General features: G+C 40.0%; 2 protein-coding genes across 2 annotated transcripts; one reads left to right on the top strand and one right to left on the bottom strand.

Moving 5' to 3' along the window:
- The first annotated feature begins 17,503 nt into the window (after positions 1–17,503).
- RBM15 (RNA binding motif protein 15) lies at positions 17,504–25,204 on the top strand. Its single transcript, XM_004420697.3, has 2 exons — positions 17,504–20,795; positions 24,832–25,204. Exons 1-2 carry the CDS (start codon positions 17,930–17,932, stop codon positions 24,852–24,854), a joined length of 2,889 nt encoding a protein of 962 aa, XP_004420754.1. The 5' UTR covers positions 17,504–17,929; the 3' UTR covers positions 24,855–25,204.
- A 12,970-nt stretch (positions 25,205–38,174) lies between these two features.
- On the bottom strand, positions 38,175–62,275 carry SLC16A4 (solute carrier family 16 member 4). The gene is made up of 9 exons (XM_004420696.3): positions 62,225–62,275; positions 60,870–60,988; positions 54,411–54,543; positions 53,549–53,692; positions 53,216–53,377; positions 51,384–51,902; positions 48,874–49,085; positions 47,710–47,803; positions 38,175–38,366 (listed from the first exon to the last, which is right to left on the bottom strand). The coding sequence occupies exons 2-9, from the start codon at positions 60,954–60,956 to the stop codon at positions 38,242–38,244; spliced, it is 1,476 nt and encodes a 491-aa protein (XP_004420753.2). The 5' UTR covers positions 60,957–60,988; positions 62,225–62,275; the 3' UTR covers positions 38,175–38,241.
- Positions 62,276–72,089: the final 9,814 nt, after the last annotated feature.

The raw sequence follows: 72,089 nt of genomic DNA, 5'->3' as shown, positions 1-72,089 counted from the left end.
GGGACGTGGCCTCAGCATGGCCGGAGAAGCGGTGCGTCCATGCGCGCCCGGGGTCCGAACCCGAGCGGCCAGTAGCGGAGCGTGGGCACTTAACCGCTAAACCACGGGGCCGGCCCTCAGCCCATCTTGAGACAACTCTGAAGGCCACTAATTAGTGGGACATTCTAACTCCAGATCTCCCCATGGGCTTGGCTGAGGCTGTTGTTGGATCTGTATTGCAGCTCCACTTTTTCTTCCGAATCCTAGTTCTTTCCCTTTCCTTCCACAGGTGTCAATCTCAAAGTCACTCCTTAAGAAACACTCCGCATGCTAAACAGTGTCTCAGTGTTCACTTCCAGGGAACCCACTATCAGAAAGTTAGATAAATGGACTTCATTAGGGGCTCACTCTAGAATGTCAAGTAGGAGAGTGGGATGTAAGATTTGGGAAAGACTAACCAGGCTAGGGTATGTAAAATGGATAGGAGCAAGAGAGAGGATGGAGGTGAGAAGACCAGCTGGGGGACCAAGAGGTGAGGAGGAGCTGGACCAGTGTGATGGCAGGGAGTGAAGAGAATCTCAGAGAAAATATGAAGAAGGAAGAACAGACAGGACTTGGTAGCAGGTTATTTTCAAAGAAAGAAAAGTCAAAGATGAAAACTTTAGTCTATGTTGTTTTTGAGTTATCACATTACCAAAATAATAAGATTCTTGGGATGGAAGTTTGTTGTGACAAATTCTATTTTAGACTTGAGTTTGAGTTGACAACAAGACTTCGCAGTGGAGCTATCTTGTGGGCAGTTGTGTATATAAAACAAGAGAGTAGATAAGAAGTCAGTTTGGAAGAGGTTGCTTTTGGAGTTATGTCAGACTGTATCTTACAAAGATGGCCACAACAATATCTCCCATCCCACATGCTCTTCTCTGTGGTGACCTGGCCACTGCCCCCATCAAGAAGTGGAGTCTAATTCCTCTCCCTTTGAGTCTGGGCAGGCTTGTGACTGCTTCGACTAATAGAGTACAGTGGAAGTTATGCTGGGTGACTTCTGAGGCTAGATCAGAAAAGGTCATGCAGCTCCTGCCTGGTTGTCCTGGAATGTCTTGGAAGCCAGATGCCATGTAAGAAGTCTTACTACCCTCAGACTACTTTGCTGGAGAGGCCATGTGTAGCAGATGACAGCCAATGTCAACTACCAACCATGGGAGTGACCCATCTTGGATATCCAGCCCAAATGAGATGACTAAAGCCCCAGCCAACATCTGACTGCAACAACATGGGAGACCTCAGATTTGAACTGCCCAGTGGAGCCTTTCTCAGATTCCTGATCCACAATTGTTTTAAGCTGCTAAGCACTGGAGTAATCTGTCAGGTAGCAAGAGTAAGGAGAACAGGGCTCATTAGCATAGGGAGAATAGGACTTCATCATTGTGTCCTGAATAATAAGCTCCCATCCTCCAATCTTGTTCCACTGCACTGTATCCTGCTTCACTTGCCCTACCCCCACCACTGTTTACCTTCCACATAGCTGCCAGGGAGCCTTCCTTAGTGGTTCCCAGATAATCTGATCAAATCGCTCCCCTTCTTGAAAACCTTCCATGGCTCCAAATGGCCTTCAAAGGTCCTCAAATTTCAGTATGTATTATAAGGTGATGCGGGGATTCATTATAATGACCATGGGGTGCTTAGACATTTGGTCAAACATAATTCTGGATGTGTCTGTGAGGATGTTTCTGGATGAAGTTAGCATTTGAATTGTAGACTGAGTAAAGCAGATTGGAGCACCCCCACACACAGCCCACAATATGGGTGGGCCTCATCCAATCAATTAAAGATCTGGATAGAACAAAAAGGCTGAGTAAGAGGGAAGTCCTCCTGCCTGACTGTTTGACACTGGGAAGTTGGTCTTTTCCTACCTTTGGACTCGAATTGAAAAACTGGCTCTGGGCCGGCCCTGTGGCTTAGCGGTTAAGTGCACGCGCTCCGCTGCTGGCAGCCCAGGTTCGGATCCCGGGCGCGCACCGCTTCTCCGGCCATGCTGGGGCCGCGTCCTACATACAGCAACTGGAAGGATGTGCAGCTATGACATACAACTATTTACTGGGGCTTTGGGGGGAAAAAATAAATAAATAAAATATTTAAAAAAAAAAAAAAGAAAAGAAAAACTGGCTCTTTTTGAGTCTCAAGCCTGTTCACTTTCGGACTGGAATTTACACCGTTGGCTCTCCTGTTTCTCAGGCCTTTGGACTCAGACTAGAACATCTTGGGACTTCTCTCTCTATATATATATGTTCTGTTTCTCTGGAGAACCCTGACTAATACAGATGGAGTCCAGGAATTTGCTTTCTCTAATGAAATCCCCAGGTGATTTTGATTCTGACACTGGTTGACCAGCCCTAACCTACAGGATACAGTCCTTCACAATCCAATATTCTACTCCCACTTTTGTTAAACATAAAAATCTCACCACTACCCTCAAGAGGACAATGGCTTTACTGAAGAAATTCTGTATCTTCTATATTTATGTACCAGCTTTCTTAGTTTAAGCTTTAATTTCTGTAATTTGTATTATGAAAACAATTTTATTCTCATTTTTTACACATAAATGTATAAAATTGAATCCATAAATTAATAATTTATGTAATGTGGTTTTAAATATGTCTGTGTATAAAATTTATAAATTAAATAGCAACAGTAGGAAAAAATATCTCTTTCAAATAAACATTATGTCTATCACCACCCCTTCCATGCTCCCAAAGAATCTGATACTCTGCCCCACTGACTTGAAAATCACTACTTTAGCCGGTAGGCTTCCCTGAAGGTCCCCTGTTCATGCTATTCTCTCTGCCTGGAAGGCTTTTGTCCTTTGACGAATATTTATTGAAGATTTAGCATGTTCCAGGCACTGTGCTATGCAACATAGCCTCCCTCCCAGAGAGAAACAATTGATTCTTTCTCTGAGGGCCACAGCCCCTGAGTTTGTACGTCTGTCATAGCCTCATCATTCCGTGAAATGTTAGCTGTCTCTGTCACTAGAGTAGGTAGCGTCTTAGGTCAGGGATTGTATCTTGTTCATCTTTGCATCTCAGTCACTGGCACAGTGCCTGATGTGCAGTAGGAACTCAATTAATGTTGATGAATGAGTTCATTAACGAATGATGATAGCCCAGTGTCTGGCACATCACAGATTATCCATAAATATTGGTTGAAATGCAGTTGAATTGAAGGTGCATGTCATAGAACCAAGGGCAGAGAGAATTGCAAGAAGGAGGGGTTGTTAACACTGTCAAAAAGGGATACCAAAAGATCAAGGAGGGTGAACATTGGGAAGAAAAAAAAAGGAAACATTGGATTTGACAAAAAGGAAATCAATGTTAAATCCTAGAATAAATAGCAATTCACAAAATGTTTATCACAAAACCAACAAGTGAAGACCAGTATTTCCTTACCTTCAGAGTGTTAATGGTACCTCTTTAAATCCAGTAACTGGGTAATATCCTTTGAACCCTGTGGTTTATTATGCCACAGTCTTCCTAACTAGCTAGTTAAGATGCTCATACATTAGATATCAATCTTCGACTCACGCTTGAATTTTAAGTTTAACCATACAATTATCCTTTCTATGAAAAGATGGGACCACTGGATAAGGTGTTATCACCTCAGATACTTTTCCTCCATTCTCTCTTTGAACAAGTGCTACAAACTGTGCTGAGTAGAGTCCATTCTTCAGCTAACGGGCCAGCTTCTATTTGTAGAGCTTGTTTGTGCCTGTGGATCCATTTTTTAATTCTTAAATCCTAGATTTGTTTGGATTCCCAGGGCAGCTTAACTCCAGGGAAATTCCTCTCAGGAAACATTTAGAACTCTTTCTGCTTCCAGAAACAGCACTAGCATGAGCAACTAGGATATCTCCCCTCAGTAGAAATGTTGCCCAGAGTATGTTCTGGGGAACCCAGGTTTACATTCTGTGGTCAAATTAAGTCCAGGGCTTCTTTACTGTAGGATTTACCAGTCTTCTTTTTTTTTTTTTTTAATTTTTAAATTAAATTAAATTAAATTAAATATTTTTATTGCAGTAACTGGTTTATAACATTATATAAATTTCAGGTGTACATCATATTTCAATTTCTGTATAGATTACATCATGTTCACCACCCAAAGACTAATTACAATCCATCACCACGCACATGTGCCTAATCATCCCTTTCGCCCTCCTCTCTCTCCCCTTCCTCTCTGGTAACCACCAATCCAATCTCTGTCTCTATGTTATTGTTGTTGTTTTTATCTTCTACTTATGAGTGAGATTATACGGTATTTGACCTTGTCCCTCTGACTTATTTCACTTTGCATTATACCCTCAAGGTCCATCCATATTGTCACAAATGGCTGGATTTCATCGTTTCTTCTGGCTCAGTAGTATTCCATTGTGTATATATACCACATCTTCTTTATCCATTCATCCCTTGATGGGCACCTAGGTTGCTTTCAAGCCTCGGTTATTGTGAATAATGCTGCGATGAACATAAGGGTGCATGTATCTTTATGCATTCGTGTTTTCATGTTCTTTGGATAAATACCCAGCAGTGGAATAGCTGGATCATATGGTAGTTCTATTCTTAATTTTTTGAGGAATCTCCATACTGTTTTCCATAGTGGCTGCACCAGTTTGCACTCCCACCAGCAGTGTATGAGAGTTCCCGTCTCTCCACATCCTCTCCAACTCATGTTGTTTCCTGTGTTGTTAATTATAGCCATTCTGATGGGCGTGAGGTGATATCTCACTGTAGTTTTGATTTGCATTTCCCTAACAGTTAATGATGTTGAACATCTTTTCATGTGCCTGTTTGCCATCTGTATATCTTCTTTGGAGAAATGTCTGTTCAGGTCTTTTGCCCATTTTTTAATTGGGTTGTTAGTTTTTTTGTTGTTGAGATGTATGAATTCTTTATTATTTTGGATGTTGACCCCTTGCCAGAGTCTTTTATATGCAAAGATGCATGGGGTTTGGGGCAGAAGCTTGGATAATATGGTATAAAGTGTTTTCTAAACTCATTTGACTTTTTTCTTCTTAGGATCATTTTATAGGATATTGGGAAATAGTGCCATAGATTATGTTGATTCATTCACTCGACAAAAATTTTTGTGTGTCAATTATGTGCCCAGCAGTCTGCTGAGAACTGTGGGTAAAATGATAAGTAACCAGACACACAGGTCTGTCCTTACGAAGACTTGGGGAAAGATAGACATGAATCAAGTGCACTAAACTGTAAACCAAATAATGACAACAAATGTAAAATTGTAATTGTGACAGGTGCAATGAAGAAGAGGAACATCACATGGCCAAACGATAGCCTATAATAGGGGACTTTGGTCTGGTCAGGGAAGGTTGCCCTGAGGAAGCGACCTGGAGCTGCTACCTGAAGTAGGAGCAGGAGTTCATGTGATGAAGAGGGTGGAGAAGAACATATGGCCTGGGCTGGGAGGGAGTTCAGTGAGTACGTGGGACAGAAAGAAGGTTGTTGGGAGATGGGGAGCAAGATGAGGTTAGAATGGTAGAAAAGGTCAAACAAACCATATAGGGCCTTATAGACCATGTTAGGAATTTTTGTCCTTATCTGAGGAGCAATGGAAGCCATCAGATTTGTGTTTTGGAAAGATCATTCAAGCTGCTGAGTGGAGAACAATTGGAGGTGGGCCAGAGTGGATCTAGGTTGACTGTTTAGAAGGCTATTGAAGTGGTCCAGGAAGATGGTAATCTGGCCCATGATGATGGTGGTGGAAGAGATGCTGAAAAGAATTCATTCTTATGGGTCTAGATCAAGTCCCTCTTCTCCTACAAAGCAGCTGAACCCACATAGAGCTGGCTTTGTAATAACATGTAGACACCCATCCACTTCATCAGAAATCTCCTCTCTACATCTAAGGGATTGGGGGTGGGTAAGGGTGTGGTCTGCTCTCACCTCAATTCATTCAAGCAAAACGTTGTATAGAAACATTTGTTCTAGGCTTAGAGATGCTCTCTAGAGCATCTGCCATTGGGATCCAAGAGGATCCCAACCCTTACCTGTAATCATGTTCTTTGGGGCTGTCCTTTACCCTGTGTGACTACAGGTTGGTTTCTCACCATCTGGGAATTTCAAAGCTGGGAGGAATCACAGAGCTCACCTTCACCTTCAACTGCATGTAAGAATTTCTTCTACATATCTGAAAATATCACAAAAAAGAGTCAATTCATTCTATCCCCAATTACACTAATTATTAGGATCACAGATATAGCTATCTCATCCTGTTCCCAAGCCTCTGGGGATTTTAGGGCTTAAATACTATCTCACAACTCACCCATAATAATTCCTCACTTTCTCATAGTTTACATACTATCTCATTTCCTCACAATAGCTTCAATTTATAGAGAGGTTAAGTGACGAGTCCGAGGTTACACAGTAAGGAAACTTAGGGTCAGCACCCTTTACAAAACACTGCTTGGAACTTAATCAGAATTCTACACTGTGCATTCTGTATTGTCTGGAATTTTACAATGAACACATATAACTCTCCTGATTACCCCAGCCTGTACTGAGCTCTTCTGTCATTAAACCTTTATACTTGACTTAACTTTTAAAAATTTACATTTTAATAATTCATTGACTAGTTTTAAGTGTAACTGATTTTTGTTCCCATCCAAGCAAATTCTGGGTAGGAATCGTGTCATACAATGTCTCCCTGTATTTTCACTGTGCTGGACATAAAGAACATGCTTAATTAATTTGATTAATTGATTGATCAGTTAAAGGAGCTCATAATTTTTAAATGTCATGGAAATACTGTTTGTTTTCGTGCTACATACACACAAACATTTGCAGAAGTCCATTTTTCCATTAGCTGATTTACAGCTGTGTTGAGGGACTGGGTTTCCCCAAAGCTGGTCTCTTCTTGCTAATCGTGGGCTCACAGAGATGGCTTGTGAGATCTCAGAAGTTAATCGCATTTATATGAGAAACTTTATTTACTAAACACACCAGGAAATATCTGAATCTACAACTTTTTGTCCAATTGAAACACAGTTGGTGACAGAAGCACTCACATTCTATTAACTTTTATAAACTCACCAGTTTTTATAGGTGGGTAGAATTTGGCATGTGAGAAACAGGAAGACTATATAAAAAACACTAGCAAGAGCTCTTTAAACTGGAATCGCTACTTGACACAGGGAGCAACAAGAGGATTTTACCTAATACCCAACATGGAGCAGCAAATCAAGCTTTCCCTGCCTCTGTCTTTAGAAGCTTTGTCCAGTAACTGAGAGTCCCTGAATCACCACCTCCTTTGCAAGACACCGAATTTTTGCCTCTAAGCTGCCAACAATCAAATTAAATACAGTCAAACGTCGCTTAACAATGGGGGTACATTCTGGAAATGCGTCGTCAGGTGATTTTGTTGTTGTGAGAACATTATAGAGTGTACTGAAAGGGAACAAAATTTGCCACCCCAAAATGTGTCTCTTTAATGTGAGGATTATATTAGGCTGATTATTATTATTATTATTTTTGTGTGTGTGAGGAAGACCAGCCCTGAGCTAACATCCAATGCCAATCCTCCTCTTTTTTGCTGAGGAAGACTGGCCCTGGGCTAACAACCACGCCCATCTTCCTCTACTTTATATGGGACGCCGCCACAGCATGGCTTGCCAAGCGGTGCATTGGTGTGTGCCCAGGATCCGAACCAGTGAACCCTGGGCCGCTGCAGTGGAGCATGCACACTTAACCGCTTGCACCACCTGGCGGGCCCCTAGGCTGATTATTTTTAAGACACAAAAGACTCGGAAAGTTTTTCTTATTATCGCCCCATTAACTGCCTAGAAGAATTCTGATTAAAAAAACCTATCTTGGGGGGCCGGCTCCGTGGCTTAGCGGTTAAGTGCGTGCGCTCTGATGCTGGCGGCCCGGGTTCGGATCCCGGGCGCGCCCCAAGGCACCACTTCTCCGTCCAACGCGAGGCCGAGTCCCACGTACAGCAACTAGAAGGATGTGAACCTACGACATACAACTATCTACTGGGGCTTTGGGGGGAAAAACATGAATAAATAAAATCTTTAAAAAAAAAAAAACAAAACCTATCTTGGGAAGCAAGCTATCACTTCAGCATAATGTGAACTAGGTGGTAGACAGGGAGGAACCTAGAAAAGCCTGTTTGTTGGGCTCCTCTCTGGTTCTTCTGTTTCTGGGTGGCCAGTTGTTTTCCAAATGTTTGCTCCTTTTCGCCTACCTGTGAATTGCCTTCCTTCCCTTTGAAGTCCCTGACTCTCCCCACCCTCAACATCTTCTTTTGTCTTTAGCTGACAATGATATTCAAGGTGAGGGCTTTGGCCACTTTGATGAGTTACTCTGTTTTCCTGGGTTTCATCCGCGTACAGATGTTATTAAACTTTTGTTTGCTTTTCTCCTGTTAACCTGTCTCATGTCAATTTAATTCTTAGACCAGCCAGAAGAACCTAGAAGGGTAGAGGAAAATTTCTTCCTCCCCTATAGTTCTTACACAAACCTAGATGGTATAGCCTACTATACCTAGGCTATATAGTACTAGTCTTATGGGGGCACTGTTGTATATACAGTCCGTCGTTGACTGAAACGTCATTATGTGGCACGTGACTGCACTCTCTTCAGGTTTCTATAAACTACTGAGGTTAAAGCACCAAATTTCTTAAAGCAAGCAGATACTAACACAGTTACTCTATATTTTCCTGTTATGACCTGTGGAGTTGTCTACACTATTTGTTGTAAAATTTTCCCAGTCAAAGTATTGTACCTGTTCACAACAAAGAAGGGGAGAATGGATATTAGTTAGGCAACCAGCAATGTCATCCATAATATGTAAAGGATGACCTCAAACCAAATGCTTTTCACAGACTAGGAAAAAAAAAACAAAGTCGTCTGGAGTACACATATTATTCTTCTTAAATATTTGTAAAATGTATTGGGTCTCTAAGTCCCATTTTCTTTACTTAAGAAAAGGGGCTTATGAGCCTACCTATCTCCTGGAGTTGTTGTGAGGGTGCAGTAAGCTAATGTGAGGAAAGTTTTAGCAGAGTGCCTGGTATGTCATATGTGCTCATGAAGGCTGGCTTTTATTTTTATTAGCTGTTGATGAATTACGTAATACGATTTATTTGTTCAGGTTTCTGCTTGTAGGAAGGAGAGGCTGCTGCTGGAGAGACATGTCATTTCCAACCACCTGGTTTATATGGGATACAGTGGAGAGCACCCCACGGTGGCAGTCAGTGGACCTGCGTTATGTCACACCTTGCAGATTTATGTGCCAGACTGAGAAAGTCACAGAACATAGGATTACAGGACTGTATGGGAGGTAGATTCTGTCTAGAGAAGCTAGGACTCCAGAATTGGGCTATTGCTCTTTTCCCTCTGACTCTACTGCCTCCTTTTTTGAAACAAAACAAAACAAATAAATAAACAAACAGGACTAACACCAGCAACAACTATAATTTAGCCTCTCTGAGTCTTGGTTTCCTCATATGCAATTAAGATAATCCTATTTGCCCTAACTTATATGATTACTTCGAGGATCAAGTTGGATAATGGAAGTGAAATCATGAAATGATGTGTTTTAATTGAATCCTACTAAGTACTGTGAGCTTTACATGCGTTGTGTCCTGTAACTCGCCCAGAGGGTAGTTGTGGAAGAGAGTGCTAGTTGACCCCAATGTCTGCGCTCCCCCTCTTCCTTAGAAATAAGACTGCTCATTTTTAACCGGACTAAAGTAAATACAGAATATATTTCCCAGCCTTCCTTGCTAAGTGCGGCCGGATGCCTACGTTCTGGCCAACAAGATAGAAGTGGAATTTTAGTGAGTTACTTCCAAGTAGTGTCTTAAAAAGAGGAGGACATGCTGCTGTTTCTTCTTTCTTCTTCCCTGCTGGTTGACTGGAATGTTATTTGATGGCTGGAACTTGAAAAGCCATATCAGATCGTGAGGCAGCATAAGGATTGCAAGAAACAAAATAGAAGGAAATGATCCATTCGTGAAACAGTTTTCTGATCCATTTAGAGTAAGTTGGAGATATCATGTCCCTTTACCCTCAAACATTTCAGCATGTGTTTCTGAGATCAAAGGCATTTGCTTAATAACCACAGTAAAATGATAAAAACCAATATGATATTGATACATTACTATTAACTCACAATACATACTCAAATTTCGTTAGCTGTCCTAGTGTTGTCCATATAGCTTCCGCCCCCATCTAGGATATAATATGGCAGGATGCATTGACTTTATTGTTATGTCTATTTAGTTTCCTTTACTCTGGAAGAAATTCAACATCTATTCATGATTAAAAACTTTTAGAAAACTAGGAATAAAGCATATTTCCTTAACATAAAGATAACAAAACACAAAGAAACAAAACATGTAATAAACATCATCCTAAATGGAGAAACATTAGAAATATTGTCTTTAAAATCAGGAATAATATAGGAGTGCTCACTATCACTTTATTTAACATTATGTCAAAGAGTCTAATTAGCACAGCAAGACCAGAAAACTTAAAGTTATAAGGATTAGAGAGGAAGAAATACTCTTATTATTTTTAGATGATATGATTGCATATAAAACTCAAAGTGATCTATACACTAAATTAATATAAGTAATGGGACAGTTTAACAAGTGGCTGCATTTCAAATCACTGACAACAAATAGAAAGCATAACTTTTTTTAAAGAAAGATATCATTAACAATAGCAATAAACCATAATAAAAGACATGCAAGAGTACTCATAAAATTATAGAAATTTACTGAAGGAAATTAAATAAGACAATTAAATGAATTAAATGAAAAGATATCCGTGTTCACTGAAAGAAAGACTTAATTTCATAAAGATGTCACTTTTCCCTAAATTAATTCATAGATTTAATGAAACCCCAACTATAGACAGCTGTTCATGGAACTTGATGTATTGATTCTAACATGTATAAGAAAGAACAAAACTTTAATATAGGTGAAAATACTGGTGACAGGGTAGGGGGAAGTGAAGAGGATTTCCTACACGAGATACCAAAAGTGCTAACTATAAAAGGTTGTTAAACTTAACCTTATTTAAACTAAAGAACTTCTGTTTATTAAAAAACAACTTGCGAGCAGGCCCAGTGGCATAGTGGTTAAATTCGTGCGCTCCGCTTCAGAAGCCCAGGGTTCACAGGTTCGAATCCAAGGCACAGACAGACGCACCTCATGTCAAGCCATGCTGTGGTGGCGTCCCATATAAAGTAGAGGAAGATGGGCACGGATGTTAGCCCAGGGCCAATCTTCCTCAGCAAAAAGAGGAGGATTGGCAACGGATGTTAGCTCAGGGCTAATCTTCCTCATAAAAAAAAAAAAAGAAAAACAACCAAAACCTCAGATTAAGTGAAAAGATAAGCTGCAAACAGGAAAATGATATTTGCCATATATATACCCTACAAAAGATCAGAATCAAGAATATATGAAAAACTCGTACACATATAAGAAAGATACGAAGAAACATATATGGCCAGGAAACTTATAAAGAGATATACAACCTCACTAGTAATCAGGAAAATAAAACATCAAAACCACAGAGAGATACTATTTGATACCCATTTGTTTGGCAAAAAAAAAAAAAAAAGTTATAAAATGCAAACGACATGGATCAATAAGATCTCATACATCGCTGGTGAGACTGTAAATGGATAAAAACCACTTTAGAAAACAATTTGGTATTGACTTGTAAAGTTGACCATTCGACATGTCCTTTAATCCAGTAATTCCACTCCTAGGTATCCCCTACCCACCACCTCCCTATCCTATCCTAGAGAAATTTTTGCTTGTGTGCCTCAGGACACATGAATAAGAATCTTCATGGCAGCACTCTTCACAAAAGCACAAGAACAGAAAACGATCCATATGTCCATCAAAAGAAGAATGGATATATAAATGGTAGTATATTTAATACAATGGAATATTTTATAGCAATGGAAATAAACGAACTATAGCTACATATGATAACATGGAAGAATCATAGTACCATTATGAATGAAAAATGCATGTCTCAAAAGATTATAAATACTATATTGTTCCAATATAAATTTGTATAAAGTTAAAAAACAAGCAAAAATAAAATAATGTACTTTTAAGGTGCATGTGTATGCACGTGCATGCATGCGCGCGCGCACACACACACACAGACATATGAATTCTTCAAAATTTCTTTAAAAAATTCTTTAAAATTCTTAAGACAAAACAAAACAAAAGATTGCTAAATTCCGGATTCAGGGTAGTGGCTACCCATGAGGGTAATGTGGATAAGGGAGGAGCCTTTAGCAGATGTAAATTATCTACCACTTTCTATTCCTCGGATTGAGTCGTAGGTTCATAGTATTCACTATGTTCTTGATAAATAATGAAAAGTTTAAAGGCCCATGGATGGACCATCAATGATTGCGTGTCATGAATTAAAGATTATGATTATTGCAATTCTATGTACTTAAGTTCAAAGAGAAAATATATTGGTAATAGCAAACATTTATATAGTGCTTATCATGCACCAGGCACTGTTTTAAGCTCTTTATATGTTTTAACCCACTTAATATCCCAGTGAAGAGAGTCTATGATTATTCTCATTTTATAGACAAGAAAATCAAGGCCCAGAGAGATTAACAGTAACTCTTCTGAGGCCTATAGCAGAGCTGAGATTTAATCCAGGCTGGCTGGTTCCAGAGTCCATGCTCTTAACCACTGCCCTCTAAGATGTCTAAATAAATGAAAGAGATAATTATACTAGGGCTTAGTCACATAGGAGAAGTTATAGCCGAGTGCTTTCTGTAACGATGTTAAAGGATGAACGACCTGCACAGCTCTGTAAGTATACTAAAACCGCTGCATTGTACACTTTAAACGGGTGAACTTTATGGTATGTAAATTATATCTTAATAAAGCTGTTTAAAAAAACCCCACAAACCACAAATAAGTCAGTCACTTTATAATGCAAACTGGGTCCTAAATGATTGTTTGCTATTTTAGGGATTTAATATATGCCTATGGGTAAAATACACACTTTTTCTGCAGACAAAACAAATCTCACTGTCAGGAGACCACTCACTTTATGAAGGGAGATGAAATAGAAAATTTTAATCCACTATTGTGGGTGGGGAAAAAAATTTCAATTCCCTGCTTCAGGACTTTTTGCATTTGCCAGGAAATCAAATGGCTCTCAACTCCTAAGATAAATTTCATATTGCAATCATAATTGTCTGTGTGTGTATTGAGGATACACAAACAATAAAACTGAGGAAGGAAGAGAGTGGAAAAAAGACATTTGATTGAAAACATACTGATATCTTTTAATTGCTCAGTTTTCTTCCATGTGCACAACTTTTATTTTGCTTTTCCCTTTTAAATCTAAAGCTGATTTTAAAGAAGATGACTTCATATAGAAAGCTGGTTGTGGCTGCTCTCCTGTTGGGCTGTGTCCTCTAGGGCCTTTGAGTTATACAGCTCCAGGGTGTCAACATTGATGCCAGAATGGGCTATGGCAGCTTTTCCTCAATGCTATTGCTTGGGTTTTGACAAGGCACTAAAAGAAGAGATCAGCATGCTGCTATGCTGCTCAGGGAATCTGTTGGTAGGTTAACTCTGTTTCCATGACCACCGAAAGATCCTCCTCACCCAAGTCAGCTGATCTCACAAATCTGGCCACAGATCACAAGGAGATCAGATGAAAGCTTGGACCAGACTTCAACAACTCCATCACCAACACCTGCAAAAGTGTTCCAGGTCCTGGTCCTCTAAACCATGGGTCACTTTTATCCTCTCTCAGCCCTCTCTAAAGCACATGGGTGAAAACAGGCTGATACAACCTCACTAAGCAGCTTCATACTTTAAAGAACACAAAGAAATAAAAACAAAATAAATCCCTTATTTTGACTACAGCATGGATCGACATATTATGTCATTATTCAGTTCCGTCCTGCACACACTCACGTACACATCACAGGCTATATTTTGGCTCCATTACTGATAATGGAATCCAGGCTTTTTCTGTCTACCCATTATATTACCAGTCCTCTTGACACCAGACATGCTATCAGTCCCCTTAGGCTGTAGCCAGCTATGGGCAGTAGCTTCCATCAAGCTCCCTGGTATTTCAAACAGTATGCCACTAAGCCTAGCAGAGCCTCAGGCACTGCCACACACACTGGTACCAGCTTCCTGAATTCTTTCCCTCAACTCTTGTGCTCCCTTAATCCTTATCATGAGGTTTGGAAACTATACTGGTTTGGTCATTATCTTTTTATTTGATCAGTGAGTCACCTAAGCAGGCCAATTTAGGCCAAAATTAGTCACTCTGGAGTCTGGTTTATTTGGATTGGCTATTACATTAAGATAATAGCTTAGCTTTAATTTTGTGTTGTATTAATATAACCCTGAAATAGATTAAACCCTCCTAACTATGTAAAGCTTTTTCTTTGAGTGTTTTGTGCTCTTACAAACAATGTATTGGTGGTTGTTGGTTTTTTCTATCCCCTAGCATCCAGATTTTTATCTTTAAATATCATTTCCCACTAAAAGGAACCAGAGCTCTTCGGAGAAATGACTGATTCTGTGTCTGGCCCAAGAAATGTACCAGATAAGCCTGGAACAAAATAATGAAGAGGAGGAAGAGCAGGAAGAGAGTGTAGATGAGAAAAGACTGACATAAGTTGATAATTGTTGAAATTGGGTGTTGGATACATGGGAGCTCTTTATAGTATTCTACTTTTGTGTGGGTGTATATATATATATATTTGTGCATGTGTGTGTGAGGAAGATTAGCCCTGAGCTAACATCCATGCTAATCCTCCTCTTTTTGCTGAGGAAGACCGGCTCTGAGCTAACATCTATTGCCAATCCTCCTCCTTTTTTTTTCCCCCCAAAGCCCCAGTAGATAGTTGTATGTCATAGTTGCACATCCTTCTAGTTGCTGTATGTGGGACGCAGCCTCAGCATGGCCAGAGAAGCAGTGCGTCAGTGCATGCCCGGGATCCGAACCCGGGCCACCAGTAGCGGAGTGGGCACACTTAACCGCTAAGCCACCGGGCCAGTCCTACTTTTGTATATTTTTTACTTTTTCCATAAAAAATAGTTTTTAAGGGGGTCAGCCTGGTGGCATAGTGGTTAAGTACACGCACTCAGCTTCAGTGGCTGGGGTTTGCAGATTCGAATCCCAGGTTCGGACCGACACACCACTTATCAAGCCATGCTGTGGCAGGTGTCCCACATAAAATAGTGGAAGATGGGCATGGACGTTAGCCCAGGGCCAATCTTCCTCAGCAAAAAAAGAAGAGGATTGGCAACAGATGTTAGCTCAGGGCTAATCTTCCTTATACACACACACACACACACACACACACACAAAGTTTTTAAGGAAAGCTAAAAATAATTTCTATTTTTAAAAAATGAAACAGTAATAGCATGCACATGGTAAAACAAGTTTTCTTTTAATAATGCATAAATATGGCATACAATGAAAAGTTGAGTTTCCCAACCAGACCCTCAACTCGCCTAGCCTGATCTTAGTAACAACTTCCCAAGTATTCTCCATGAAGTTTCTACTAATATATATAAAAAATATATGTACATACACATATATATCATTTGTAAAAACCACAAATGGTAGCATATTATACATTGTTCTATGCTTTATGAAGTTTTATTTTAATAGCTAGTTTTAATACGAGAATGTGTACACACTACAATACTGTGGACTTTTATGCTTTTACATATTGGGCTTCTTTCAAGCTTTTTTGATATAATCAATAGATAAAAGGCCCACATCTTCACCTTCCTCAAGATTATTTAGAAAGAGAAGGATGGCTAAGGCAGGGCTAAAGAGGTTGCAGTCTCTAATCTTAAAATAGTTTTCAAGCTTAGGTTTCAGCTTTCCGGACACTATAGTTATCTTGAAAAATGTCATGTTTTAAAAACACCTCACTGTGCTGGCCTGGTGGCATAGAGGCTAAGTGCGCACACTCCAATTCAGCGGCCTGGGGTTCGGATCCTGGGCGCTCACTGACACACCACTTGTCAAGCCATGCTGTGGCGTGTCCCATACAGACTGGAGGAAGATGGAATGGATGTTAGCCCAGGGCCAATCTTCCTCAGCAAAAAGAGGAGGATGGGCGACAGATACTAGCTCAGGGCTGATCTTCCTCACACACACAAAAAACAAGAAACAAAATAAAAACATCTCACATTCTCTACTACATTATCAGACCTCGAGAGGTGGTTGAGGAGAGGATCAACACAAGAACCCTCATAATCTCTGCCCAATCCTCATAACCTCTGCCAGGAGGACACCTGGGAGGACTGCAGAAAGCCTTATCCTAACCGCTGTGATGAACTGGGCACTACCTTCCCGCACCAGACGGTACCTCTTCTAATCTCGGTATCACCAGCACCTCGCACAAGTGCTTTATTGTCTGACACAAGAAAGGTCTCTGGAAAGAACGAAAGTTGGGTTTTTGAAGCGAGAATGATCGAGGGAACCAAAAGAAGTGGATTTAGAGAGACAGCAAGGCGGCTGTGCCACTGGCTTCTAATACAGAATATAACCAGAGGTGCCGGCAAGGACAAGAAGCCACAGAAAAAAAAATGCATGGAGCGTAAATTTCACTCGATTATTTAACTGGGAGCGGCATTACGTATAAATAAACACACAGGTATACTATGGGACGACAAAATCCAAAATCCACTTGAATTCGCAACATAGATCAGGAAGTCCAGACACTTCCGCGGTGGCCCGCCCGTCCCGGCCACTCTCGCGGGCTGGGAGAAGCTGAGAAAGTCGGTCACTCCCCTCGGTTACCCGGGGTACTTGGGCGGGAACCGGGAGCGCCAAAGACCTGGGCTCCGGAGCGAGGGCTGCGTGGCTTCCTACCCGCGGGACCCCGAGCCCGCGCCCAGCCTCTGCGCCGCCCCGGGGCGTTGGTGTGAACTGTGAACTCGCGGCCAGGCCTGCCCGCCGCCCCAGGGACCGCAGGCGGCGCCCTCGCGCGCAGCAGCGGGTGGGGCTTTTTCAGGCTGTTCACACTGGGGCGAGGGGGACTAACATGGTGTGTGCCGGATGCCCTGGGACGGCTGCCTGAGGGATTCTCGGGCCCCGACAGCCGGAGGGCCTGCCCAGCCAGCCCCTTGTCCTGCACAGGTAGGAAGTGGGGAGCCCAGTTTCGAGCTCCGACGGCCAAAGCACAGCCAAGTACGCCGCGGGACCGAACAAATGTTTGAGAAGAGAACGCCGACAGCGCGAGCAGGCGGAGCAGACTCGTGATCACCGTCTCGCGACGTCTAAGTGACGTCACACAGCAAGCGCGTGTTCTACCCTTTCACCTTCAGCCTCCTCAGTATCTGGACCTACCCCTTTAAGCGAGTGATAGACAGTTATTTCAGCCTATCAACGTCCTCATCGATATCCAATCAGATTTAAACTTCTGTCAGCCGCCGGAGGAGTTGGAAGAAGGGGGTCGAAAGAGGGAGTGCTCTCTCTCTCGCGAGATCATTGTAAGCCGGCCTTTCAGAAAAAAACGCCAGAACAGATGGCCGGACTTCCCAAATAGTGGGTTAAAAGACGGGGTCACAAACCAATGAAAGGGATGAGGAAGTGGGATCACTGCTTTCACCGCGCAAGAAGTACCGTTACAGGGCAGACTTTTTGTCCAATCAACGCCTCCAGACTTTGGGTCAAGCGACCATAGAGTGCAAGGGGCGGAGCTACAGCCTGGCGCGAGGAACCGTTAAGATGGACAACGAGTAGGACCAATGAGGTACTCTGACTAGGGCGTTGGGAACCCAATAACAGTGGCCAGGCGGGCGCCTTCCCCGAGCGCGGGGAGATGTGAAGACAGACAAACAGTTTTCCCAATGAGACTGTAGAGGAGAAGTGCTAATTGACCAATGAGGACAACGGGGCGGGAGCCTTTGCCGCGGCGGAGTCCAAGATGGCGGCGTGCGGTTCCGCTGTGTGAAACGAGCGCGGGGCGGCGGGTTCATCTGCTCCGCGGAGACGACCTCCGACGGCCCGCAACAATGAAGGGGAAGGAGCGCTCCCCAGTCAAGCCCAAACGCTCGCGTGGTGGCGAGGACTCGACTTCCCGCGGGGAGCGGAGCAAGAAGTTAGGGGGCTCTGGTGGCAGCAATGGGAGCAGCAGCGGAAAGACCGACAGCGGCGGTGGGTCGCGGCGCAGCCTTCATCTGGACAAGTCCAGCAGCCGAGGGGGCAGCCGCGAGTATGACACTGGTGGGGGCAGCTCCAGTAGCCGCTTGCACAGTTACAGCTCCCCAAGCACCAAAAATTCCTCGGGCGGGGGCGAGTCGCGCAGCAGCTCCCGGGGTGGAGGCGGGGAGTCACGTTCCTCTGGGGCCGCCTCCTCAGCTCCCGGCGGCGGGGACGGCGGGGAATACAAGACGCTGAAGATAAGCGAGTTGGGGTCCCAGCTGAGTGACGAAGCAGTGGAGGACGGACTGTTTCACGAGTTCAAACGCTTCGGTGATGTAAGTGTCAAAATCAGTCATCTCTCGGGTTCTAGCAGCGGGGATGAGCGAGTAGCCTTTGTGAACTTCCGGCGGCCAGAGGACGCGCGGGCGGCCAAGCATGCCAGAGGCCGCTTGGTGCTCTATGACCGGCCCCTGAAGATAGAAGCGGTGTATGTGAGCCGGCGCCGCAGCCGCTCCCCTTTAGACAAAGATGCTTATCCTCCGTCAGCCAGCGTGGTCGGGGCCTCTGTAGGTGGTCACCGGCACCCCCCTGGAGGAGGTGGTGGAGGCCAGAGATCACTTTCACCTGGTGGCGCAGCCTTGGGATACAGAGACTACCGGTTGCAGCAGTTGGCTCTTGGCCGCCTGCCCCCTCCACCTCCGCCACCATTGCCCCGAGAGCTAGAGCGGGAGCGAGACTACCCATTCTATGAGAGAGTGCGTCCGGCATACAGTCTTGAGCCGAGGGTGGGAGCTGGAGCAGGTGCTGCTCCTTTCAGAGAAGTGGATGAGATCTCACCCGAGGATGATCAGCGAGCTAACCGGACGCTTTTCTTGGGCAACCTAGACATCACTGTGACAGAGAGTGATCTAAGAAGGGCTTTTGACCGCTTTGGAGTCATCACAGAAGTAGACATCAAAAGGCCTTCTCGGGGCCAGACCAGTACCTATGGCTTTCTCAAATTTGAGAACCTAGACATGTCTCACCGGGCCAAACTAGCAATGTCTGGCAAAATTATAATTCGGAATCCTATCAAAATTGGTTATGGTAAAGCTACACCCACCACCCGCCTCTGGGTGGGTGGCCTGGGACCTTGGGTGCCTCTTGCTGCCCTGGCACGAGAGTTTGACCGATTTGGCACCATCCGCACCATAGACTACCGCAAAGGTGATAGTTGGGCATATATCCAATATGAAAGCCTGGATGCAGCTCATGCTGCCTGGACCCATATGCGGGGCTTCCCACTCGGTGGCCCAGATCGCCGCCTTAGAGTAGACTTTGCAGACACAGAACATCGTTACCAGCAGCAGTATCTGCAGCCTCTGCCGTTAACTCATTATGAACTGGTAACAGATGCTTTTGGACATCGGGCACCTGACCCTTTGAGGGGTGCTCGGGATAGGACACCACCCTTACTATACAGAGATCGTGATAGAGACCTTTATCCTGATTCTGATTGGGTGCCACCCCCACCCCCAGTCCGTGAACGCAGCACTCGGACTGCAGCTACTGCTGTGCCTGCTTATGAGCCACTGGACAGCCTGGATCGCAGGCGGGATGGCTGGTCCTTGGACCGGGACAGAGGTGAGCGAGATCTGCCCAGCAGCAGAGACCAGCCTAGGAAGCGAAGGCTGCCTGAGGAGAGTGGGGGGCGGCATCTGGATAGGTCCCCTGAGAGCGACCGTCCACGAAAACGTCACTGCGCTCCTTCTCCTGACCGCAGTCCAGAATTGAGCAGTAGCCGGGATCGCTACAACAGTGACAATGATCGATCTTCCCGTCTTCTCTTGGAAAGGGCCTCTCCAATCAGAGACAGACGAGGTAGTTTGGAGAAGAGCCAGGGTGACAAGCGAGACCGTAAAAATTCAGCATCAGCTGAACGGGATAGGAAGCACCGGATGACTGCTCCCACTGAAGGAAAAAGCCCTCTGAAAAAAGAAGACCGGTCTGATGGGAGTGCAGCAAGCACCAGCACTGCTTCATCGAAGCTGAAGTCTCCTTCCCAGAAACAGGATGGCGGGACAGCCCCTGCAGCAGCAGCCTCTCCCAAACTCTGTTTGGCCTGGCAGGGCATGCTTCTATTGAAGAACAGCAACTTTCCTTCCAACATGCATTTGTTACAGGGAGACCTCCAAGTGGCTAGTAGTCTTCTTGTGGAGGGCTCGACTGGAGGCAAAGTGGCCCAGCTCAAGATTACTCAGCGTCTTCGTTTGGACCAGCCCAAGTTGGATGAAGTAACTCGACGCATCAAAGTGGCAGGGCCCAATGGTTATGCCATTCTTCTGGCTGTGCCTGGAAGTTCTGACAGCAGATCCTCCTCTTCTTCCGTCACGTCAGACACTGCCACCTCTACTCAGAGGCCACTTAGGAACCTTGTGTCCTATTTAAAGCAAAAGCAGGCCGCTGGGGTGATCAGCCTCCCTGTGGGGGGCAACAAAGACAAGGAAAACACCGGGGTCCTTCACGCCTTCCCACCCTGTGAGTTCTCCCAGCAGTTCCTGGATTCCCCTGCCAAGGCACTGGCCAAATCTGAAGAAGATTACCTGGTCATGATCATTGTCCGTGGTGCGTCCTAAAGTCCATGTGTAACTTGTATTTAATACTTTGACATGGTTCTTGTTTTGTGATGTGTAATGGGATACAGCATCGGATGAAATTTTCTTTTTAGTTAGTAGTTCAGTTGTAGTTTTTTTCTTTTTTTGTATTTTTATAAACCTCTTTAAAATAGAAGTCAAGACAGTTTAGCTGTTATTTTAAGTAAAAGGGATGTCCTTGTGGGTAGCAGGCAGGTGGATTTACTTTAATTAGGAATTCCCACTCTTATGAGTAACGTTTTTTCCTCTTTTTCTTCAGTTTTTTTCTCTTTTTTAACCTTGAGTTTAAAAAAAATCCTCAAAGTTACAAAACCAAAATTTTGACAAGTCAGAATTTGGAGAAAAGAGCCCACTGACTATGTAAAGATGGTAACAGACACCTAAAAATGGCTTCATTGGTATGTAGATAAATAATTCCTGTACCAGAAATGTTGTTTGTGTGGCTGAAATTTGATCAGGGATCTCAAAAAGATAAGCTGGTAAATTGTGTAGCAATGTAATTTTTTAAATCAGGTATTTGAGTATTTCTCTTAAAGTACGCGGTTTACTCCCAGAGAGTTTGGCTTTACTATACTCATTTTTATCATTAGTTCTTGAGTTCCGTATCCCGTATACGCACTTTTGGTTTGTAGCTGTAACTGTTCAGTAAAAATTGAGGAGTACGTTACAAACCATATTTGTCTTACGCTTACACTAGTATGCAAGAAGCGAGTAGGTGCTTTGAAGATCAGAATTCTTTGGTCAGTTATTTGGTGTGTGGTGATGTTTTTACTGACTTTTTCAGAGAGGTGTAGCAGGTACAGTTCTAATTTGTGCATACTTCAAAACTTAAGTGTTTTTCATCAAAGATGAGTTTTTGTTTTTGTATCCATTCAAATTTCTGATTTCAATAATAGAAAGAAGAGTTGTCTGCAGGCTTGTAAGTCACCTTTTGCTTCAGTGGGCATTAATCAGCCATTTCTGGATTGCAGAATTTTTTAAAGTCATCGTGAAATGCCTTTGACATTCTCTTTTAAAATTATGCTTGTATTTTTATTTTCATATTTAAACAGTAGCAATGACATTACATTATTGAAAATGTTTTGAATATCTTTGAAATTTTGTGTTTAATATTTTCACTGGTCTCCAACCAGAGAATTGAAATGTCAGTGTAGGAAAACTCTTTTTGATTGTTTTATTTTCCCAGACATCTGGAATTACTTCAAAGTGATTTAATCCACTCACATTTTTTTCAAAACTGAAGATTATATCAACTTCGGGTTCTTAATAAGGGCTTTTGCTGTTTAACAGTAAGGGATGATTTTCTTTTTTGTCTTGTTTTTTATCTACTCCTCTGCCCCACCCCTAGTTTCTTAGGTTATTAGTAAGTATATTTCCCCCGTTGATTTAAATGCTGAGAACTGTAGCTCAGGCCCTTGATATTTAGTTATGATTAGAAACTTTAGGACCTTTTGGATCATGGTCATGTTTCTATTCTGTGAAAGTGACTTATTGAAAGCCTGGCAGAACCCAACTGTTCTCTTTCTGTTATCAAAGCCAGTAGTTTTGAAATAGCACCAATAATAACCCAGGGAAATGTCATATAATTTTTATTTTCTGTTATGACAGGTGTCTAATGCATGTCAGCATGAAAGCCTCCTCACTGCTGTGTCATCCTTTTTGGTTTTCACTGTGCATTTATAAATTTTCTTTTTAAGTTTGGAAGTTTTTGTGTTTTTTGTTTTTAAACTGGAAAAACTAGCCATTTTGAGAGAAGGAAGGGACTAGGCTATGAGCACAAAGGTCCTTGGTTAGCCTGTAGGAAAATGCTTGAAATTCTACAATTAAGACTTTTGGTGCTTTTTGCTTTTAAAAAGCCATACTTGGCATGCTAATATGAAGTAGTTCAGAAACTAATGTGAGTGTGCAGTCTGTGCATATATGGGGTCAGAGTACAATTTGTGGCTAGATACATTTTTCCAGTTTAAAGAATCTCACCATTAACTTTTGAATATCTTTTGATAAGATGGCTGGACAAAAGATTTTGCTCCTTTAGGGAGTGAAGTCCACGACATCTAATTTTACTGTAATCCAAAGTGTGTTTGGTTTTCCCTTTTTCTTTTTTTTTTTTTTTTTAAGTTGATGTGACAGCTTACTGAAGAGTACTGTGGTTATTGCTCCATGTTTATTTGAATCTTTATCTGACATCGCAGCTTTTGTTAGATCTGGGCAATTTGTGCTTCAATGTTTTTGAAACAATGGCTTGATACCATTTCTAAATGTATGTATTATGAATAACTAATTATGTTTAGTTCAGTGCTTACCTACAGAGTGCCATCACTCAGATGAATCTCTTGTTTGTGTTGCCCATTCTTTTGTGCAGGTTCGTAATATTGGTAAACTATCTACTTAAACCTTCAGAATGAAAGCAAAAGTCTAAAATTGTCTGGTTCTCCTTCTCATTAGCCAGAATTTCATAGTCTCAACATTGGATGTTCCTTATAACAACCAATTTTTCCTTCTTTTTTTAAATATTTGTTTAATTGATTTTTCTGGAACTCAATTCAAATGAATGGAAAGAAAATTTCTTCAGTGTATCACTTAATAACTTATTAAGTGTTACTGATGAAAAACATCAAGCTAATTAAGACTTGTAGATCATAACTTCAAACTTTATGGAAAATTAAGCAATCATTCAGCTCCTAGCCAATTTTGTAAATATTCTTTTGTTGGTTGTAACCGGGATTCCTATAAGGAGTTTTCCACACAACAATTTAAATTCCTGGTTTGAGGTATATACTTTGACTCCCAACTGAAAATAGATAGAGATTTCACTTTATGGATTATATCTTAAAATGTCCATCCTCTTGTTGGTATAAACTTTTGTCACATTTTGAAGGTAATATAACTCTGGCCCTTTTTAATTAGATCATTTGAGGTACAGTAGTAAAAATAAGGTGTGTGTTTGTTGCTTTCAGAGTCAAACACTGTTTAGGTTTATTTTAAAAGTATTTTATGAGTGGGTTTTCACTGACAATGGTTTTTTTTTGCTTAATTTTAAATCTGCTTTCTTTAGGCAGTGAAATTGCTCGTTATGCAGGTACAGCTTGAACTGCAGTTTGGGTCCACAGAGGAACCATTCACCCAAAACTCTGTGGTAACAGAATTAGGAAATCCTCTTGAGAAGAGGGCCTTAATGACCTTTCATGTGAAAAAAATTTTTGGAGAGAATTTCTGGACATTTTTTTTCTGTCTCTGTGACAGTGTTTGATTTTGAGTAGGAGTTAGATATGAAAACAAGAAGAGAAGTGGAGCTGACCCCGTTAACATTCTGGTTATAGTGATGTCTCTAAAGGGAGAAAATAATTTCAGGTAACTACAGTGAACTGTCTAGCTTAATGAAGAGTTCTATATGTGTGATTTAAACAGAGTTGAAAAGTATAAGTCCTAAAGTGTTCTTTGGCTATTTAGCAATTGTTTGTATGAGTGTTTTCTTAAAAGAAAATGACAGCTGCTGTCTTTGGTAACACAGATGAAGGTGGATTTTTAAATGGCTTTGTATCTTGACCCCTTTCTACAATAACAGAGTAGTTCTGTATTGCTCCATATAAATTACAGAATGAAAATAGAGGGGGTAAAAGTTTGACTAAACTCCACCTTTTTATGGTTTTGTTTTTTAAGTTATATTTAGAATATATTGATTATAAACTTGGTTTTTTATGAATTTTTTGACATGTTTTACTCAGTTACATGAGTGTAAAGGATATTTTCAGTCCTATAATCCTCACTTGATTGCAGTCTTTAAGAAAATCACCCTATTGTTCTACTTGTTATTTGTCTATTCATACAGTAAATTCATTTCAAGATTTGTGCCAGTGGGTATTATTGGTGCTTTTTGAAGTCAAGATGGACTATCCAGGAAGGTCTTGTTAACATTATGTTCATCTATAATGGCATAGGGGAAATATATATATTTTTAATATTGTAAACATTTGTACTGAATAACCTTTTTTTCCCCCCCCTGCAAGCAAAACTGGTGAACAGTGGATGAAGACATGGAATTCAAAGCTCTAATGGACCTTTTTGAAGAGAATTTGTGGCTTATGTGGAGTTTACATGGGCCTCTTGATGGAAGAAAGCTAATCTGTTTAGTATTTGTGCATTTTACTAGAATGGCAGCTTAAAGTTGTGTATCTGCTATTGTGATGCCAATGCCGGTGTTTTAAGTGGAAAAAAAATGACCTCTTGCTTTGTGCTGTGTACACAAGATTTCTGGAAAAGTAAAGAAAAACCCTTTTTATGGCTCACACAGCTTAAAAGTAGCTGTCACTCAAACGTGCGCTCACAGTTGAGCTGCTTTTGTTTTATTCTAAATAAATTGTTTCTTTTGAGGAAAATGTTTTTCTGCCTGGAAGTGAATTGACGGCAAACCTTTGACCCCTTTGTTTGCAGCTGAGGGGGTACTTGCTGCTGCTCAGATCTTGTATGTCTTGAGCAAGAAGCAGGGAGACCATCATTTTGACTATCACGGTGTGTCAATTCTGAAGGATCACTAGTGTTACTGTGACCCCCTTTGTTTGCAGTGAAGGGGATCATTTGCTTCTCGGTCCTCAACTTGATGAGGAAATGGTGCTGTTTGCTGGCACGAAAGAAGCCGGGGCAAGCACCGTAAGCCTCACCACAGTGCACGAGTCGGGGGCTTTGCTGGTTTGAAGAGCCGGAGTTGCTGAAATTTAAGTTTTGATTTATTTTGTTCACCCATCACGTTTGGCCTTAGTTTCATTTTTAATTTGAAGAAAAGTTTGAAATTGCTTTATCTTGCACTTAACCTTTGCACCAAATTGCCAAAAGAAGGAGAAATGCTCCGTTTGCGTTTTAAATGTTAATGATGATGTTAATAAAGCCTTTGCTGACACATTTGAGGAGCTCCTCCATCTCCAGGGGCTTCTTACCAGAGTTATGCAGTGATGGGTTTAGTTCTGAATGGATGAAGAATTCCTGAGAGCTAGCGTTTGTAATTAGAACCGTTACTTGGTATCTGTGCCTTATTTGACCTGTGGTTCCACATGCCTTGGATGTGCATGCACCGTGACGGTTTCATAGGTACGAACGCACACTCAGGCCCAGTCACTTCGGTTGGTAGTACAGATTGTGAGGAAAAATGGAGGCATCCTTAAGGAGGAAAAAGTGTTTGCCTTTAGTTCCTGCATTATCCTGTACAGGGGCTCCTGAGCTTTGGAAGCTGTTCCCAGTACAGGAGAGCAACTCCCCTGTTTGCAGCAGGAGACTTCGGTGCACAGTGACAACGCTGGAGTTCAAGAGGAAGCCAGCAGTGCTGTACCATTGGCTTCAGACACCATTGTTGTTTGCCAGTTTTAAACTTAACTAGTTGCAGACGAAGACCACCTTGAAATGCAGGCTTGTTGGGCTTGTTTTGAATTTTAACCTCGGATGGAAGAGCCCTAGTGCTGTCTGTCTCCATGCGGGATGATGATTACTTAGGCAACAGGTGATTATCAACAAAGGATGCCACGGTTATACTCTGCAAGGTGGTGTTCCAGTGGCAAACAGCTGTATAAACTCTTGTTAACAGGTAAGAGGGTTTTTAGAGATCAAAAATGCATTATAATTTAATAGGGTGAGGGCTTTTAATGTTTTGTATATGTTTCTCTGATTGGAAGTCTGTAGGCACTTGGCTGCCGTTACTAGCTTCATACCCTCACCCAAGTGTTGTATTTACAAAATTCCAGGCCAGAATTTTGTTCTACTTGGTATTTTTAGTTTTAAATCTACTTTAACGTATGAAAAACTTTTAATGTGGGAGCCAAGGTATTAAAATCCTGGTTATGGATTTGGGACCTACAGCCTTAATTCCTTTAAAATTTTGACATTTTTCACTAACCGTGGCCCTCACCCTTAGTGGTGATTTAATGGTGCTGGAATAACTTGCTGCTATAAAAATGTTACTCATTACAAACACTGATTTCTAAACTTCTGAGTTTATAAGAATATTATAGTATATAGCAAAAAAAAAATATGATAATTTAGCCAAAATGGTTAGATTTTTTTCTTATCCCACAAAGAGATTAATTACAAAATTATACAACTACAACTTTAGGGAAGTGAATAGGCAGTGTTGAGGAAAATCTATCTTTTGTCTGCTCTTACCATTTTCACTGTCCATTTAGTCCTGCCAGCGTTCTGAGCCCTTCCAGCCCCTTCCCTCGACATTAAGCAGGTGTGAGGCTTTGGCAACTTAACACAAGCACACCTTTTTAAGTGTATAATACAACTTAGGTTTCCTTCTTTATTTTAAACGGGATCAAAAATTTTGAATAGAATTTTTCTTTTTCATGAAAGTTTTGTTTTTCATGTCTTTCCAAAGGGAAAAATTGAAGTACAGTGATTTTTTTCAGGTTCTTAGTGTGTCATTTACAAGAGTTTTTAAAACTTCTGCTTATGAGTTAGCTGCCATCTAAAGCTTTGCTAAATGATTGCTCACCTGTATTTCTTTAAACATTTTATACCTTTTAGAAATGTCAGTTCCAGTGTATTTTCTTTCTCTGGCTAGTCCACACTGAAAGCACTGAAAGCCCATTAAGTAGTTTTTCTGATTAGTTAACAAGTATTTTAAATCACTATAGGAATTTGAGGAAGATTGTGTTACACTCTACGTATTTCTACATGTTTGGTTTCTTTCTGAGGTCTCAGGCTTCATCTGTCAAGCACAAGAGAAAAATGTTGCTAACAGGGCATTTGTTTATTTGTATATGAAACCATATCATGCAAAACAGGTACACAGCATGACAATTTTTTGGAACTACTCATGAAATCATTTAATTTCCAGCTGTTCCATGAAGGAAAAACTGTTAATTGGGTTGAATGTTTATCTAGAGTTCTGGTTTTATAAATTGGAAACTGCCCTGTTGAAGTATTTGTGTGGTTTCTCAGTGTCTTTCATATGATCTAACTTTAGGATTCTATTATAGAGGGAATAGTTCCAAGAACACCTCTGAATTGACTTGTGCTCATTTTGAAAAGCCTGTCTATGAGGATTAAAATTGAAAGTAGGGATTACCCTGACTTTAGTAAAACAAGCTAGATTTTATACGTTGTCACTTCTGTAACTTAAGTTACATTACTGTTTACAAGCTGTTTGTCTGAGGCAATAACTTGAGTGCTTTTGGCTTGTACAGCATCTATTTTTCTTTTTGAAATAGGATATCTATCTGATTATGGCTTATCTGACCACCACCTTCATCTTCCATTCCAATTTACTCTCTTTAAACTTCGCTAGTTAAAAGACCCTTTTACTTAATAACTTGAATTACAAGCTAGTTTTAAATTCTTAGCAGAGGAATTTAGTGAATAACAAAATTTCTTCAAACCTCAGACAAGATCGTTCCTAGCAACCAAGAGAGATTTTGACCTTAGGGGAAATTACTTAACATAATTCTATTCGAATGCTGTGATAGTAAGCTTTCAGGTAGGGTTTCTGTATAATCATTTGAATGCTGGCTGTACATTAAGAACTAAGATACTGAGCATATAGAGGGAAGTATCAAGTAGTCTCTACCCCTGTCAGCAACTTATACTCTAATTGGGGAAACTAGTTATATAAACAGGTAAATAATTAAAATATAAACGGGTAGATAATTAAATTTAGGGGAAAAGTTCACAGTTGAAGACAACTATAGGAAAACTGTCACGGGCCAGTATTTGATTAATGGCCAATGAATTTTTACAGGTGATATGGGTATATGAATGAGTATACGAGCAGGTTACTTTAAGCTGCAATGGTCAAAGAAAGTTTTCCAAAAATAATTTGTTAGTTGGAGAAGGATGTGGAATGGTGGAGGGAGGTTGGGATTGAGATGTCAGGCAGACAAGCGTGAGTAATAATATAGCAGTTTTTTGATCTATGGAAAAGATGCAGGCTGAAGCCTGGAAAACTAGTAAAGTGGTTGGGTCAACAAAAATAGGGAATGTTAAAGGGCAAGCCAGTTTGAGGAGGGTGGGGAGTGAGGATGGATAATCTGTTGAGGCATGTTGATACAAAGTGACAGTCCTAATAATAGCAATCATTTATTAAATACCCACTTCAGACCAAGCGTTCTGCCAAGTCCTGTACACACATTGTCTCATGTCTCACCACAGACCATAATCTGACAGCTAGTAAGTGATAGAGCCAGGGTTGTAACCAGGCTTTTGTTCCGGCTAGGGCTCATGGTCACTGTACTGTCATACCTCGCTGCTTTTTTCTAGAGGTGGATTAGGATTAAAGCTGCAAACTTCAGAAAATGTGTGGGTAGTGGATTTCAAAGTGTAGAGTACATCAGCATTGGCAGTTCCTGGGAAACATACTGGCCCTTGGCTCTAACCCCAGGCATTCCCGGATTTGTTAGGGCCAGCATGGTCCAGCAGTCTTTGTTCTTTTACAAGCTCCCCAGGTAATTCTGAGGTAGTCTGTGGTCACTGGCCACATGTTGAGCAACACTGGCCCACAGAGAGTAGAGTGCTCAAGTATAAACTTGGGGTAATGTGTTTAAAGCATGGGAAGGGAAGATGGTGCTGGAAAAGAAGCCCAGGTAGGAGAGCCAGAATAGGGTTCTGTCTCTGAAGCTGAGCAGGAGAGCTTCCTGAAGATAAATTCAAAGCTGTTGCAGAGAAAATAAGAATGAAAGTGTAAATGCCATGGAATTTATCACTTAAAATTGTCACTTAAGTAACAGTTTTATAGTCATGTAATTATTTGTCCAAGGAATTCAACCTAGCTTAGTTATTTAATTTTGCCTTATAACAGTCTGTGAAGATGGCCACTGTTTAGTTTATGAAATGCTATAAGGATACCAGAAAAGTTCTGTGACTTGGCTAAGGGACGCTGCCAGGAACTGATGGAAATATCCTTGAGTTTTCAGATGTTAATCTAAACATAATGTGACTGTAGTCTATCTTATATTGAAAATGATTCTAGGATTGTGTGTATATGCATGCACACATGTAAGTTGTTTTCCATGAATGAACCATCACCTACCTCTGCTACTCCCTAAGTTACTAATAGGATTGAGACAATGGAATTATAGGTAAAGTTGAGTATATCTTTGACTTGTAAATGGTTAAAAGATTTACTAGTTTGAATTATCTATACTGAGTTTGTCTTCAATTAGTGTAGCTAATTAATTATTTCTTCAAATATTTAAGTACCTGGCATATAGGTACCTATATTAGGTACCAGGCATTATTCTAGATCTTGGGAGTATATTGGTGAAGAGAACAGAGAAGTTTCTCTTTTCTCATGGAGCTTACATTCTGACATAAGAAGGAAGATAGTAAACGATAAGTTAGGGCCTTGTTGCCAAGGACAAAGGGTTTGACTTGTATTCTAGAGGCTAAATGCAGTGAAAAGCTGTTAGAGGTTTTAAGCAGGGGAGGTGATGTGATTTGAGTAAGGTTTGACTGCCTATCTCAGGAAAGTAACATAAACTTTGTTCAGTTATTCCTAAGTTCTAGAATAATGCCTGGTATATAATAGGTACCTAAATATTTGAAGAATTAATTAATTAGCTACACTAATGGAAGACAAATGCAGTATAAATAATTCAGAATAGGAAATCTGTCAACCATTTGCAAGTCAAAGATAATATTTCCTTCGAAGATAAATTAGCATTTCACATTCTGTGTAAGACTGTGAATATGTTCTTGTTCAGAGAGCAGCAGCGTTCTTTTAAGGCCCACAGTAGAGATTTTATTTCTTTTTCGGACTCATAATTGCTGGCCACCCTTAGGTTTCAAAGCAGTCTTCCTCCTAGTACCCCCTCGTTGTCTCAACATGTCAATTCTTATTTTTTCTGTTTTCAGCAAACTGTCATGACGGTTTCTACTGTAGTCATATGTAGTTTCTGCTGTAACACACTGACCACCCTTTCTATATTTCATAACTTGGAATTTTTCTAGTAGCAAACCAAACTTCCATACGAAAAATTCAATGTAGAGGGTCTTTTTGTGAAATGGCTGTCATCCTGTGCAAACTAGATACATGTGTGTATACAATTTTTAAGTGCTGAGTTGGCATCTAACCTTTCTCAGGTGACCAACAGATTTCCTTTTACCCAGGAAAAGGACTTACTGAAAAACTTGTAAGCATAAGCATGTTATTACATCTATGTCCATAGTAGAACTATCATTACAGGCAAAATTAACAGTTTGAGGTGCTATATACATATTTATTTTTTTATTACATATTTTAAGGCATATTAGGAAAATTGATGTTCCATAAAATTTGTATTTTAGCATATAGAAATTGACTGTCAATAGTTTTACCTTGCTCCCAAGATAAGCATCTAGTTTATGTATATTTTTTATATACAGAAACATTTCAGTAAACTACTTAATTAGAATTTTTCTGCCTTCTATAGCAGAGGTCTCAAAGCTGGCTACACGTTAGAATCACGTGGCGCTTAAAACAAAAACAGTACTGTGGCCTTTGCAGGGTCCCACTCACCTAGATTAATTTAAATGAATCTCTCAGAGAGAGTCCCAGCTATTGGTATTAAAAAGGTGATTCTAATGTGTAGCCAGGGTTGAGAACCGCTGCTCTAGAGACAAATCTTAAACATACACACATACAGTCAACCTCTTAAGAACTGTTTGAAAATCAAAGCCAAAAACTTTCAGAGTATAATTTGGGTGCAGTGCACTATGTATATTGCTTAGTCTTCTAGAAGGCTTACTGTTGAGAGTGTGATCCTCAGACCAGCAGCATTAGCATCATCTGGAAGCTTGTTAGAAATGCAATATTCCAGGACCCTCACCCCAGACCCATTGAATGGAGGGAGATCCCCAGGTGATTTGTATGCACTTTCAAGTTTGAGAAGCACTGCTTAAGATGCAGATACTTAAATACTCCGTGTAATAAAAATGGATGACTAGAATCTTATTCCTCATGCATAAGATTCTCAGATTTGTGCATTAGTCAATATCTACATTAAAGCATTTAAAAAATATTTTCAACAGGAAAAGTAGAAACAAAAGAGTTCTTAGCTAGTAAGCTTCTGGTGACCAGAAAATTACTAGAGGTCTCTGCCATCAAGACAGGGGGAGGGGTTACTATTGCCTAGCCTGCTTGGTTGGTTCTTGGTTATTTTGCTATGCTTATATTCTTTTCTCTCCTTCTTATTCTGTTCTAGTCTACTCTTTTCATTGTGAGATAGAACACATTATTTTTTATAGATACAGATGAGAATATTTGAGGCACTGTGTTTGCTGATAGGTGCCCCATAATTTAGAAAATTTGATAGAGGTAGGTTTAGAGCTTTCTATGGGAGGATGGTTATGGACAGGATTGAGGAGTGGTTCCCAATTGCCTCTGTTCTTTCATTGTAATATGATAGTAACTTCATAAATAAACTGATTTTCCTCGCATAACAACAAAAATCAAGAATCTAATTCATATTCAAGTTCACAGTGATGAATAATATAATAAATATTAAGATTCATATATATTAAAGGGAATGGTCCAGTATGAATGTTCAGAGAATACTTTAAATTGCCATATATCAATTTAGATACAGGAATGATGTTTTTAATGTGAAAGTTTTTTATGATAAAATATTCTAAAGTACATTCACCAAGCAACCATGTCGATATCAAATGAAAAATTGCAGCCAGATTATTCTTACTTCCCACAATTTTTTAATTTTTAAATTGGCATATGTATTTCAGAGGGAGTTTTCATCAAGCACAGCAATGTCAGCATCTCTGGAAAACTATTCTAGGTTCATTTGTGATTTATAGATTTCTCCTGAGATATGAGAGGTTTGGTTTTAGTGGAGACTTACCTATATCATCATTTATTTCTCCTGACAAATTTCATTTGTGAAGTTTACCCTCTGCAGTGTTATAATCTTACTGAAAATTCATTCCACAAAAAGAATTAATTCATCTGAACTTTAAGGTTTGCTGGTTGAAAATACTTTATTTCTGTGATACATCAGTGGTTTTTTTCTTTAATGTATTGGTTTGAAGGTATTTTGAACCTTCATAGACACCTTTCCTTCTGTTTGTTGCTACTTAAGTTTAGAGATGTTTGAAGCCCTAATTAAAAAATTTTTGTAACACATATGGTATTGGATCTACCTCCTCTACTTTTTTTTTTAATAGCCAAGTTTAAAGGAGGGAGCATTTCTAAGTACACTAATTGGTTAAACATCTTTTTTTCCTCCTGGGTTTCTTTTTAGGAACTACTGACAATCAAAAACCTATAACCGACTTTGGGATATGGCTTTATTATTCAGCAACTAAAAGATGAGTTCTAATTGGCAAACTTCTGGCACTGGCACTTGTCCTCCTGTTTCTATAGAAACTGGGGTTGGAAGTCAGAGCTGCACAAAGGGAAAGGGTAAGTTTCTTTTAAACTCCATATTTATAAACCCATATCTTATTAACTGTGGCATGGTGTCAGTTTTCACATAAGGATATACATCAGTGAACTAGAACTCAAATATGAACTACTAATTTTCACTTGAGTGGAAACTGACATCAAGTCATTAAATATAATAGGAGGGTTTAAATATGGATTTATTTTTCTCATGACTCTGACTTCACATTTCTTGAAGCAGTGAACTCAGTATGATAATTCTCACTTTCAGTTATTTCTAATTTGAGGGCCATAAAATTGATTTTTATCCTCTTAGATCTTATTCTGTTGTGCTTTTCTGGTAAGTGAAAATTGGAATATAAAATATGTACAAAACACATTTTAAAAATCTGCATGAATTGTAAGTCTCTTCTTTGGAGCAAAGTCTGATTCTTTGCATTATAAAACAAGTACTGTACTACTGACCAGTTTTTTTAGCCTTTCTCCTCTCTTAGCTGAGCAGGATGAGGTCGTCTGTTGGGCACATGCATTTGTTCTCATCCAGGCAGACATCCATTATTCGTAGAACCTAAGACACCTGCCAGTTGGTGAGTCATCTTATTGGTATGGCTTCAGAGGGCTATGCTGCACAGCTGGGGCATTTAGGCTTGAAATTGTTTAATCAAGTGTGATAAACTCTTCTGATCTACAGGTTGGTGTATATAAATAATTTATCCTGAACTCAGCTAGGTGCTGGTAGGAAGACAATATTAGCTCTTACTGTTTAAAACTTTCCTATGTCATTTCTTTGGTCCTGACATACTACTCTTAAGGGATAGACTTCTCTTTTTCCTGCTAAAAGAGCATTAATGTTGGTTGATACCATCCAAAGAATGGAGTATCTTGGCTTCATTTCAACCCACATCATCAGTGTTGTAAAAATAGCATAAGAAGCAAAAGTTGGAAGTTTTTCCAATAGGGAAAAGTGAATTCATTTTTAAAAATTTCACTTCACAAGTCCCTGGTCAGTTAATGCCTGAAAGTGGATTCTCATTAAAAATGTATACCTTCCTTCCTTAACTACTAATGTGTATCCTGTTAGTTTCTATTTGCTTAAATGGGGGAAAAATAGAATTGAATTTGTGATTTGGGGGGAAGGTGGCTAGAAGAAAACTAGTTTTTAGCTGCGTGCTATCAAGTATCCAGACATCCAGATATATTCTCTTCTCCTCAGTAAGGGTGGCCAACTCATCCTGGTTTTAAAACTGAAAGTCCCACATCCCAAGAACTCCCTTTTCCAGCCAAACCCAGGCAATTGGTCACCCTATCATAGTTTGTTTTCTGCATCCCAAAAAAGCCTCACTAGGTTGTTACTGATCATAGTTTTGGATAGAAGGAGATTCCACGATATACTAGCTTCTGTTGGAATGTACCAGGGATTAGGTTCTTCTTTTTTAGAAATGATTGTTTTACTTATCTCAGTGATCCTAGGTAATGCCAATTTACCTCTCATAGAAATAAAACATGAATTTTAAATTGGTTTATTTAAAGTTGATTCCAAGGACTTTCATTATTTTTCATTTGTGTGTATATGTTAAAGACCGTAGGTGATACATGTGAGACAGTTGGGTAGATATTTGTGGCAAATGATTGGCCAGGTGAGACAGATATGTAGGCATAAAGCCTTATACAAGTTGGTTCTGGCTTAAAGGAAACACTCAAGGTTTTTAAAAAGTTTTGGGCTTTGGTTTTGTATTGAGGTCTTCAGAGAAACCACTGTCCAAGTTTTGTATTATGTCTCTCTTAAAAACAATTAAAATCAAATATTAATACATGGTGGGTTTTTTTTGTTTTGTGAGGAAGATCGGCCCTGAGCTAACATCTGCCAATCCTTCTCTTTTTGCTGAGGAAGACTGGCCCTGGGCTAACATCCATGCCATCTTCCTCCACTTTATATGGGACGCCGCCACAGCATGGCTTGCCAAGCGGTGTGTCAGTGCGCGCCCGGGATCCAAACCAGTGAACCCCGGGCCGCCGAAGCAGAGTGCGCGCACTTAACCGCTTGCGCCACCGGGCCGGCCCCCATGGTGTGTTTTTTCGCATAGGGAAAAAGCTGATTTTACAGTTAAACAAGTTTATTTACTAAGGAGCTAAGTTTTTGCAAACAAACATAGCATCACATATATTAATATTCCTAGATTATTTTTAAAATATCAGAAAATTATCATTATAAACATTCCAACTAATATTTTAGTATTAAGGAATTATAAGTGGCCTATACTTGAGCATTACATTCTTTGGTCAGGTTTGGTGAATACTGGAAGACCTAAAAAAGTTAATTATCTTAAAAACTATATTGTTTTGCATTGTGGCTTTAATTTGTTTGTTTTGGTTCTTAGGTACTTTGCATTCTTCTTTTCATTTCAATCTAGATATTAAAATTTTATGCCAGTTTGAGTTAGAACAAATTTATTATAAGATAACTGCTTCCAATTAAATTATCTTCATAATCTCATGCTACTGCCAAGAAGTCAGGGTGATCTGAGAGGAAGGCAGAGGGTTTTGTGTCAGTCTGTGTTTGAATTGTGACTCCACTCTTACTGGGTGTTTAATTTCTTTGACCTTAATTTTAGTCATTTGTAAAATGGGCATCATAGTTTCTGCTTCTAAAAGGTTGTGAAGATTAAATAACATAAAATGTGCCTACCTCAGTGACTAGTATATATGTATTAGATGTTGAAGTAGAGTTATCCATTACCCTGACACTCCAAACACACATGCTTCTATATCCTAAGTCTAATATTTGTTTCCTCTGTGCTGTAGGGATCTCTTGATGGGGAAGGAGAAAGTCAGTGTACTGTTGTGCTTTTCTTGAAACCCTATATATGTCGGGGATGGTATTTCTAGATTATGGATTCTTAGAAATGTGTTGACATCTTCTAATATTGCCCAAAAAAAGTAGTCAATGAATAGAAGCATTATAAGTTAATTGTTAATACAATGACTACATTAGTTATAGAAGTCTTTAGCTTTCTGTAGTCTAAGGATTCAGACTTGCTTAATCCACACTACTCAGATTTAGAGGGGCTATTAGCCTTGAGTAGGATGAAGAACTTCTCTGTTGCATGAGATTCATAAAGCCTGTCTAAATCAGAATTCAGCTTGAAGTTCTTTATTTGGTCCTACTTGAACTGTACAGTTTGCTTTCATAGGAGGAAAGAATCTAGTTGCCCTAGATAGTTAAAGGCTCTTTGAGAACAGTTATTGCTCAGAAGGGAAAGAGAGATGGATAGGAGTGGTTCCTAGTAAATCACTGATTTCTTTTATCTTCTGTTTTGACGTAGAAAGCAAAAGAAAGGAAATTAGCAGCTATTGTGTATGAGGGGTATTTTGCTTAGTACAAGTATATTTTCATTTAATCCTCACAATATATCTGTGAGGTAGGTTGCTGGCATTATCCTCATTTTACAGAGGAGGAAATTGGAACTCAGAGAGGTTGAGTAACTTTCATGAGGTCACATGGTAACAAGTGGCAGAGCTGGGATTTATTAACTGTTTTTGCTGTTTGTGTGTGAGAGGGGGTGGTGGTACTGTTTTTTTCATATTATCTTACATCTAAAATGTAAAAAGAATGTTAGACATTTACATCTAAATGTAAACCCTACTTTTAAATAGGACCAACTGCTTTTTTTAGGATAACTGAGATTTGAACCCAGATTAATTTGGTTCCAAAGGTTATGCTGGGCCTTGGGGAATACAGAGATGAATAAGACATCATCCATCTTGTTGATCTTGCAGACAGATGGGAAAGATTGCCATGTAAGCTCATATAGTACTCTGTTAAAAGTTAGATGGGATTCCAGACGAGAGAATGACAATGCTGGGGAAGATTTTGCAGAGGAGGTGGCCTTTGAGTGTGAGTCAGATGGTGAAGGATAAATGAGACTGCTTGGTGGGAAAAGGCGAGCCTTTGGGACTGTAGCTGGTGGCAAAGCTCACACAAAGGCATACATAGGGAGTGAAAGGTATAGCGTTCTGGAACTAAAACTAGGCTTTCAGTTTAGGATTTTCTCTATAGGGAATCAATAGATATTTTAAAGCAGAGAGGAATGGAAGGATGGAATAATAGTTTTAAGGAACATTCTGAAGAAGATTATTAGGGAGGTTGGTGTTGAAGACAACTCTAGGTTAGGTGTTTTTTTTCCTCTTAAAATCACCCAGTTAATGAAGCGCTCTCTATTCACATGTAATTGCTTAATCTAAGTGACATTATTAATTAGTTAACATAATTATTCCATATATAAGAAAAATCTTTTAAGTATATCTCCTATTAAAAGCCACTTATTCAACGTTCGTATAAAACTTGTAGTTCTAAAGACACATCTAGATATTTAGCTTGAATATTTTAGATAATTAGATGTCGTGAAAAAGTAATATTGTTTGGATGGGCAGGAATTCAAGTGATCTTGAAATAAAGGTTTGGGGTTTTTTTTAGCAATTCTTATTTTTTATTACATAGCAATATATGTTTATCATAGAAAATTTAAGAAACAAAATAATGAAAAGAAAACAAAGATTACTTCTAATCAATACACAAAGATAAACTTTTTTGGGGGTATGTACCATTCCAGTCACTAAACAAGGTTTTAATATTCACTCAGATTCCAGAGTTCTAGTCAACCAATGGCTGTATTTAGTACTTCTTTAAATTAAGAAAAACGATTTTCCATCTTCACATATTTTAGTGACCATGGCACAATTGAGAGTTTGGTTAATTTACTGTTACAGTACATTCTGATTTTCATTTAATACCTAAGGTAGCTGCTTCAGCTGATTAAAATGTTAGCCTATTTGATTGAATACTAACAAGCAGCTTAATTTAAGTTGCCATTATTGTTTTCTTACAACCAATTAGACATTCCTCAGAATGCTAAAGCAAAAAGAACTTAAAAACTGTCTGGTTGAGCTTTTCATTTTACAAATGAGGAAACTGTTTTCTTCCAAGCTTTTGTTTCCAATGACTTATTAGTTTAGATTTTCTTTTGTTAAGCTCTCACTTGATTGCAGTCCTCTTTCTTTCTGGTCAGACTCTGTTTTTCCATCTCTCAGCCAATGGCACAAAGAAAAAGGAAACTGAAGAGAGGAGATAGCATATGCCAGAGAAGTAGAAGGAGCCGCTGTATGTCTGGGTATAATCATATAACCAGCCTGGAAGGAAGGAATGATTTCTGTTAGTGAAGCAAACCTTTCTATTAGTAATTCTCAGCCATGAGCTCCTCCTTGAAGGAAGGAGCCTCCTGTACTTTACCAGTCTATATTCTGATCCATTAGAAAGTTGGTCAAGCTGGTTACCTGTCTTTTTGTGTGTGTGTGTGTGTGTGTGTGAGGAAGATCAGCCCTGAGCTAACATCCATGCTAATCCTCCTCTTTTTGCTGAGGAAGACCAGCTCTGAGTTAACATCTATTGCCAATCCTCCTCCTTTTTTTTTTTTTTTCCCCCAAAGCCCCAGTAGATAGTTGTATGTCATAGTTGCACAGCCTTCTAGTTGCTGTATGTGGGATGCGGCCTCAGCATGGCCAGAGAAGTGGTGTGTCTGTACGCGCCCGGGATCCGAACCTGGGCTGCCAGTAGTGGAGCGCGGACTTAACCGCTAAGCCACGGGGCCGGCCCTGGTTACCTGTCTTATTTTCTATTGATGAAGTTAAATCTGTTCCACCTGAGTTAGGAACTAAAAAAAACCTGTGGGAGAAAAGTCGCTGGGGACCGGGAACTCGTCTTCAATCTTATAATGGAAGTTGGAGACAATGAAGGACAGATACCATTTCATTTTATGATGAATCTTATTAGAAGATCACTATTCTTACAAAGAAAATAATCGTGAATTACTATTATTTTCCAAAAATAAAAGTGATATAGCTGATTATTATCTTTTTTCCTTCACTGAAGAAACAACTGACTACTTAGTATGTTCCCAGCAATGTGCTAGGTGTTGAGAATACGACAATGAGCCAAAACAGACATGGTCCCTGCCCTCACAGACTGAACAGGTTAGTGGGGACATAAATTACACATGTGATAAGGGCAGTGAAGGGAAGGTTCAGGAGGCTATGCAAACATATGAGAAGGAACTGACTACTTGGTCAAGTGGGTTAAATTATGACTATAATTCCTCCTGAAATCAGAATGCTCTTTTAAAGCAAAAATCATTTGGCTAATGGCGCATACTAGAACTTCTTAAATGAAACACTTTTATTTTGAACTGTGAGAGTGTGTGTCAAAGAATATTTGTGCAAGTCACCAGCATTTAAACATTGTTGCAAAGGTCGACCCTGTGAAATAGGCAAATAACATCTATTATTATGAAAATAGTTTTGACCTCAGATTCCCTAAAAAGGTCTTAGGACCTCTGGGGGTTCACTGATTGCACTTTGAGAACCTCTTTTCTAGAGTGCTGTATGCATATTATGTTTGTAATGCAAACTTAACATTAGGGCTTTTATAAGTTTTTATATTTAAAATCCTAAAAAACCTTAGAAAGTTAAAGCTGTTATTCTGATCATTTATTCCAAAAATTGGGGTGCTATATGCCAGCACATTTCTCGGTACTGGAGATATACCCATGAACAAAATAGATGAAAATTGCTGCCCTCATGGAGCTTACATGTGTCTTTTGATTTTCATTTATATCTTGGAACATGATTTCTCACTAATGTATAGAGTATACACTTTGTTTTTGGTCTGATTGTGTATGTCTTTATCTCCTGTCCTCTGTTTTCTTACTTGGCTCTCATACAGACTTTTAATGTTTTTGTTTGTTTGTTTCATTAGCTTTCTGTTTCCTGTTCTTAATGTAATGAACAAATGGAATGTTTTATAGCCTCTTAAATACAGCTGACTTTAAGTTGCTTTTTACATATGGACTCCTTGTTTGATCAGTGATCTCAGATGTTTCTTGTAGTTAAGCAAAAGAATGGAGTTATACCAACTAGGACAAGTCTTCGTATTATGTTGACTGTGGTTGACTTTTAGATGTCTAAGAAATAGGTGAGCAATCTCTCAACTCTTCTAAAAATTTCTAGAAAGGAGGGAGTGTGGAAAGCAGCAGCACCCCCTCTTATTCCTTGTCATTCTTGCCTTAGTCCCACCAGTACAGCAAATTTACTAGTATATACATAACCTGTGAATTATAAGATGGGGGTATTAGAAGTAACACTCTGGGAAAAGACCAGAAATTCTTGGACAAGGAGATAGATAGTGCTGCTAAAAGGTCAGGAGGGCACAGTCAAAAACAGTGAAAATGGATTGTTGTTTTCTTTATAAATCCCAGAGGGACTGAAACAGTTTAAAAGAAAACTGCTTACAAGCCTTTCATTTCACACACATACACACATTTAAAGTCAAAATATTGTTTATGAAACATTAAAGGTTAAAATATATTTAATATTTTCTTATCACGGCAGGGAATCATTTAGCATATTTTAGAATTGTTTCCATGTATTTCCATGCAAAATTTAATGAAATAGTTTGTTTTGAATGTGTTTCTCTCATTCATACTTGATAATTGAGGTATTAGAGTTTGTTAATCCTATCTCTAAGTAAGATCCAGTTGCCATTCAGTAGGATAATAATGTGCAGGTGAGTATTTACTTTTAGGGTGCTATTTATAATAGCAAATATGAAGTGAAATGTAGGATGCAGACTATATCTTATTATTGATTGTCTTATGAAAGTATTAGTTGTCATAATCAAGCTTAGATTTAAGTGGCTACTAGGTAAAAGTTAAATTCAGAGCTTCATTGGTATTGAAACATCTACTCCATTTGGTTGGAATTTTTAGCCCTTCCCCACAACTGAAAGTAAAAGAAAACTGTGTATTTGGTCTGATTTTATTATATCTCTGTACCTTTTTTTGTAGCAGTATGAAACAGCTGTATACAAATACATTTTCAACCCTAAACAGTTTAATGCTTCTAAGTATATTTCTTTTTGAAAGAAATGATTGTTGGTAATTCAGAAGCCACTGTATTCTAACCATTTTAAATAGAAAAACACACAAGTTGACATTTAAAAGACTGGGTTCCCTTGTGGTCATAGCAAAAGCACTGTGAATGACAGAGAAAGACGTGATTATGTACCAGCCACAATCCAGGAGAGTGTGCGTGCATCTGAGTGTCTACTCCACGCTGAGTATTACTGTATGTAGCCAACACTGAGGAGTGCACTGGCAACTGGTGCAGACTTCCTAAGCTGGAGTCCGCTGTCAGCATTTCTTCAGTGTCTCCAGACTACCTGCATCAGATTCACCTGAGATGCACATTAATCATGCAGATTCATTGGCTTCCCTCAAGCATACCTCATCCTGGGTGGCACTCAGTTGATTCTTATGCACAATAAAATTGTTGTCCACATTATTTCCTTATATCTATGGGTGTAACCTTGTTTTTGGCAGGAATGTCTAATAATGTTTCCCGTGATTATTTAAAACAACTAAGACAGGGTTCAGCTTCCTTAAACAGTTTTGCAAACTAGTTTTCTTTCAGGCAATAAAAAAGGGATTAGAATAATCTTTCAGTTTGATACTTAAGATAGGATTCTAAATTCATTTTTTAAATGTCAACATTTTTAAACTATTCTACATCATTTTATGGGTTGAGCCATACATGTTTAAAAATGAGTTTAACATCCTGTTTAAAAAGTATTCTTATTCTTACCTCTGATATCTCAGAACTTGATTGTTGAGCTGAGTTATGAATCTTTTTTATTAGGATTACTGCTGTTAAGTTTATTGTTGGTCATCTTGTTAAAACTTGAAATAACACCCAGAAGGCTCTTAATTCCAAAGTTCCTTGATGCTAGTTCAAATTAGTTGTTGAGTATTCTGTAAGTGACTGGTCATTGTTGAACCAGAACTTCTAGCTGTTGGTCTATAGCATAGTGGCAGACTCCCAGGGTGTACAAAGACAATGATCTTCTCTCATCCCTGGGGTCACTGGAGCTGCTGGCTGGCTGGTTGCAGCTTTGTCATTTTACTTTGGGTGTGCTGTACAAATATTTTCTATATGTGCCATAATGGGAAAAATCTTGGGAAGTGTGGCTTAGCAAATATAAACCTCAGGTTCTTTTAAGACAGGTGCTCTCTAAAGGCCCCATGATAGAAATGTGCAGTAATATTTACTGAGAGTGCTTTAAGAATTGGCTCTGTGCTGTGTTTTCTTAGAAGGATTGTGGTCTGTGTTAGGATTTTGAAGCTTGATTGCTTGGCCATGCAAAGGAATATATTTTCGAGGGAAGGGCTACTCCCCTTCCCCTTTTTAAAATAGAGAGCTATTTGGAATTTATTTTTAATGTTTTTGTAGGTATTCATCAGTCTTAGGAATACTGAATCAAAGTAAAATTCTATGGGGCTTTGTGGTTTATGGGGAAAAGAATCACTGGATAAAAAATGATTTATATTATTTTCCTTTGCCTCTTCAGGGTATAATATATTCCTCAGGATTTAGAGGACAGACTTTTCTCTGCCTTCTCACTTGTCCCCCTCTTACCCCCAACCTCCAAAATGGATTTATAGCGACTGAAAGGTTGACTTGTTTTGTTTTCCAAATAAAATTTCAGGCCATAGAGAAATTCTCAAATGATAGGTCAAAACTGTAGAGGGCATGGTTGGTAAAAGATAGAGTGAGGACCAGGTGGAATATTTGTTTAATATTATATGTGAAATGAGGATGGACTAGAGATAGGACATGGCCTCTCATTTCATGAGGAGATGAACTTATCTGTGTTAATGGAATAGAGACAAGCTTAGATGGATGAATTTCTGTTTTAGCCATTGTCTTGTTTTATGAAACACAGATGAAGAAGTACAAAATTACCAGTTTCATTTCATGGTATTTCTGATGAGGTGTGAGGTTGGCAAATAATAGCAAGAGAAAGATATATTTCTCCTTTAAGAACTAGTTAACTTGAACTTTTTCTGGAGTACAGTCAACTTATTCAGGGCTAGAAATGGCTTTCCTTGAGTTTGTTGAAAAAAATAACTTTTGTGAACGACCTTCTTGATTGAGTGAAGCTTCAATATATTTTAAGGTCATTTTTATTATACCATAGCTCAGAATGTCTTCATTTAAAAGCTAAGAAAATGGAGACATGGGTTACAGTGGCTTAACCAAATTTTCAATTAATGAAGTGGAAGAAGAATGCAGATTCTAATATTTCTCAGTTTTAGAGGTTTTAGACTATACTCCTTAGTATTAATATTAATATTAGTTATTAATACTCTTTAATACTCCTTAGTATTAAGTCCTGGCAGTGTATGTGGCAGAGTGAGTGCTATGCCATGACCCAGTAAGCTCTGGAAGAACATTAAGAAATAACTTTTGTCTTCTCTGTGTCCCATGTAGCAGGTAGCAGAGTGCTGTGTTAACAAGTTGGTTGAGGGGCGGCCCCGTGGCTTAGCGGTTAAGTGCTCACGCTCTGCTACTGGCGGCCCGGGTTTGGATCCCAGGCGCGCACCGACGCACCACTTCTCTGGCCATGCTGAGGCCGCGTCCCACATACAGCAACTAGAAGGATGTGCAACTATGACCTGCAACTATCTACTGGGGCTTTGGGGAAAAAAAAAAGGGAGGAGGATTGGCAATAGATGTTAGCTCAGAGCTGGTCTTCCTCAGCAAAAAGAGGAGGATTAGCACGGATGTTAGCTCAGGGCTGATCTTCCTCACAAAAAAAAAAAAAAGTTGGTTGATAATTATTGAATGAATATTGACTTACAGTCAGATAATTATATTTATCGTATTTTAAAGGAGTTTTCAGAAGATATTTATGATTGATTTAAATATATATAAAATATGTTAGCATAATATATGCATTCATCAGTTGGGAATGGGGGATTATATGGAAGAGAGAGGAACAGCATTCAGTTTTATTTTATAGGAAACTAATATGGGCCCTTGGTGGGTTATTTTCAAATGAAATTGAGCCTTTAGCATTTTGAGCTCACATGACAAATGCCTTGGATACAGGATTGGGAATTTCACATAAGTAGCTTACAGCTATCTGACCTGTATGTTGGAGAATATGATTGTATACTTACTTTTTTTGACTGAGGTGCTATTTTTCTATTTCTATTGCTTTCTGCAGGTTTACTTTTGTTAACAGGGGTCTACTAGAAATATAGTAAGGTTTCTAAATATCAATAATTTTTATTTTTCACAACCTTCCAAGGCTTCCATCTTGGTGCCAGCATGTAGTTCTGGATGCCATCTACCAGCAAAAAATAGCAGTTGGGTTTGGATGAGCGATGACAATTGGCCTACACGTAGGTCTGCTGACGCCCAAGATCAGGAAACCTATAACAACCCTAAAACTGACCTAGTCTGAAGCAGGCCATATTACTAACTAAAATTGCATGTGTCACTGACTATTGGAAGGGAATAGAAGGGGCTGTGGAGTGGAGTGGCAGGGCCGTGGCTTGTGGAGGAGGTGTGTATGTGGGAGGGTAATTTTTAACTTTTATCCATTTCAATCAGCAAAGATCTGATAAAAAAATCTTGTTACTACTATATATATTTCTTATCATATTCACAGTTGAAAAAGGTGTGTAAATAATTTTCTTGCCCATATACTCTATGTACATTTTTTAAAAGAAAAAAAGTATATTTTTTAAAAACTCACTTATATGATTCCTATGGATTTCCTATGCTTTTTTTTTTCTTTCCTTGAATTATTAAAATATGCTATATAAGACTAACTTGTTTTTCTTTTTCATTTCCATACAGGAAGGAGAAAAATATTGTTCATGTAATCAATGTTACCATTTTTAACTAGTGTTTTGAGTGAGGATTATTGTGAAAAGTTTTACTGTTTGCTAGATTCCTAATTTAAAATGCCTATAATCTTTTATAGGAATTTCAACTTTTGCAATTTGGTAATAACAGATCTAGGTAAGTAAAAAATGAGAATCTCATACAGTTTTGAAGATCTCCAATTGGTTGAGAATTTAATATTTTAGAACCAGTAAGCCTTTCGATTTAGTTAAAGCTCAAGACAATAATGTAACTGCCATACCTCTTGAGAACTGAGTGAATCTGTAAATCAAAATTTCTGATGTTTCTTTGGTAGTTGCTCCTGGAGTCAGAAGTTAGGAACAAATCTAATGGCTTTTATGAAATCCTCTTTGTCATTTCACAGAGGAATGACTTACAGGAGCAAGGGCTTTCCTGAAGTTTCTCTCTTCATCAAGATGCTTAGCACAATGTTGCAGTCAGTGGGAGATCATGGTATAGAGAAGGAAATTTAACTGAATTATGTATTTTTTTTGTGTGAGGAAGATCAGCCCTGAGCTAACGTCCGTGCCAATCCTCCTCTTTTTTTTTTTTTTTTTTTGCTGAGGAAGACTGGCCTTGGGCTAACATCTGTGCCTATCTTCCTCCACTTTATATGGGACGCCGCCACAGCATGGCCTGAAAAGTGGTGCATCGATTCATGCCCGGGATCCAAATCCGGGCCGCCAGCAGTGGAGCACATGCACTTAACCACTACGCCACAGGGCCGGCCCCTGAATTATGTATTAATTATTATAATCTTGTTTAAGATACTGTGAGCAACTCCCAGACTAATAATCTATCCATAAGCTTTCAGCAACAGCCTTATCACTTCCTTTGACATTTTTGTAGAACTTATAAAATTTATGATTGCCTAAATAATATTCTCAGAATTAGTGGGTAAAAATTCTATCATGAGCTCTCTTCATCCTCACATACAGTGCTAGGGTATTGTAGACATTGGGTAATAAAAGGCTTGTAATTTTTTTTTTTTTTTGACCCATTGACAGGAAGAAATGTATTTTACATCACATATATTTTATATTACATAGGTGTGTGTGTATGAAATAAAAATTTCACAATAAAGTGATGCACACTGTTTTATAATCTGCTGTGTTGTAGTCTGTCCTTTTTCATTAAAAAAATTAAAAAGACCGTGACCCAACAAATTGATTTCAAGACCCACACACACATCTCTAGCTTTTTCCTTTCAAGTAGTAGTACTCACAAAATGTACCTTGTGTTCTCATACGTTCAACTCTTTAAACATTTCAAGATGTATACAAAAACAGAGAACATAAAATCTCTAAATACGTTGTAGTTTTGTTACTTGCCTTTATTATTTGAATAAGATATTCTGTGCCCTGGTATTTGTTACCTCCCTATACTTTGGCCTAGTAGGTTTGAAAAGTTCCAAGGCATCATTGGGACAGCCAGTGAAGAAGGATCAAGATTGAAAAAATGCATCAGCAAACTGTATGTCAGCTTTGTTTTCTGTATGTTACTGACGGGCACTAGCTACAGAGTCGCTCTGCTAGGCTCCTCTGGTGTTTGATCTCCTTTGACCAGTCCCTGTGTAGCAATTCTGGGCTTGACTTTAAAATTCTAGCCTGCTTTCTGAGTATGAAGTATAGGCTGAGTTAGACCACATGGGAAGAAGTGTGTTCATAAATGCAGATAAGGAGTTAGTTGTATATTTGTATAAATTTTTCCTTTAGAATAGGTACACATAAACTGAACCTCGGTGCATTTTTTCCCTTCCAGTAATATTTGTTTTTAAGTTTTTATACTTTTGATATTTGTCTTTTCTAATTCTTAAGTTTATAGAGGTGCAAACCTAACATCATTATAAAACTTCATTGTTAACAAATGATAGTGGGGCAAGATCAGATCCTTTTTCTGTCTTCAGAACTGAAGGAAGCCAAAGTAAGTTTTAGGCTAAATTCCTTTTTGTGCATGATTAGAAATGCTGTAGGAATTTGTACATTAAAATATATTGAGTACCTATAGTGTATAAAATACTAAAGTTTAAGTCTGTTCCCTAGAAATATTCCTGTGTGAGTCATCAATCTTTTAATAGTCTTGGATTAAATGTTCAGCAAGCACAAAATGTCCAGTTAGGTAAAAAGTGAATGTAAAATAGTGCCTCAGTCTTAAAGCTAACTTGAATCATCAGAATTCCCCAAATTTACTGTATTTGTATTTAATGTTCACCAGTGGACCCACATACATATTCACCCACAGAGATTCTGGCCTTTAGGCCAGGTATTCTCCCACCTTTGATACAGATAGAATATGAAGGACCTCCATCCCTCTTTGAAAATAAGAGATGTTGGGAAACCCTGGCAAGCTTTATGACTCATCTGAAGAGCTTGCAGCTTTCAAACTCTATAATGATAAAAGATACCAGTGGTTTTTTTTTTTTTAAAGCATCATAGGTCTCTGAGAATCTGATAAACTCTGGATTGTCTCCCCAGACAAGTAGACATAGAATCCCTACTCTGAGACTCCCAAGAGAATATAAGAATCTGCTTAGTGCACATCTGTTGAATTAACCTTCAGATTCTCCTGGATTGGTGATGGAGTGTGAGAGTTGCTACAGGAACAGCAGAGATAGCACCAGTTTCTTTTAACCTGATATGATATTGTTATTACATGCTACCATTAATCACGGATCAGCATTTTCTTTCATTGCTATGGCAGTTTTCTCAGAACGTGGCTAAGCAGTTACCTGCTATAGGTGGTCCAGCAAGGACAGCCATCCCAGCAAAGAAACTGGCAAATCCCAAAGACCTGTGTACCATAGAATTCCCAGACAGATCAACCTGTAGGGATTAGAATCCAGTGTCAGCCATATTGAGGGTGAAATTCTGTAGATACCTATGCCTACAAAGGGACAAATACAGTTTATGTCATCTCAAACTGTGAACAGCTTACTTCTGAGGTGATTTGGATGGATTTTTGCCCTGAAATTATGAAGGAACTGAGGAAATAGGGAACAGTAATTTCACTAGTTGGGCAGATTTTTCATTTTATTATTAAGGAACCTTGGTTTTCGTTTTGTTTTAATCTTTCAGATGGTTCAGGGGTACTTTTTTTCCTAAACCTCACTGCTCTTCTCTATTGGGAAATGGTATTTACAATCCAACCTGATAGTGGTATTCTTGAATCCGCCTATGGCCGAGTAGCAACCATTGGTTTATAAGAAATCAGATATCACAAGGAGTTGATTTCACCTTTAGAAAGTTTGATTTTTGCCTAAGCCTCATCCTGCAGCACTTATGCTACTATTGATATCAGGCCAGAAGTTTGCCAGGGATTCTGTTCCAGCACCTTGGGGACCTAGTTCTAAGAAGAACCTATGGGGTTACAAGAAGAACCCAGAAGTATCTGTGTAAGTATTTCAGTTCTATTTGGGTCCAGGACTTTAAGTCGATTTGGGATAAAAATGGAAAGTAGTTAAAAAACCAATGTTCCTATTAAAGTACACAGAACTTTTCAGGCGAGAAGCCACACTGGTCAGGAAGCCCCTTTTTCTCTCAGGGAGCTCTTCACGATTGTGTCTTAGAAGGAGCCAGAAAAATTTCTGGAGCTGAAGGAAAGAAGTGAACACAGCCTAACCTTCTAGGAAACTGATAAGCGAAGTGGAATCCTGCTGATCCCTTTTTTGCTTTCATTTTATTTCTTTCCCATGTGGATAGTCCTCTCATCACCCCTCCCCCCAAAGTAAGATGAATAACTGGACAGGATATAGCTATAGGGTTTCTGAGGCTTTGGGTATGATTTTTTTAAATTATAAAATTAATGCAAAATATGTATTCTTTTAGGGGAAGATTATTATTAATACTTGCTTTTACTCAATTGTTTAACAATGTTAATGAGTGTCTCTACTCACCAGTACAGGAAGTATCAATGCCAGGTAACCACCAGAGAAAATGGCAAAGAAGATGGTATAGGTCATAAGTAGTGGAAATGTGGTGGCTAAAGGAGCAAGCAGGTTAGTGATGCCACAGAGGATGAGGTAAGACTTGTGGTAATGATACTTCTTCATCCAGTTTTGATCAGCAACCCATCCAGAGATAATCTGACTGACTGCCTCAATGATACCTGGAACAATATTGAAAAGGTCTTATGAAATCCTAATTCCATTTTCCTAACCCCTTTGAAAAATGTAAATGCATAAAGCATTTTTTCCTAAGTAATGTGACTTCATTCTGAGACTAGGACATATGAGAAAAAAAAGGTTTCATTTGTCTATCAATAGATTTTATCATTTACTTACATATTCCAAACACATCTAATAAAATACCAGAAAAGCTCCTCCCGAGTTGGGTAGAAGACCCATCAGGTGTTTCTTCTGATTGTGTTTGGAAAGCTCATCACCACCACCACAGAGGACCCTGGGCTCAGGAGGCTTCCTTGAAGAGGTCCTGCAGGTGAGGAGGTGTGATTTCTTAAAGACTAGTAGACCGTCAGGTCAGTGTCCTGGGGAAGTCATATGGTGGAAGATTGGAGCATAAATAATAAAGTCTTATGTTAAAAAAATAGCTGTTGGGACTCTTTCTTACAACTGCATATGAGATTTTAGTAATTAAGTCGTCCTCGAAAGGTTATTATGCTTAACTTGAAAAATGTATGGGAAGTCTGGAAATGGGAGGTCGTGTTTTGAACATTGGAGCTATGGTGTAACCTGAATAAAATTTAAGAACCACGTTTTTCACTCAGTTTTATGATAACGTTTGTATCCTTTATCCTATTATAAGCTAATGTAGCAGTTAAATACTGAATGAGAGATTTTCACCAAGAGTAGCATGAGCTGCAGTTGTTTTGTACTTCAAATTCTTCCTATGACTCAAACAAAAATTGCTTCACAAAAAAAAAAGGGAATGAAAAATGCATACTACCATTTCTATATCTCTTTTTATAGTTACTTCCTAGGCTACATCTTGAGACTTTATGTTATGTTCTTTGGTCCACTAGTATAGCCCTAATCTGATCTAAATTGATACTACCAGACATTTTAGTGAAAAAAAATCAGCTTAGTTCTGTTTCTTTTTCTTGTGTACACAAGCTTTATTTGACTGAAGCAGAGTATCTTTGCAACTGGAAACAGGGTGCAGTCACTTTTGTAAGGGCTTGGTAAATAGTCTTTTCAAGAAATTAGCAAGAGAAAAGTTAATGTTGAGCTACTGAGAATTTCTAGATAATTCGAGCAAACCAGTTCCATGTCATCCCTTTTTATTTTTTTAGACTCCCTATTTTGTCAGTTGAGAGAAACCATATCTTCTGGATGAAGCATTGTGTTTCCATCCATTTTTATAAATACTCAACTAAAATAGTTGTTTTTAATTTTAACTTAAATTCTAACTCAAATCAGAAATTAAGTATTTAATTTCTAATTACATATCAAATTAAATTAAATATTTAATTTCTAATTAAATATCAGTCAATCCATTAGTGACTAGCCTTAACAGGAGTATATATCTGTCTTACTGTGCATTCAAGGGGAAAAATACTTAGCTGCAAATATTAATAGAACGTTATTGAATGCTTATGGTAGGCCAGCCACTATTCTAAACTGTACATGTATTACTTGTTTAATCCTGATAACTTTATAAGGGTAGGTACTATTATCTCTATATTATAGATGAGGAAATTGAGGCACAGAGAAGGCAAGTAACTTGCCCAAGGTCACACAGCTAGAAATACAGAGCAAAAACTTCAATCTGAGAAGTCTAGCTGCACAACCAATGCTTTCAACTACTGCACTATGCTGTCTACCTAGGATTTTTTTGTGTGTGTGTGTGAGGAAGATTAGCCCTGAGCCAACATCTGTTGCCAGTCTTCCTCTTTTTGCTGAGGAAGATTGGCCCTGGGCTAACATCTGTGCCCATCTTCCTCTACTTTATATGGGACGCTGCCACAGCATGGCTTTGATAAGCAGTGCACAGGTCCACGCCCAGAATCCAAACCTGTGAACCCCAGGCTGTGAAGCAGAGCACGTGAACTTAACCACTATGCCACTGGGCCGGCCCCTACCTAGGATTTTTTTGTCTCCTGGAGTGGCTGTTGCCACTGAGCACCAGCTTTTTAAAACTGAGTATTTTCCAACAAATAATTAATGTCTGCTGTGTCAGACAGACACTGACATGTGGAAATGAATAAGACTTATTTTGAGGTTCACTGTCTGGTAGGGAGAGCCTGTGTGCAAGGTGCAGTGACAGAGATCTGTGGGGGGAAAGGCCTGGTGCTCCCACCAGCCTTGAAAAACTTACTTTTCCTGGCCATTCCACAACTCCTTTTTTAAAGAATTGTCTTTTCAGCTTTTAAATAAAATTTAATACATTTTTGTAAAATTAAGTTCTATTTTCCTTTTGAGTGTGAGGTTGAAGTAGGCTTTCTTACCAGCTATAGAAACGAGGTAGGAGGCATTCATGATGTCAATCCCCAGGGTTTTGGCTCTGGCTACCAGGTGAAAGGTAGGGATGAAATATGCCAACTGACTGAGGAGAAAAGACCAGGTAAATATGTAAAAGAAAGGATTCTTAAAAGGAGAAATATCAAAGAGGTTTTGTTTACAGCTCCACGAAATAGCCTTTTTCTTGTAACTTTCTTCCTTAGTTGTTAGGAGCAATCTGTTTCTGTTGGGCCCATTGTTACACTCTTCATTTTGACTTTGTGAGACTGTTAACCTTGTTTTGGGTTGTCCAGCCTTCTGCATAGTGCTGTCCCAGGTGGTAGACTCTTGTATCTCATGGCAGGATGATGCTTCTGTCCCACACACTGCCTCTGAAGCACTTGCAGACAAACTGCTCCCTTTATCTTTAATATCGGAATTGCTCTCACTTTTGATCTGGATGGGTCTTAAGAGCATACTAGAAGGCACCAAATTCAATGTGATAGCTCCAAATAATATAAGGGCACCTAAAGGGGAGAGAAAAATTGAGAAGTTAAAAATTTACCTCTCTCATTTCACAATACTCTGTGTTCTTAGGCTCAGAAGAGGCCCCACCACTAAATATTCAGTCATAGTGCAATAATTCCTGAAAACACTACTTATTGAAAGTATTTAAATCTGCCGACTTAATTGTTAGCCATACACACTGCTGTATGCTTGTGAAAATAGGGTGTTCTTTGGAGGTAGAAAACCAGGAAGTTGCACCAACAGATGGCATGGAGGAGAGAGGGTGTTATTTGTGCTAAAGGAAGAAAGAATAAGGTTTTGGTGGGGAGGATATTAAATGTTAGAAAATTACAGTGTGTTTTAAATAGGGATTTTAAATATCCTGAAGTGAGGGTGTAGATTTAGGTACAAAAAATACAGAATTAGATGATGGGGATCATTTGGAAACTGACTTAGAAGAGGAGACAGCCTTTCATCTCATGACATTTTTAATTTCCTTGAAAGAAGACAGATGCCAGTTTTGCCTTTGAAGCTGAGTAGTTGCTTGATTTCAGCATGGCCTGACCAAAGCTGTGATGTGTGTATGGTGCTTCTAGAGAGAATTGGCCATAAGTTCTGCTATCCTGTCTTAAGGATTTGTCAGCTGGTCCTGTTCACCATGAAACTACTGGTAGTCTTTTACTTAGGAAAGATTCAACAAAACGGCTCTGTAGGTAGAAATAGGCTTATGTGTATTCATATATATGTACACATACATATTCTTCCCAGTAATTTAAGATTATTTTAATCCAAATGTTTTATCACAGGTACAAAGAAAATTGTGGAGTGAATGGTTTTTATTTGTGAAAATCTATAGTTGACAGTGTATAAAAGATTAAGTATAGAAGAACATAATCCTCTTTTTACCCATGTTTTTCTTTGTTTTGTCTATTTTAGTGAGTCTGATTGAGGACCCATTTTTTAATGCAGATTTTTTTCTTAAAGGGACAATTTGAAAAGAATGCTTTGGTTGTGGAAGGGGAGGAGGGGAGGATCCTTGTTTCCTCAGGAGTATCGCTTTCCCTGCAAGGTGTCTCCCCAGCCTCAGAGTGCTCTCCATCCCCTCAGACAGGAACCCTGTGGTGCACTCTGAGTTGCTTGTGTGGCCTGGCAAGGCCTGCAAGTAGTTCAAGATCTCTTCTGCTATGTATTTTCCAAGGAACAAGAGCATGTTTCCTGTGGAAATCATGCTCATTTCCTCTGGCTCAAAAAGTCTTCACTTCCAGTCATCAAAGGGAGAGAGCTGAACATTCAATCTTGCAGAGTTGATAGTTCAGAAACTTAAATGACTCACCTGTCCAGTCATATAGATCTATCAGGACTTTTGTAAAAGGTGCCAACAGGAATGTCAGTCCCATCCCAGAACGGGCAATAGCTGTAGAAAGAGCTAATCGTTTTTTGAAGTATTTGGTAGTTACAACTGCAGCTACTTGGTACAGGAAAGCAGAACCCAAACCTAAAAAGAAAAACATAAATAGCTTGGAATCACATGAAGAATATCTGTCCTTTCCAGGTAGATATTCTCCTGGACCTGAGATAATATAACTAGACCTTTTGGACCCATGGACAGTAAAAGGGAAGGTTCCTAGTTCCATCTTTTATAGTCTTATTTTTACAATAGACTCACCAGGTAAAAGTCCCATAGTCACACAAAGAAAGGGAATGCCTGTGGCCTGGCTGCTGATCAGATATCCACCAGCAACAAGGAAAGCCCCAAGAATGGAGGCAGTTTTCTCTCCAATTATGTCACAAATAATGGCAACCAGGGGACCTTGGGAAAAGAAAGAAAGGCAAGTACTAGGTAAATGTGCTCTGGCATCCCTTCTGATGTGCAGTTTAAAGGAGCAGCTCAAGGAAAAAAGGTGACTCTACTTTGGAGTATTGTGTATCCTTCAAAAAGGTGTCAGTGTTGGGGTCCTTAATATTTCTGGTCCCACACAGTTGCTTTTTGGAAGAGTTGGTTTTTGTTTTTTTAAAGAAGAGACTATTGTAAATAAGCAGGTTTGGAGGGGAAGCTTATTGAAAATGGCATTACAAAACCTCCACAAAATGAGATTACATCAAGTGACCTATGACTAGAACAAGGTTCGACCAATCGTTAATCTACTCCTCCACCATCTTATAGCTCCAAATAGAACTAAAGGAAGAGGAATTAGTTCTGGAGTTTGAGTATGCTTAGATGATCAGATCAGAACTTCATGGTATGACTTCCCAGTTGAGAGGCACTGTGGAAAGAAACAAGGCATGAAAAATTGAATCATGGAATTAAATAGTTGAATTCTTCAACTTTCTTTGTTTGAACCCTAATTTTTCCAGTTTTACCAAGTGGAGGCTAAACACTACAAGTCCTTACTTTTCTCAGCTTTACATATTAGTAAATGAACCTGAGTTTTAGCAACACTTCAGTCTTGAATGACTGATAGATGAGTCTTCTTGGAATTGCCCTTTGTGCTTCTTCATGGACAGCAAGTTTATTGCTGGCTTTGTACCTGCAGAAAAACGAAGTGATGACATGATGGATCCAATCCAGCCAATTTTCTCTGAGGTGCCTTCAAATTCTTCTTGAAAAACCACAAAGAAAATTGCAAAAGTCTTGGTCATCCCCATCACAAACACATTTACCTAAATCAAAGCAGACCAGAGAGTTTAAGTCAGGTGGTGAGTGAGCCATTACAGAGGAGGGTACAGCTGCTCGAGTTTATGATTCCCTTAGCTCACCGGTATTTACCAGTATTTGGCGGTTCTTCATTATATTTATATATTATGGGGCGATCATCCCCTTAGAGCATCTAAGCACTTTACATGAAAGCATCTCATTTAATCCTCATTACAAGGCTATGGATCAATATTGTATTAAAGATCAGGAAATTGAGGTCAAAATTAGAAGTTGCTCAAGATGGGGGGTGCTGGAGCTGAGGTTTGAACTGAGATAGACTGACTCCAGACCAACTACTACTCTACTGTCCTGTTAAAATAGCATCTATTAAAGACAGCTAATTTGGGTCTGGCCTGGTGGCATAGTGGTTAAGTTCAAGTGCTCCACTTCAGTGGCCCAGGGTCCGTGGGTTCAGATCCCAGGCGTGGACATATACACTGCTTGTAAAGCCATGCTGCGGCAGCATCCCACATACAAAATAGAGGAAGATTGGCACAGATGTTAGCTCAAGGCCACTTTTCCTCAAGCAAAAAGGAAGATTGGCAACAACAACAACAAGCTAATTCCAGTTACCTTTTTTTTTTTTTTTTTGGTGAGCAAGATTAGCCCTGAGCTAATGCCTTTTTGCCCATCTTTTTGCTTGAAGAAGAGTGGCCCTAGGCCGGCCCTGTGGCTTGGTGGTTAAGTGTGCGCGCTGCAATGCTGGTGGCCCGGGTTCGGATCCCGGGTGCGCATCGAGGCACCACTTCTCCGTCCATCCTGAGGCCGAGTCCCACATACAGCAACTAGAAGGATGTGCAGCTATGACATACAACTATCTACTGGGGCTTTGGGGGGAAAAAATAAAAATAAATAAAATCTTTAAAAAAAAAAAAAAAACTTTAAAAAAAAAAAAAAGAAGAGTGGCCCTGAGCTAGCATCTGTGCCCATCTTCCTCTATTTTGTATATGGGATGCTGCCACAGCATGGCTTGATGAGTGGTGAGGGCCCACACCCAGAATCTGAACTCCCAAACCTGGGACGCTGAAGCAGAGGGAGCTGAACTTAACCACTACACCACCAGGCTGGTCCCCCTGTTGCCTTTGTGAGAAGCACATTGGTCTAAAAGATGACGAATTGTTCCTATCAGTTCTTATGTTGGCTTTGCTTTAACTCTACTCTTGAGCTGAGTACCCTCCCTCACTTGATATATAAATATGGTGACCATGTAGTTTATCGTCCAAACAAACATTTGAGAGTGAAAGGGAGCACTAGTCATTTATGGCAGGACAGCAAGGATAAACCAGGATGCATGGTCACCTTACGGTTGGATCATGTGCCCCATCTTTTTCCTTTGTCCTCCGTAATCCTTGTCCACACCACCTTCCTCCCCTCCACTAGGAAGACTGCTTTTGAGGTCAGGTTTTCTTTCTGTGGAGTGCTAACATTTGTTTCTTGGAATCCTGATTAGCCTGGGGGCAGTGAAGAGCCATTCCTTCTCCGTTCTCTTTTTGCTTACCAGCCAAACTTTATCTTGTGCAGAATCATGAGGGGAGCTTGAAGGGAAACCCAGGCAGGGTCTGCAGTCACTCTCAAAGCCCAGGAGCCACATGTGCTCTGTCTCCAGGGGCTTCCTAGCTTTTCCTTGCCTTGTTTCGGTGTCCTTGGTTTTTTAAGGCTACTTTCTCTGCTTTCAACCTGGCCATGCATTGCTTCTCACGAACTACAGAACCCTGGGTTCCCTTTCACTGGCTCTACTTTCTCTCTCCACCTGGTACATATTTTCCTCTTGTGGCTCTGCACGCATCTCACTTTATACCTGCTCTGTAGACAACACTGACTCTCTAGGTTTTAATTACCACTCTTGTACTCATGGTGTAGTAGTTATGCAGACTGTTCTATAGTCCACCTTCCTTGGCCTGAATCCTGGCTTCACTTCCTACTATGGGTGTGACCTTGGGCAAACTACTTCACAGAAGTTAAGCTTCCTCTTTTGTAAAGCAGAGATGAAGTAAATGTTACCTAGCTCATAGGACTATGAAGATTGAGAAAATTCTGGCAAAGTACTTAATACTTAGCACTTAATACTCAGACTATTAACTATGATTTTATCTTGTGTAACCATTCTGCTTTCCCAAGAGCTTCAGACTCATTTATGTAACTGTCTAGCATATCTTTCTAACTCAACTCAACTCATCCAGAACTAAACTCGTCTTTCCCTTGTCCCACGTCTACTCTTCATTTCTCTTTTGATTGGTACCATCCACCCACTCACTCGAGTCAGAGACCTGCTTCCTCTTAGGCACCTCCTTCCTTCAGCCCTTACCTACTAAATAATCAAGACCTTCCCCCTCCATCTCTGTTGATAGACACTTATTTGAGACTAGTAGTATTTCTTGTCTGGAGTAAGGGACTGAGAGTCACTAGTGATGCTCTGAAGTTGCAAAAGTTGGAGGTGGTGAGGCGGAGGAACACTACAGTGAGGCATCGGTCTGTAAAAAATCCTTCCTCTTTTTCTGTGGACATGAGTTCTGTGCTTGCTGACCTCTACATTCTTAGTTACCTGAATTTGGCTAGCTACTGTTCCCCCCCAAATTCGTAAACTTTTTTCTTGGGTCTGTCCTTGATGTCTGGGTATAGCAGCAGTGAATGGATATGACTTGTTTCTAATAACTGAGTCTTTGTCTTCCACTGCGTATATCCAGAAGGCGAAGGACACAACCTTTGCATCTACACTGCCTCCCTCCCTTAACTTGTAACCTTCCAACTTTGTTTCTGTTTTGACTCAAAGATATTAAAATTCTTTTTCCCGATTTTCCCTTTGTTAGCAGAACAGATAAATCTATATTATCCTACTTCATCCCATGCTCTGGACCAAGGTTGGTGAGTTTCAGTCCCGTCCCAGAGTCCACATCAGACATTATAAATGGGCTCACCCCAAAATAAAAGCCCCTAGAAATTCTCCAGCTCCCTCATTTCCTTTTTTCTTCTTTAAGAGCATCCCTTCCCTCACCTCTCCCCTTCTCAAGAGCTCCCTCACCAGAACTTTTTTTTTCCTTTATTTTTTTAGTTCTGCTCTTTTTTTGGTGAGGAAGATTGGTGCTGAGCTAACGTCTGTTGCCGATCTTCCTCTTTTTGCTTGAGGAAGATGGTCCCTGAGCTAACATCTGTGCCAATCTTCCTCTATTTTGTATGTGGGATGCTGCCACAACATGGCTTGATGAGCAGTGCATAGGTCCGTGCCTAGGATTTGAACCTGTGAACCCTGGGCTGTAGAAGCAGAGTGCGTGAACTTAACCAGTACCCCACTGGGCCGGCCTACCACATCGTTTTAATTAGAATATTGTCTTAGGAGAGGAGGCTGGACCAGCCACAGTGGCCCCTTTTGAACACAGAGCATCAGGCTTTGTCAGAAATTATTGTTTAATAATAAACAACTTCCTTCTACCCTAGGTCCCTTTCTAGTATCACCCTAGCTCTTTCTGACCTTCACAGACAGAATAGTCTGTTAGGTTATCTCCACTTCCTCTCATCCCACCACTCCACTGTACCAGCCCTTATCAAGGTTGTCAGAGACTCCCTGGCTGCTAAACTAATAGCCCATTGTCATTTCTATTATCTCTGAACTCTCTGCAGTACCTGCTTATCACTTTCTCCTCCTGGACATTTCTGCCTTAGCTTCTGTGACACTACGTTTCTGGATTGCTGCTTACTTCTCTTCTCAGTTTCCTCTGTGGGCTGCTCTCCACCGGTCCCCTAAACAGTGATTTTCCTCAGAGCTCTGTCCTAGTCGCTCTTCACTTTTCCTGGGCGATTTTACCCACCCTGCCCTAGAGTTCAGACCACCATGTATGCTGATTACTCGCAAATTTCAATATGCAGATCCTGTGCTCCAGGTGCACATAGACTATGCTGAACACACAATTGGTTATGTCACAAGCCCTTCAGACTCAGTGGCCAAAATTAAACCGTCCAAGTCATCTTAAGATTTTCTCCCCTTCTTTCTGTGTACTCCAACTCAGTAAATGGCATACATCATCCTCTAAGTGGTCCAAGCCAACAACCCAGGACTCCTTGACTCCCTCTCTCCCTGACATCCCATTACTCTCCAAGTTTTGTTGGTCTGCCTCCTCTATATGGCTCAGATCTGTATTTTCTCTCCATCCCCATTTCTACTGCCTTAATTTAAGGCCTTATTGTTTCTTCACTGGGATTGTTGCAACATCCCTCCAATGGATCTCCCTACTTCCAGGCCTATCTCCCACCAATCCATTATCCACCCTGCAGCCTAAGCTATTTTTCTGAAATGCAAATCTGATCCCTTTACTGCCCTTAATTTTTTTCATTAGCTCCTCATAGCCTCAAGATAAAACCAGTGTTCTTAACATGTCTTACAAGATCTCTGCTCATCTCTCCAATTTCATTGTGTATTACCTTCCTTCTTATTTGATTATTCATAAATATAACCATCAGTCAGTTCATCCTTCCATCCACCGACAGAATTTATTGAGTGCCTACAATGCTCCAGGCTGTGTAGTAGGGGCTGGGCTTACAGCAGTGAGCATGCAGCAGTGAGCAAACAGACGTGGTCCCTGCCCTCATGGAACAGTCAGTCCAGTGAGACAGACTGAATACAGAAAACAATCACACAAATATATAGTTATAAAGTATGGTAAGTTAGAATGAGGCCTTTTTTTTAAAGTAGGGAGCTCCCGAAGAACATTTAGTTATTGCATTTTTCCCCTTTTCAGTAGTTCACTTATTGTAGAAAAGTATACTTGTAACTCATGCAGACACAAAAGCATAGTCTTCTAAGTATCCACATTACCACTGTGGGCGATTAGCCCCTGAGTTAATTGTTAACACTTTGAGGGCCCAGGATATTTTTTGTGCTTTTATAAGCAGCATCACACCCAAAAATATGGGACTTTTTTATTCATCTGGTTATTAGGCAATTGTTCTTACCAGCAACTAAATTGGTCAAATAACTTTCTATTCTCAGAGGATAATGTAGGAAAATTAGGGTGGTTATTGGGGAGAAAGGTGGGAGAACTCGAGGACCTCACCAACAATGCCAGTTCTGGAAAGCCTATGATTTGGGGTGGTGGCCCAGCCACAGGAAGTGTTCTCAGACTTAGGGCAGCCTTAGTTCCTTATTAGTAACATTTCTGGGGGAAAATTAAAAAAGAGATGCCATATTCTTTGGTAATGAAGCTAATGTTTAATAAACAGTCCTCTGGTTAGCAGTTTTGCATTACTTAAATCCTGGCTGAGGACCTCTGCCCCTACTTTCCCCTTCTCTGTCGCTGCGGAGGAGGTGTGATGTTTTCCCATCGTCTGTTTTTAGAGTTCTTAGTTATCCACGTGGTGGACTACAGGATTGTTAGTAGTCCCCAGGACCTGCACTCCCCTCCCCTTGAGCTTCTTACTGTAGGGCTGAGCAGGCAAGGAGGATGCGGGGAAAGGGAGAAGGGTGTCTGTTAGTACACCTCCACGTTAGCAGAACTTAGTTGGAAACACTTTAGAGGAATTGTGGAGCTGGTGCCACTCTGTGCAGGGTTGTTTAGGGCATAGCTATGATGGGATTCACCAATATCCTAGAATGGCCATGCTGATCACTCAGATCACCACTGTCTCACATAACCCCAAGAGCTTCTGGGAGGATGAGGGAAAGAAGTTAATTAAAAAACAGAGTGCCTAATCCAGTTGCTTACGGATGAAGGAGAAAAATCAGGCATTAGTTTCAGAATCCACATCCTTCTCACCCTTTCCAGACATATCAGAAGTACACAGTGGGCCTAATTCTTGCATAAGTTATGGTTGGTGGGGATGGGTTGGGAAGTGGACAGAAGGCAGAATAGAGGAAATGTCCCTGTCCTCTATGGGAGACAGAGGCTGATGCCAGCAGTGCTCTGTATGTGCTGGGCTGAGCTGGGGAACCCTCCCCTAAAGCACTTTTTAGCACTTCCCAGTGCTACTTCTGGGATGGTTAAATGTATGATTATCCCCAAATCCCAGTTGTCATGCAGCCAGGGCAGAGCTGCTGATTGTGACTGGAGCACTCTGCAGGTTTAAGGGGTGGTAGGGAGGAGGAGGAGGAGACTGGATGGGAATGCTTCTACTCTCACTCAAGGGGGACATTTTATCATTCTCCTGGGTTCAGTGCGGGACACTGACTTGAGCAGCTTTTGGCAGTTCCTGGCCTTGCTCAAATGCCAAGGATTTTATAAGTGATCTTATTGTTACGCTGCTCTGAGCCTTTCTCCAGAGAGCCCTTTTTCAGGCAGTAGGAAAGGGGAAAGTAAATTCTTACCAGGAAAAAATGAAACACAACCATCCATCCCCAACCTCCATCTGGGGTTTTGGTGTAAAGTTGGGCCTTCCTCCCTCTCTTCAGCATGATGCGTCGTTGTCTTTAAATGCAGAAGATTCCTGTGACAAATCCAAGACAAAGTTGGTTCAATTGACAAGAAACTGATGTAAACTTTTAAACTTTTTCTCTGTGGTATAAAGCACTTATATTTTGTTATTGTTGTTGTTTTTAGTCCACCCTGTTAAATATAGATGATTTTCTCTTGTTTGTAAGTTGTCTATAGACTCTCTGATCTCAACCTCAAAAATGCAAGAGAGGCTTTGTACCATCTTTGGGATTTTCCTGGAGGCCTGCTGCCTGGCTTCACCTGGCAAGTCCACGTGGTTTTGACGTTTCTTTTGGAGCATGCCCTTAGTTACATACAAAGTCTGCCTGACCATAACGTCCCCTTAGCTCTGTTTATTCCATAATCACAATCCAAGCAGAGCCATGGGAGAGATGAGAAAAAGCTAATGAAAGGCTGTGATTTGCAGGACATCAAAGCTACTGCAGAAATCTCTCTTCCACCAGTTTGCATGGCATTTCAGATGACCACTCAGTTTATTTCAGGCAGGAAATTGCAAAGGAGTTAGCTGCAAAGCCTGACCTCACCGATTGTGGGGTGGCTGCTCCGAGCACTGTCCTCAGTGTCCTCCCAGGTCCGCAGGCCAAATCCTAGGGGAAGCTGTGCATCACTCTGGTCCTCTGGGTGAGCTCTTGACTTTAGAGGAATAAAAAAGGCAGGAGGAGCCGGGGAACCTTGGTTTTAGGAATTCCCTTTACAAAGCACTTGCTAAAATGAAGATATTCTAAGGGACTAAATAGACATGACAACAAAGTACATTGACTGTTCCTTGAATGGATCCCAGACCAGAAATAAAGTTGTAAAGGACAACTTGGGAGGTCAACTGGGGAAGTTTGAATATGGACTGTATAGTAGACAAGGTTGAATTTCTTGGATGTGATGGTAGTCTTGTGGTTTTGTAGGAGAATGTTCTTGTTCTTAGGAGGTATGTGCTAAAAAGTATTCAGGAGTCATAGTCTGCTACCTTCTCATAAAGGTTCAGTAAAATAAATATATATATATATGAAGAGAAATAGCAAAAAGAAAATGTAAATGTTCTGAGGAAGGCGTACAGCATTCTTTATTTCCCACTGTCAGGTTGGCAGGCAGGCTGTATTTTACTGGAAAGGAGAAATTGCTGGCAGGGCCTGTGGAATGGCCGTCTGGTGAGCAGGCCAGGCGGGGAGAGATGCCGGTCATTCAAAACGTTATAGAAAATCAACCCCAACACACAATCCTGTTTTCTTCTTACCTTTGATGTGGTGTTCAGCAAAGGAATCCTCCACAGATGAGGCAATCTAGAAAGAAAAATAAATCATACCGTTTTCTAGAATGTTACTCTTTTTCCAGGCATTTCATTCTGCTGCACTGTGAAAACAAGCAAGCGTTGTAAGAGCCCAGGAGGTTGGAGCCAATTTAGGCATTCCTGCCAGTGAACTTTACTTCCTGAGGGGAGGAGGAAAGACTGTGATTTGACATCCTCCTAGGCCCTCTCCACCCACACTGACTCAGAAGGTGAAATTTTTCACCACAGGCTCAAAAGCAAGTGTTGGAGTAAACCAAGTAGAAAATCCTCTTGGTAACTATTGTTAAATTAGTTAAACAAGGGGGCCATGTAGACTGAGGTGGCTCTAATGCCATGATGGCCTATGTGAGCAAACCAAAATCTAAGCCTGTAAATGTTTCCAGGTTATGAAATCGAAAATCTCAAGACAACCAATCACGAAAAACTAGCTAGGCATTAAGATATAGCCTATCAATAATTTCCTTGCTTTGCCTCTGCCTTTTCTCTACAGAAGTCTCTCCCTGAGCCCCTGTTGATGGAGCCCACCTAACTACTTCTGGTTTGACGCTGCCCGATTTGAATCAATTTTTGGTCAAAGAAACTCTTAAAATTATTAATATGCCTCAGTTTATCTTTTAATAGTTCTGGTGTCAGAAGAGGGAGCGAAGGAGGGAGGCCCCCGACCACCCCCAGGAGCAACAAGCAGTCAGGTGCAGGTGCCCACTGAGCCCGTTGAGCTTGCTGCTTTCTCACTGCCTCTGAAGGTTGTGGCTAAGTCCTCCTTGGATCCTAGCTCCATGGCTTTTGCATTATGAACTGTCAGACTTTATTTGAGCGTTTGCTTTTCCAGACTGGGTCCAGAAACCAGCTGGAATCGGACTGGGTCCAACTTAAACTGGACTGGGCCAGTGTGAGGTCTCAGGTGAATAAAATTTTGTTTTAAGGCTGAACAAGTAGATTAACCTCACTGAAGATAATCTTGAATTACAGCGGCCACGGTGGAGAACTTTTAACCTAGATAAATTTATCCGTTTATGAGTTGCCCTAGAGAAAAAGGGGTATCAGCCAAGTACTTACTATAAAGGGTAGAGGGAAAATTATTTTTCCTCCTCTACAGTTTCTGGTGACCAGGATGAGAACTGTTGGGACACTCCACTCACTCCAGACCCTGCAGATGGGATCCTGGGAAAACTGGCAGAAGCCCAAAAAGGGTGAGAATTTTTACCAAAGTCAGCTCTCCTGGATATCTATCTGTGGTGCCTAGGTGAGAGGAAGGTAAAATTTCATGTTGGCTCTTCCTTTCCAAATTCAGATTGGTGGGAGAAAAATGTTTGTAAGAATTAGATCTTTGAATTATGGCTCATGAATTTGCATTTGGGTACCCACTGGTTATCAATCCTTTCTCTCCCCGTGACAGCTATTGCTTTCTCATTTGTCTTGTTTTGTGTCCTGAGAACTTGGCCTGGCTTTCTGCCTGTTGGGGCACACAGGTTGTCAGTTCTTGCAGGTACAGGCAGATCAACCGTCAGGTTGGCCGCCCCAAAAATATGGCTGGACAGAAATGTGGGTTGTACCCCATTAGCAGCTAGTGTCCTACCAACCATTGCCAGCTCTCAGGGGAATTGTCTAAGTCTGTCTTTCTTTTGGTTATCTTTGGGAATGGCTCTGGATCTTGGTGGGTAGTATCTTTTGCACCTTCTTTGGGGATGCCTCTTCGCCCATGGTTAAGCCATAAAAGGCTATTGGTTTTGGTTCTGAGTCATTTGATAGAGATATCTTTGGTTTAAAAGAAAAAGAAAAAAGGTTGTTCAGTACTGCCAGGAATATTTACTGTTTGTCCCGCCTAAAACCTGTTAATAAGATATTTGAAAGGATTTTTTTAGTGAGCTCTATGGTCAGAAGTTGGCCAAATTGGAAGCTGATTTTCAGAGCTTGATAGGAATTTTGTTTTAAGGCCTTCTCCTCTAACCTGAAGTGAAACTATTTACCCAGAGGGAAAGAAAAACATTCTGAAGCCACTGTGGAAGATTTACTAAATCACAAAGACACACAGCTCTAAATGTTCTTATAGAACACAGGAATCTTTTGATTTCCATCTTAGTTGGAAATCTCCCTGATATAAAGAAGCAAATTGAAGATAATGTAGTTGGATGAGAGGGTCAGCCTCTTGCTATCATTCAGGTTGAGGAATTAAAAACTGTATTTGTCTTACAAATCAACAAGAACAGAAATGCAGCTCTAGAAACAATTCAAAGCCCGTCTATCCTTTTTACCAATCCCCAAACCTCCCCTATTCATCTCAAAAAGCTTGCAGATATTGCAAAACATCTTGATTTAGGGACTAAAAGTCCCTCTGGGTGTACCTCATATCCTTTCTCTGTGCCTTTGAGATGTGAATGTTCTACCCAGTGTTTTCTGGAACTGGGAGCCATTTCTTTGAAATGCAAACTTCAGGGAGGTAATTCTTATTAGAAGAACAAAAAAAGAGGGAGGCTATTTGGAAATTAGGCAAAAGTTATACTAAGTTAAGTGCTGGATATTTATTGAATATATAGATCATTTCCAAATAAGATAAAATAATGAAACATTAATTATTGAACACCAGTTTATCTACTTTTGGCTTCTTATTACAGAAGAACTAAAGATGTTTGGATCTATTGGTAAACATGTTTTGTGTCACATTGAAAAATTTACTGTGAGGGAACATATACTTCTGGAAATTAATAAATGTATTTATAAATATGCCAATCCACAGAATGCTAGTGTAACAGTCCACTTCTTGGTTCTTAGTTTTCACTAGAAATTAGGGATTCTAAAGGTTAAGAATCCTAATCACTATATGTAGTTAAAACTACTTAGAAATATAAGGGTGAAAGGAAGCAACTGTATATGAAATGTAGGTAAGGAAAGTAGAATGTGTTTTTTCGATGAGGAAAGGTATGAAGGATATTTTTATTGAAGTCTTTTTGTGGGGCTGGCCCCATGGCCTGGTGGTTTAGTTCAGCATGCTCGGCTTGGGCAGCCCAGGTTCATGGGTTTGGATCCCAGGCGTGGACCTACACCACTAGTCAGCCATGCTGTGTCAGCAACCCACATACAAAGCTGAGGAGGATTGGCGGTGGATGTTAGCTCAGGGTGAAGCTTTCTCACCAAAAAAAAAAAAGTCTTTTTATAATTTACAAACAGTTATTGTTTTACTCTGATGCTTTTGCAAAAGTGCTTCATCTTCAGAGATTAATGGAAAGGATTCTGACAAGTACTCTAGAATACAAGTTTCGAATAACTTTAAGATCATAAAACTGAACTGGGTAAGAATTTCCAGAATTAATGGAAAAACTAGATTCAAGCAGAACAAGAATTAATAACATGGGATTAAATGAACTAATAGGATGATTATAATTTTCTTACAACTTTTCTTTGAAACACTACTGGTTCCTTAATGTTTTGTTTTCCATTATTTAAGGAAACCTTTTTCTCAAGCTATTTATGATTTAAGGAAATTTGGTAAAGTATACCTTTGTAAATAGAATTGAGACATTTACCTTTTCTCCCTACCTGATCCCTCCAGAATTTGGAAATTTGTTGAGTATTCTTATTTTCATGGCAATATAGTTATTTGTATAAACTCAATAAGACTCTGTCCTTATAACAGGACATAATTGGAAAGATTGGTTATATTACCAAGGCTTTGACTAGAATGTCATATTTGAGAATATGCTAATATGCATAAAATTAGATATGACCAGACAGTTTTAAGGAACTACGGTTGACTTTATGGAGCCAATGAAGGCTCTTGGAAAAACTGGCCTGGTACTTTGTTTACAGAGTTCCCAGCAGCCTTACCAGGTAAGTAAGGAAGGTTACTTCTTGGCAGGCCCAGGAACCTCAGGGTATCTTGGGGACCTCAAGAAGAGAGGAAATAACCCAAATCTATAGGTATTCCAGGCAAAGTCTGATGGTGAGTCTTTGACTTGGCTTCTTAGCCTCGAGAGGCTTTAAAAGTCCAATCTAAGATTCCTTATGAAAAGTTCCACCAAGCAGATTTTAAAAGAGACTTTATGGTCCATCACTATTCTTACTGCACCTATGTAAATAATTGGGCCAAGTTTAATGAGACTAGACTTATTTTGCAAACAAATTAGTCTTGCTGTGATTATCTTTGATAGAAATGAGTTTGAGGGGCCGGCCCCGTGGCTTAGCGGTTAAGTGTGTGCGCTCCGCTACTGGTGGCCCGGGTTCGGATCCCGGGCTCGCACTGATGCACCACTTCTCTGGCCATGCTGAGGCCGCGTCCCACATACAGCAACTAGAAGGATGTGCAGTTATGACATACAACTACCTACTGGGGCTTTGGGGGGGACAAAAAGGAGGAGGATTGGCACTAGATGTTAGCTCAGAGCTGGTCTTCCTCAGCAAAAAGAGGAGGATTAGCATAGATGTTAGCTCAGGGCTGATCTTCCTCACAAAAAAAAAAGTAAATGAGTTTGAGTATAGAGAAAAAAAATTATGTTTCAGTAGAAAACTATAACACGACTTTGTAGATATCAGATTCTAGTCTTGTTCATTGTCTTTGAGGTTTTGTTATATACCTGTAAACTGGACTGGATCCTGAATTCTTCTAGTTTTCTCAAATATCTGGCTACTCTCCAAACTAAGATTTCCAATTTTCTCCCATCCTTCTGATATGAAATCACTAAGAACAAAGACTGCCCTTGAACCTCTTTAGAAGGGACCGTACCAGGTCAGTAGCCAAACTGCAGGAACTTGAACCTTGAGTCCACATCTCCCAGTTAAAAAGGGCTCCTCTAGACTCTTGTAACTGCACACCAGCCGGAAATCTAAAATTAAAATTGGCTAGGGAGGCTCCTCCCCAAAGCAGGCAGCATCCTGAGGTGGACAGCTCTCCTGAGATCATGGATCAACATCTTTATCTCCAATGTGAAAACTTTATTCCTTTTGCCTCTTTGCTACTTGCTTTCTCTGTTAATGCACAGAAAGACAAGGCTCCTGAACTCTGGCAACTATCACTGAGTCCACTGCTAAGGCCATAGCCACACAGCCAAAGTCCGTAGGCTTTCTTGCTGAGGTGGTTTTAGATAATAGAACTGCTTTATATCACTTGTTGGCTGAACAAGGAGGAGTCTGTGCCATAGCAAGTACCTCCTGCTGTACCTGGATCAATACCTCTGGTATTCTAGCAAATACAAGAAATTAACAAACAAGCCACATGGCTAAAACAACAAGAGACCATTAGGCTGAGGTGGCTCTGTGGCGGCCTATGTAAGCAAACCAAAATCTAAGCCTGTAAATGCCTCAAGGTTATGAAATCGAAGCCTACGAATAACCAATCACAAACAGCCAATTCAACTTTAAGCTACAGCCGATCAATAATGTCCTTGCTTTGCCTCCACTTTTCTCTATAAAGCTTCTCCCCGGGCTCCTGCATGTGGAGCACTCCTAACCACTTCCGGTTTGGCACCACCCAATTCAAGCTGATTTTTGCTCAAATAAACTCTTACAATTTTTAATATGCTTCAGTTTATCTTTTAACATCATGCTCAAGGGAGGGGGCGGGGCCCCAGAACCCTGATACCTGTGCCTCTGCTGTTCCTTGGGGACACATTTATTTTACAAGAGAAAATATACAACTCTCCCAGAGTTGGGAGATACATCTCCTGGGCTACAAATGGCCATTTTCAGTAAGTTCAGCCTATTTGTATGACCTTTGTGTATTGACTAAAGATTCAGGTTAGTAATTTGGAGTTCCAGGCCCCATTTTAATTGCTTTTTTTTATACTTGACTGCTCTAACTCAAAACACCTTCCATGAATGATATATACTTGTAATTTTAATGCAACTTTTTTTCTTATTGCATTTTTGAAATGGTTAAGGCTGAGTCTCCTAGAAAATTACTGGGATAATTCAGCTTTGTTATCCCATTTCCTTCCTCTGCTCCACCCACCACATCAAAAAAAAAAAAAAAAAGTCAACGAGAAATTGCCTTTCATCTCCCTAGCACCAACATTCCAGGTTTTAAACCAGAGTGTATTTTAGGCCAAAGTGTATTTTTCTTCTTTTATCTGGAAAATCTGCACATATTTATACATGTTCCTTTTTAAAAAGTAAAGGGCTTCTTAGGCTCTTTAAACCAAACTCCATACTACTTTTGATTCAAGCGCTAGCAGAAGCACAACTTAGTGGTTTGGGAAGATGCTCTGTAAGTCTAATGATGGAAAAGATTATGCAATTATGTGGTGCTAGTGGTAAGGATCAAACCTTTAGCAGAAGGCAAAAACCCAAAAGAGAGAAGGTAAATGATTTTCAGAGGGTTGTTTGTAGTTACTAACATATTCTAGAAAGCATTTTTGAGTGAACATATGTAGGACTGATTTGTGTGTGTGTGTGAGTGCCTGTTGCTCTTTTAAAGCAAGGCTGTCTATGATTCTGATCACAGGATGAGATGAGGCTGGGCTTTATATTGTTAGAGAGCTCTGATGCTGAGGGCTGGGGTCACGTTTGAAATGTGGCAGAACAAGGAGTCATTCATAGAGACTAAGAGGGCTGCAAAGTCCTCAGAGATGAACTTCTTGAAACATACCTTCATACAGGAAGCTTTGAGGCACAGTGGGAAATGGAGACTTGGTTAGAATCTTAACTTTGCCATTTTTTAAGCCTGCAGACTCTGGGCAAGTTACCCTCTCTGAGTCTGTTTACAAACCTGTAAAATGTGGCTAGGATCATTTTGCAAGTTTGTTGTGAGGACTGACTATATGTATAAGGTGACTGCACATTAACAGACCCACTATTGGTACTTAGTTCATTAAAAATGGTTCTTATTAATCAGGTGGGTCCTAATAACAAAAGTAAACAATTCTTAAGCAACCATTGGGATATTAGTTAACATTTTGGCATCTGTACGCAATCGACTTAATAAAGTTTATAGGGTCTTTAACTAAACGTAAATAATTCCCTCAACCTCTACCCTTCTAACTCTTGGCCCTAAAGTTATTCAGCAAGAATGCAGCACGATTTCCTAAGTCACCACTATCACCCTCACTCCACTGCCAAATACAGCCCATGAATAATTTGTAGCACTCAGGGATTTAAGAGTATAATACAGCACTACCATCTGGAATTAAGAGATTTTATTTTTAGCTGAATCTTCCCCTGTCCTCATTCAATCTTTGAGCAGAAAAGAGTTAAGATTTCGGGAGGGTTCCAACGATTCCCTAAATTATAAGAGTAGATCACTGTGCCTAAACTGTTTGTGCAAACAGTATGGTTTATGCTGAACACTTGCTTTGCTTGTAGGAGTCTAGAATTTTGAGCAAATTCCAGGGAGAGGGTACCTATGTGATATTATACGGTGATACTATGTGGTACTGTAAGGAATTGGCTCATGTGATTATGGAGGCTGAGAAGTCTAAGATTTGCAGTCAGAGAGCCAATGGTATAGTTCCAGTTTGAGTCTGAGTCCAAGACCAAAGGCAGAAGACTGATGTCCCAGCTGGAAGACAGTTAGGCAGAGAGAAAGAATTCTTTCTTACTCAGCCTTTTATTCTATTCGGCCTTCAGCAGATTGGTTGAGGCCCACCCACACTGGGGAGGGCAATCTGCTTTACTTAGTCTACTGATTCACTTGTTAATCTCATCCAGAAACACTGGCACAGACACAAACAGAAATAACATTTAACCAAGTATCTGGGCACTCTGTGGCCCAGTCAAGTTGATACACAAAATTAACCATTGCAGGAGTGGTCTTAGGAAACCCCCATACAATCCTACGTTAGCTTCAGCTCTGTACAGACTAGAAAATCAGCCATCTACAGCCCTGAGCTCTTTCCAGCACAAGACTTACATTTCATCAATAAAATTGGGTGCACTACAGCCTACCTCAAAGTTACGAAGAAGAAATGAGAGTGTATGTTCATTTATTCAATAAAGTTACCTCCTATGTACCAGGCACTGTGCTAGACAGAGGGGATATGTGCAGGCAGAGGGTGGAATGATGTGGCACAAGGGGTGGGCAGGGGCTGGATCATGCAAGGCTTGGGAGACCATGGTAAGAACTTCAGATTTTGTTCTAAATGCAACGAGAGGTCCCTGAAGGGTGGTTTAGCACTGTGCCTGGTACACCGTGAGCACCCAGTACGTTTGTTACTGAGCATTACCACCAGGATGTCCTGTCAGAAATGCAACATATCTAAAATCAAACTCAGTCATCTCCTCTCTGTAATCCTTCCCTCTGAGTTGACTGCCTCTTTCTTTTTTTTTAAGATTTTATTTATTTATTTTATTTCTCCCCAAAGCCCCAGTAGATAGTTGTACGTCACAGCTGCACATCCTTCTAGTTGCTGTATGTGGGACACGGCCTCAGCATGGCCGGAGAAGCGGTGTGTTGGTGCGCACCCGGGATCCGAACCCGGGCCACCAGCAACGGAGTGCGCGCACTTAACCGCTAAGCCACGGGGCCAGGCTGACTACCTCTTTCTAAGGTAACCAGTTCTTCCTATCTTCTAGACAATTCCGTTATCTTTAATTCTTCATTCTCTTTTGTTCTCTGCCAATTTGTTTTTTCATTTGTCCCTCATCTTTGATCCTGAGCTAATTATCTTGCTGAGCCTGTTTCTTCCTCTCTAACATGGGGATCATACCTCAGAGGATTAAGAGGATTAAATGAGCTAAATGCATGTGAATTGCTTAGTCTGTGTCTAGCATGCAGCAAAAACTCACTAAAGATTGGCTCTTATTACTTTGTGCTAGAAATTGGAGATACATAGATAAGCAAGAGGAAGTTTTTCTCCTTGAAAAAAAATGAGCACGGTCTACCTCAGATTAATCTTAAAGCTCAACCTTGACCCTCCCTTGTTCCAAATTCCATCCTTTTAACAGGGTAAGGCCTAGGATTCTTAAAAAGCGGGCTTGAGGTTCCTATTCAAGTTCCTTGAGGTAGTTGCCCTACCTTCCTTCCTTTTTCACCTCCTACCTCCCAGACCAAACTAAAGCATTTATTACATAAATATTCTGTTTGGTTTATCACCTGTCTTTGCCACTGCTACTCCCTCTGCCTGGAAAGGCCCAGTTCACACCACAAAACGCCTTTGCATTATTTATGTATTCACTTATTTGGTAAGTACTTATGCAGTGTCTATTATATGCTGGGACTGCTCTAGGCGCTTGGGATACATCTGTGAATAAGACAAAGCTTCTGCCCTCAAAGCATCTATGCTAGTGGGAAAGACAGACGATAAACATATACACTACACGTTGAGTACTGCTAAGTATGGTGAAGACAACATACATGCATATCCCTTCTATCACAGTACAAGCTCAAAGGCTGGAGCCATGTCTTATTCATAATCTGTTTCCTCACATAGCACCTTATATTTGCAGATGCTTGACATTTTTGAATAAATAATAATATTCTGGAGATTTCTTAATACTGTTGAATATTAAATTGCTAAAGAGCAACAGGAGCTGCCTTCAAAATCAACAAAATGAGGTCTTTTGTGCCTGCTTTTGCACCATTCTGTTGTTGAAAACTACAAGGATCGAAGAGAAGATAATGTCCTACACTTGCAAATAGTAGATATTTTTCTGGCTTAAACATACCTACTTCTGTAGTGGTCTGGGTGTTAGGAGTACAGTCATGCATTGTTTAATGACGGGGATACGTTCTGAGAAAGGAGTCATTAGGCAATTTCGTCATTGTGGGAACATCACAGATTGTACTTACACAAACCTAGGTGGTATAGCCTACTACACACCTAGGCCATATGGAACTAATCTTATGGGACCACTGTCGTATATGTGGTCAATCATTGATTTAAAC

This window comes from Ceratotherium simum, chromosome 2 (genome assembly GCF_057802395.1).
Source record: "Ceratotherium simum simum isolate JZ-2026a chromosome 2, ASM5780239v1, whole genome shotgun sequence".
Taxonomy (NCBI): domain Eukaryota; kingdom Metazoa; phylum Chordata; class Mammalia; order Perissodactyla; family Rhinocerotidae; genus Ceratotherium; species Ceratotherium simum.
Note: the sequence above shows the minus strand (reverse complement) of the source record. Positions and strands in the feature narration are given on the sequence as shown.

What these genes read in the sequence shown, in the direction of transcription:
- RBM15 (XM_004420697.3), top strand. Translation starts at nt 17,930, where the DNA reads ATGAGGACAACGGGGCGGGAGCCTTTGCCGCGGCGGAGTCCAAGATGG. An exon ending in GGTCATGATCATTGTCCGTG is followed by an intron (nt 20,796 to 24,831) that starts GTGCGTCCTAAA and finishes CCCCCCTGCAAG; the next exon opens with CAAAACTGGTGAACAGTGGA.
- SLC16A4 (XM_004420696.3), bottom strand. Translation starts at nt 60,956, where the DNA reads ATGCTGAAGAGAGGGAGGAAGGCCCAACTTTACACCAAAACCCCAGAT. An exon ending in TTGTGTTTCATTTTTTCCTG is followed by an intron (nt 54,544 to 60,869) that starts GTAAGAATTTAC and finishes GCTTTGATTTAG; the next exon opens with GTAAATGTGTTTGTGATGGG. An exon ending in CTACCTCGTTTCTATAGCTG is followed by an intron (nt 49,086 to 51,383) that starts GTAAGAAAGCCT and finishes ATATTGTTCCAG; the next exon opens with GTATCATTGAGGCAGTCAGT.